Raw genomic sequence first — 72089 nt, forward strand, 5'->3', positions numbered from 1 at the left:
ATAGTGCCAACAAATAACTTTTGTGATAGCACAATATAATCATATTTACTCCATTTAAATGAGCAGGAAACATATATAATAGACATTTGAAAAGTACCCCATATAAAAAAGTATTAATTGTTAGTTAAGGTTGCATCCAAAACATAATATTAAAAATGCAAGATATATTGCATACTTGGAATCTACATATTTACTGTGGCATTTTCATATATAATATATTAGATTTGAAATTAGGGTTTAAAAGATCTGAATGTTTCAAAAATCATTTTGAATCTGCCTGAAAAAATAAAAATAAAACATTAAAACGGAGTAGCGCTGGGCCTAAAAAAGAAACCCAGGCGTGGAGTTATATCCTACACCCATAAAAAATCCGATAGAAAAAGGGAGGCGGTGGGGAATCGAACCCAGGTTGCCTGGCTAGGCAGCAGTGCTACAACAAGTGGGACAACTATGTAGCTGTGAATTATTCATGGATCGCTTTCTTTTAAACAATGCAAACTGCCGACGTGAAAAACTGAAACGTTTTCTTCACTTACGGGTGGCATGGTGGGTAATTTATAGCAAATTTCGGGGTGTTTTTTTACGGACGACCAGAAACCCAATTTGCTTTATTATATTTATTATATATATATATATATATATATTAGGTAGAGATTTATCGGCATTAACTGTTTTTCATTCCTTTGCACTTGTTTGTTCATTTTCTTTTTTTTCTTTTATTCTTTAGTTTTCTTCCTTTCTTTTTTGGTTTTTATTGGGTTTTTTCTTTTAATTTTTTTTAACACAGTACAGACGCAAGCGCTCATACATACGCGCATACACTCATCCCTATGAATGCATACACGTATACCCTATTCCTATAAGCACCTTCGAGAAACTGAGCCAACATATCAATTTTAGATTTACGAAGTAACCATAGGCGCCCTCTCACAGAAAATGCATCGCCGAAAATCCTAAAAAGAATCCAATAATAATGCGAGTACCAAGATTTGAACCTTGGTCGGCTGGGATACCACCGTCCCTCTAGCCAGCCAACCACAGGTAGGTTCACATTTTTTTTCTTTTTAATTGCTTCTTTTTGTTTTCATTCCACATTTCTCGTATATGTCAAGAGCATTTTTTAATACATGTTTAATATTTTCTGAATACAGGATCAACATTGTTCTATTCATATTTAAAAAAATTAAGTATAAGATTAACAGTTTTTCAATACAGTTCAAAAAAATATACACATTTTAACATTTTTAAATGCTTGATCAATATAAATTAAATACAAGATTAACATTTTTAAATACTTTTTCAAGATTTTTTGTACACACATTTACATTTTTCAAATGCTTGATTAACAGTTTTTCAAATGCAAGATGGTTTTTTAATACCTGGTGAAAAAAGCTTCTATACAAATTTAACACTTTTCAAATGCTTGATTAAAAAATTCAAATACAAGATTAACATTTTTTAATACATGATTAATATTATTTCTATACAAATTTTTAAATTTTTAACATTTTTCAAATGCATGATTAAAAAAAGTCAAATGCAAGATGAACATTTTTTGAGTACATGGTCAAAAACAAACTCTATACGCATTTTACATTTTTTTTAAATGCTTGATTAACATTTTCCAAATACTTGTTTAACATTTTTTCCAGATGCTTGACTAGCATTTTGTACATGATCAAATTTTTTCATACACATTTTTATTTTTTGTATACATGAGAAACATTTTCTGTATATACATATAACTTTTTTCAAATACTTGGTTAACAAAAAAATTTAAATGTAAAGCAACGGATGAAAACAAAAAAAACATGAAAAAAAACGAGGATGTGGCCTCCCATGAACTGGGCTGGGCTATCTGGCGCTGGCCTTGACATGAGGGTTCCGTACATTTCGCTATAAGTAATACATAGGGGTGCCCTCCTAATTGACGATGAGCAAATCCTATACGGCGCCCGTTCGTTCACTGTATACAAACGGGCGCACACCTCCACGCCGATAATGGGCCAGCCTATATTCCCTCCCATTTCCGTCTTAAACGATAGCCAACTTGACCAATCACACCGATATGATTATCAAGAACATTTCTATTCCTTTGTTATTCTTTCTTTTTCTTTTTTCCTTTCCTTTTTCTTTTTCTCCTATTCTTTTTCTTTTTTCTAATTCGACAAAAAAAGTTCATCAAATTTCATGAAAGTGTTTTCAAATTCGGTGAACTTTTTTCAAAATCGATGAACTTTTCTCAAAATCGATACAAATTGGACTTTTTACATATTGTGTATAGAAAACCTATTCTTCAGATTTATTGCACAAAACACCATCTATTGGTGTAACCTATTGTGTCTAGTTCCAAGTCCTTGTTTGACTATATTGACATAATTCCCAATGAGTTTACCCCGCTTGTAAATGCACACATGGCAAAAGGAAGATCTCATCAACCAATCGATAAAAACTACCGATAATCATAGTTTGAGTTGCTCATTATAATTTTATGTTTAAATCCTAACATTTAAAAAAATTCGAAAAACATGTTGGGCGCTGAGTTGTCAGATTGTCCACCATGTGTTCCAAAGCGTCGGTGAACCGTGAATATGGTGGGCACCAGTTGGACATGCTTAGAGTGCAATTTTGCAGAAGAGTCCATGGAAGACGATGGTGGTGTTGTGGATTGTGCTTCTGGAAAGAAGTCAGCCATGCCATTTGTACCGGCTTGTATTTTGGAATGCTAATTCAATGAAGTATACATCACCAATACAATGAGCAGGTGAGCACAAGCATGACAATGGATTTTCCGAGTGCACACTACGTTGAAAAGTTAACATGATCATTTCATTTTGTTTACCATGGAACTGCAATTTAGAACTAGATCCAAATTACAAACATCTTTCGTATTACCCTATCTCTTTAACTATATAAGATGTATTTTAAGTATTGATTCCAACTTTTTAGTCCTCGACTCATTGCCAAAAACAGTGTCTAATTTTTCAAAAAATGTTAATAATTGCAAAGCCAGAACTGTATGATTTCCCCAATGCACGCATATTTATATTGAATGTTTTGAGATGTAATGGATATATTATTGAATTAGTATTTGGTCAAAACTGAAACCTTGGCTTATTTAAACATATTTTACATTCAAAAAATGTGCTTTAGGAAGTAGGTGTGTGGCCTACCCTTCAATTACACAATTGGATGCCAATTCTCTAAAATAGCGACGAAGAAAATCACTCACTGACGGATGAGACATACATGTACGTCCTACAAAGTGTTGGTTGAAGTAGTCATACAGGACTTATAAGCACACAGGTCCTCTTTACATAACACGTACAATTAAAAAGTACAACTATTCTTACATTGGAACTAATTATTAAAACAACAGCCGAAAGAGGGTTCCATCTATAGAAACTAGATGATTCCCCGCACGTTGTTGCGGGGATATTTTGCAACATATTTTCAATGTGATTCATTGTATGAAACATAAAATTTGAAGTAATAATATTAAAAACTGAAACTAAAATACATATAATTTATTATGTTTGGTTACTATATAGTTGTATAATATGTTTATTAAATATATATAGTATAATAGAATGAAAATTCCCATATATCTTTGCATGTTGAGATGGGTAAAAAAAAAATCATGCATGTCATGATAAAGTGGCATACTTGCATGTTGGGAGACATATAGTACTGAGGGTAGTGGCGGAGCTTGAGCTAAGATCATGGAGGGGCCATTGGTTGGAGGGGCAAACTCAATCAGTATGGGCTAAGTTTTACAGGATAAATTTGTCTAATACAAATATTTATACACATGGTTTTCAATGAGCTGGGGGGGGCACCACCCAGGTTGGCCCCCATGAAGCTCCGCCACTGAATGAGGGTGGATTTAGGGGGTGTTTGTTTCCAGGGACTTTTTGGTGTAGGGACTAGAAAAAGTCTCTCTTAGAGACTTTTTAACCAAACAGGAAGGACTACTAGGGACTAAAAGTTGCTTTTTGGGACTAAATGAAGAAGACTTTTAAGGAGAGTCTTTTTTGAGACTTTTTTGGACTTTTCCAACAATGCCCCTCCCTGCACCCATTGCCCCTCCGCCCATGGTGCTGTTTGGTTGTTATTTTTCTGTATACTAGGGGTAACATGATCTTTTACATGTCATTTAATAACCTCTAGAGAGGGACTAGGGACTTTTTAGTCCCTGAAAACAAACAGTGATGGTCTTTTTAGGGACTAGGGACTTTTTAGTTGGGGCTAAAAAAAAGCCTAGGACTTATGAACCAAATAGGGCCTTATTCTCATGCTTGCATCTTGGGAGACATATATTCAAAACTGTTATGGGGTGGAGCGGGGGCATTGCCCCCCCCCCCCCACGCACTTGTCCACGGTGTATTTATTCAATGGTTATAGTGATGAAATTAGTTACCTTACCCTATAATACCTCCTTCGCTAGTGCGTCCATAATTATAGGGTCTGCTCTGGTTCCGTTGCGTCGCGGACGTTCACGTGTGTGCAGATCCCAACGGACCATTCTACTACGGTGGCCTCTACCATTGATTGAATCTTTGAATTTTTTTTGTTGATAGCTTACCAAACCCCTGTCGTTACAAACGAATGGAGGAAGCCCTTTGCCGTACTACTCTACAAATAAGGCCTTGGAATTTCTCACCTTTTGAATCCTACGGTACGTGCACATAGTTTTAGTTTTTTAGTTAAAAATATGTTTAAACTGAAATCGTTCTTGTCCGGTTTGTATGGAATCCGTTATGTTTATATGAAATCTGCCTTGTTTGTACAAATTTCATCCGATTTATTAAAAAATATTTTGAAATGTATGCGGCTACGGTTAAATGACGTCTTCTCACATTCATGTCTGTCCACAGACGGATGCGGAAGGATTTTTGTAGGTTGCCGTTGGAGATGTCCTTCCCGCGCCCCGTTCCTTCAATTCTAAGCTAGCAGTAGACGGCGATTAATTAACCCGAAGATTTAACACACATGTGTGTTTTTTGGTAGTGTAACATATACTACTAGTATTTAAAAAAAAACATATACTACTAGTACGTTCAGTGTCACACCAGAAAAGTCTTAGTCCTCACTCCTCAGTCAAAGGGACCCTTGCGATCACTGCTCGATCGGCCGACCTAGACGACTTGTCGTCAATACGTGGTGCCCGGCCCGCCCGATAAGGTGACCTCCTGGTCGCCTATGCGTGGCGTAGTTGCGTTTCCACTTGACACACGGCACACGCACGCGTGTGACTATCAGGGTTAATTAGGCTAAACAAATGTGGTTAGGTTAACCTTCGTATCTCCGGTCAACATCTGCCAGATTAACCCATGCCGTGATTTGATTTAACTTGGGGACCAAGCAGGGTCAAGCATGCATGCAGCTTCCAATGGCTAGCGCTAGACAAGTAGCCAGGCGTAGCTAGGGCAGTTAAGTCCAACTCAGATGGTGACTCGACTTCGGGTGGACGTGCTGCTGGTGCCGGATGAATTTTTTCACCCGAGACGTGCACAAGTAACACAAGTACACAGGCTGCATATGATCCGCCGACACGTACGTCTCATGCTGCAGGTGGGACGACCTGCGGGACTCTTGTTTACGTTAAGTGGGAAGCCCGCTTTGTCCCACATAATTATGTTGTCCCATGGTAAAATTCTCACAACAGTCAGTACCGGATCTAGTACTAGGTACTCTACTAATCATCGACGCTACTATAGATATTGTTTTCTCAAGTTCTAGTAACCACGCAATCATCAGACAAATCCTTAGTATCGCTACTACAACACTGAAAAATCAGATTTTGACCTTGTTCTCTCGCCTCATCATGATTCAGTAGTCAGTACCCATCGATCAGGGCAGGGCCGGGCCTGGGCCAGGGCAGCAGGGGCGACGGCCCGGGGCCCAGCCAAACTAGGGGCCCCGACACCAGCACATATAAAAGGATACAGCCATATAACATAGGCCCAATATTGATGCGAAACAAAAAGGCCGACGAGGCCCGTATATGATATGTCTAGGGGAAGCCCAAAAGCCTAATACGCAGCTCACATGATTGCGCAGCGCCGGATCCTAAAAAAAGACTTGATTGCGCGGCGCCGTGGCGGTTTGCTTGATCGGCTCTTCAATTTCTTCGATCCAATCTAGCGACCTACTATATACGTACGCATGTGTGATCAAAACCGCAAGGCCCCAGGTGATTACTTTGTCTTTGCTTTTGCTGGAGAATGGAGCAGATCAGCACCGAGTTACTCCATCGCACTGGCTGCCGGCTTCTAGCACAGTAGGGCAAGGAACGGCAGACCAACTGAGGTATTTTTAGTGTGAATTATTTTAGTCCGCAAACTCAAACTAGAGTATTTTTTATTCCTGTAAAAACAACATTTGTTGGCCTTTATATATATAGCTGGAGATTGTTGCTGCTAATTTAATCCAGTCTCCAGCAACGCCCTCGATCCTTTTTTTGGCAAACATGTTGCCTGAAATATACTTGTCTAGCTGTGAGAAGAAACACAGTAAAGAAGCAGATAAATTAACTATCATTAATCTTGACACTATCATTGATGATTTTTGAATAAAAAAATGCACGGAGTCACTGGGCCCATTTATTGAGTTCGCCCTAGGGCCTCCGAAACTTCAGGGCCGGCCCAGGATCAGGGCGGCGGGTAGCAATCCGAGGGAGGCTGCAGCGCCGACGAAGCTCACCTCCATCGGAGCAGGGGGGGCATGCCGTGGCCGAGCGGGAGTACGCATGGAGGTGTAGATGCGGAGCTAGTGGTGCCGCCGGCGAAGCTCTGCTTCATCGGCGCAGGGCCAAGTCGCAGCGGAGCGGGAGGACGCATGGAGGCGTGAGTGGAGCTAGCGATGGCTACGGCGATACTCTCCTTCATCAGCATGGCGGGCAGGTCGCAGCGGAGGAGGAGCACGCGTGGTGCCGGAGCAAGCGGCGGCGCTCCGGCTGCTGCTCCCCTCGCTTTTTTTTTGGGAGGCAAACTGCTCCCCTCGCTTTTTTTTTGGGGAGGCAAACTGCTCCCCTCGCCTAATCCCCAGCGCCTCGCGTGTGGAGGACGTGGGCACAAGTGGGTTTCGTGGGATAGCCCACAAATCCCACGTAACTTTGACACAGTCCCGCGGGTGTCCACGTACGCAAATTAGTGGGCTTGGGATGTGGGCGCCGTGGGCAGCCCGCGTCCACTTGCAGCCTGACGTACGTCCAGCTATATATCCTCCCATGAGAATAGAATTTCGCGAGCTCTTCCTCTTGGAATGAAATTCGAGTCCGATCGAGTGACCGCGTGCGTGCGTGTAATTCGATGGCTTAGGATGCAAGTGGCCCTGGCCATACATGGCATGGGTGACGCATGGCCGCTTTGCGGCAACGAACGCGTGTGCGTGCGGGGATTTTGATTTTTGTTTGGTTGTGTTTGCGTTTTACCGCCGGATGCGCGTGGGGAAAAAGAAATCACTATCCTTCTCCAGCCAACGATCCCACTGAGTGAGTGATCCCTAAGACCAATGATGTCAAACAAATTCAAAAATTTATACCCATTTGCCTGCTGAATGTTAGTTTTAAGATCATTACTAAAGTGCTGATGAATAGATTAGCTAAGTGTGTTTCTTCTGTGATTTTCAGAACCCAAACTGCATTTATTAAGGGCAGGCATATCATGGAAGGGATTGTCATACTGCATGAAGCTCTGAATGCTTTTCATAAAAATAAAGAAGATGCTTTGATCTTCAAAGTAGATTTTAAGAAAGCATATGACAAAATTAAATGGCCCTTTGTGATTCAAATGCTAAATTTAAAAGGCTTCCCAGATAAATGGTGTGATTGGGTGATGGAGACTAGGGGGGGGGGGGGCATGTAGGAGTTAGAGTAAATGATGAAATTGGTCCATATTTTAAAACTTTCAAAGGTTTGAGACAAGGTGATGCTATGTCACCACTGCTTTTTGACCTGGCAGCTGATGCTTTAGCCATTCTAATGAATAATGCTCTTGAACATGACATAGTCAAGGGTGTACTAAATAAAGGAAACAACAAAGGAATAAATATGTTGCAATATGCTGATGATACCATCTTCCTGATCAAGGATGATGTAGAAAGTGTTAGAAACCTCAAATTCATATTGGGGGCATTTGAGCAAATGTCAAGACTTAAAATAAATTTTCATAAAAGTGAATTGATGCTATTTGGAAAAGCTAGAGAAAAACAATTGCTATATCAGGAAATCTTGACATGTAAGATGGGAGAGTTACCTATCAGGTATTTGGGGATGCCTGTGTCAGATACCAGAATTAGAAACATACACTAGAACTGTGTGACCAATAAAATTAAAAAAAGATGTAGTTGTTGGCAAGGGAAGCTGTTGGGGCCTATAGCTGGTAGAATTACTCTGGTACAAGCTTGCCTGACCAATATACCACTGTTTATGATGTCCTTTTATGCTGTCCCCAAAGGGATTATTAAGAAAGCAGACTTCTTCAGGGCCAGATTGGTATGGCAAGAAGAGTAAAACATCAAAAAATATCATCTAGTTAGATGGGAGGAATGTTGTTTACCCAAAGATGTGGGGGGGGGGGGCCTGGGGATTCTTAATATGGAAGTGATGAATATTGCACTTCTAGCTAAATGGTTTTGGAAAATGGAGACAGAAGAGGGTCTTTCGCAAGATATCCTGGGGGGAAAAGTATAAGAAAGGTGAATGCTTAGCTTTAGTAGACAAGAAACCTGGAGATTCTCAATTCTGGACTAGTCTTTTGAAAATTAAAGAGATTTTTTATATGTTTGTCAAGAAAAAACTGGGAGATGGGAAAAATACTAGGTTTTGGGAAGATACATGGGTAGATGGTAAACCTTTGAAGGAAGCCTACCCTAGAATATATGATATTTGCTTTGACCACAATATAACTGTGGATGAGGCCATTCAAAAAGGGTGGCAAGGTTTCAAATTTAGAAGAACATTACATGGGGAAACCCTTGATCTATGGAATAGTCTGGAAAGTAGATGTGAAGAAATTACTCTGCAAGGGGGGAAAGACAAAATTATCTGGACTCTCACTGCAGATCATAAGTTTTCTGTAGGATCTTTATATAGGAAAATTATTACCCTTGGTATGAAATTCCCACAAAAATACTTATGGAAGACTAAGGTGCCTGCAAAAATTAAAGTTTTTTGTGGCTTATTAACAAGAAGAGCATCCTGACCAGAGATGTTTTACTAAAAAAGGATGGAAAGGAGGGAAGGGATGTGTGTTTTGTGGGAAGGATGAATCAGTTGATCATCTTTTGCTTACTTGTTCTGCAGCATCTTTGTTATGGAATCTGGTAGGTGTGTGTGTGGACTGAAAACCACTCCACTGAATGTCAAAGACTGTTTTGGGGAGTGGCTGGGCAAATTTAACAAGGATGATAAGAAAATAGTGATGGTTGGGATTTCTGCTTTATTCTGGGCTATTTGGAAAAGTAGAAACGCTATCATATTTAAAAACAAAAGGATAAATGATCCTTTTTACATAATCAAACTAATGAGCCGATGGTTGATTGACTGGTCCATCTTGCAGATAAAGGAGCCACCAAGAAAAATGCTGGAGCTGGGGGCAAGAGTGCTAGAACGGGCAGCAAGTGAGGTGGACACAGCCACGCAAGGATGGAGGATCAACGTTGCGAGGCTAAAATGAAGACTTCCTGCTATGGTGGCCTTTGTTTTGCTGCTGTTTTTAGTAGTTTTTCTTTTTTCAGCCTTTTGTTCCCGCTTTGTTAGAACTTTGCTATGTTATGTCCCAGTCTGTTGGGCTATGGAGTCTGTTGGCATGTGTTGGCCTTGTGTTGTGTTGCTTGGGGATCGCTAGGTATTGCTTAGTCTGAACTGTCTCTTACTCTGGTTTGGTTTTCAGTAATGAAAATCGGAAGGGGCAAGCCCTTCTTTGATAAAAAAAACTGAGTGAGTGAAGTCGACAGTGGCCGCGGTAGATTTCCCACTTCACTTTGTTCAGCTTAGCTCGTTGTCTGACACCGCATATGCATCGTTTTATTACTGTGCCAAACTATATAGCTTAAATATATGGCCAGGCGCTCGCTCATGTGCCCCCAGCAAGCAGTGCATTCACCAAATGACATCTCCAAACTTTCCATGCTCTGGCTCTGCCTCTCTGTCTCAGCGAGTTCACACCATCCCTACACTTGCGCGCGCTGACCAGTAGTACCGGCTAGCAAAGCAAACATAGTACTCCCTCCGTCCCAAAATTTTTATCTTAAATTTGTCTAAATACGGATGTATCAAGTCATGTTTTAGTATTAGATACATCCGTATCTAGACTAATATAAGACAAGAATTTTGGGACGAAGGGAGTACTAGAGTGCAGCTCGGTCTTTTCTTTCTAATTCTTCCTTTTCTTTCTTTTCTTAAGACAATCTTTTTTTTTGAGAATCTCACAAAGCTTTATTACTGAATCAGAATGTTCATAGGTACAAAAAGAAGATCGCCGGGTTGGCCTAGCTAGGTGTGTCGGCCAAACCCTAAAGATAAAGCATGCTTTGCGAGATTATAGGCCTCCGTGTTGGAGGTCCTATACTCATGATTAAACGAACATGAAATAAAGGTAGTTGCTCTAGCCCTGATCTCTTGGACAATGGATCCAAAGTTTGTTGAGCTTCCTTGCATGATTGCATCTACCACCACCTTACAATCCGAGGCCACCAGTATTTGGTTGATGTAGAGATCTTCTGAAAGTGCTAGTGCCTCCCACACATCTAGTGCTTCTAGCACCTGGGGGTTGCGGAGTCCCCTAAAAACGAGGGCCGAAGCACCCATGAACAAACCCCTCTCATCCCTGCAAACCACACCAACTGCGCCAAACATGCCCGAGCGTGACACGGCAGCGTCCACATTGAGCTTGTAGTGATCTATGGGTGGCGGAATCCACCTACGTGGTCGTGGTACTGCCATCCCCTATGCGTTCTCCTTCTTCTTCAAGAACTCTATGTCTGACAAGTAAGCTTTGATGAAGTTGTCAGTGGCAAACGGAGTTTGGTCGATCTCTTCATGTATAGCTTTCCGCCGTGCACTCCAGATAGCCCACAAAGTAATGATCATCAAATTAAATTGCTCCGGTGGAAGAGACTCATTCATAGCAAAGAGCCATAACCTTGCGTCAGGCTCCGATGTTGCCAGCATGTGCTCGACTAGCTCGGGCTCTGAAAGTGCCCACACGCACCTAGACACATTACAATCCAGCAAGGAATGTCGCCAGCTGTCCTGCCCTCCACAAAGTGAGCAAGCACTCGTAGTGGCCATGTGACGATGGCTTAGGACATCTCCCGTGGGGAGCGAGTGTTGCGCCAATCGCCAAGTGAAAAACGCAGCTTCGGTGGCACTGACATCTTCCATAGCGAGTTCCATCCCCTCATCTCATGCTCAGAGTTGGAAGGATCCTCCCTTTCCTCCAGCCATGCCTCGCGCCCAATCTTGATTTTGACAATCATCTTATAAGCTCACCGTACAGAGAAGTGTCCCCTTGGATCATCATTCCATGCCTAAAAATCTTCCACATGCCGCGTACAAAGCGGGATTTGCAAGATAGCCTCCGCGTCAATAGGTATGAAAACCTGTCTGAGCAGGTCCTCTCGCCACTCAGCTCTAGTATGGTCGATCAGCTCTAAAACCAGTTGCGGTGGATCAGCAACTAAAGAGGCAACCGGCTTCATCATTCCGCTCCGTGGGATCCAACTGTGTTGCCATATGTTCGTGGTCGTTCCATCCCCAATTCGCCGAATCGCTCCTTGGGTGATAATATCTCTCCCATCAAGGATAGATCGCCACACCTGAGAAGGATGTGGGCCTAGTTGAGCTTCTAGAAGTGAGCATTGTGGGAAATATGATGCTTTAAGAATTTGTGCACTAAGAGAGGAGGGATCATTCATTAATCTCCAAACTTGCCGAGACAAAAGTGCCGAGTTGAAGATCTCTATATCCCGAAAACCAAGTCCTCCCAAACTTTTCGTTCGGGTCATCAAATCCCAAGCTACCCAACATGGTTTTCTCTTGCCTCTCTTGCTCCCCCACCAAAACTGACGAATGAGTGACGTAATACTTTCACAAAGGCCTCGAGGTAATCTGAAACATGACATCGAAAAAACTGGTAAAGCTTGAGCCACAGATTTTATTAGAACCTCCTTTCCTGCCACTGATAAAAGTTTCTCCATCCATCCTTTATCCTTTCCCAAACTCTGTCTCGTAAATATTTGAAGGTGCCATTTTTGGACTGTCCTACATCGGTCGGCAGACCCAAGTACTTTTCACTCACAGATTCATTCTGCACATTGAGTATATTCTTTATCTCCACTCTAAGGGTCTCCGGGCATCCCTTACTGAAGAAGATGGACGATTTGTCATAGTTTACCCTTTGGCCTGAAGCCAAGCAATATGCATCAAGTAGGTTTGAAACCTCATTTGCCCCTTGGACACTAGACTTGAAAAGCAGCAGGCTGTCATCTGCAAACAAAAGGTGGTTCACTGCCGGAGCTGTGGGTGCCACCTTTATGCCACCGAGCACTAATGACTGAGAACTGTGTTTTAAAAGGCACGAAAGGCCCTCCGCTGCAATCAAGAATAAGTAAGGGGAAATAGGATCTCCCTGCCTGATACCGCTGGAAGGCGAGAAGCTCTCCAATCTTTCTCCATTAAACAAGACCGAGAACGAAACAGAAGTGATCATGCTCATAACTGTATGGATCCAATCTGGTGCAAAGCCAAGCTTAACCATAATTGCCTTTAGATAAGGCCACTCTAGTCTGTCATATGCCTTCATCATATCAAGCTTGAGTGCACAAAAGCTGTTTGTCTTGGATCTGTTTCTTTTCATGAAGTGCAAACATTCATACACACATATGATTTTATCCGTGATTAACCTCCCGGGGACAAAGGTTGATTGCTCCTTCGAGATAATATCTGGCAATATCAGCTTTAATCTATTCGCTACCACTTTAGAAGCAATTTTATAAATCACATTGCAAAGGTTGATAGGCCTAAACTGGGTAAGAAGAATGGGGTTTTGTACCTTAGGTATCAACACGAGTACTGTATCATTAATACTTGCAGCAGTCTCCTCTCCACGGACAATCCAAAGCACCACATTAGTTATTTCATCCCCACAAATGTCCCAGTGGCGCTGATAGAAGTGTGCAGGGAAACCATCTGGGCCTGGTGCCTTCGTTGGAAACATCTGAAACAGGTCCTGCTTCACCTCCTCATTTGTGTAAGGGGCGCAAAGAGAAGCATTCATCTCTGGTGTTACTTTCTGAGGAACATGCCGTAACACGTCATCTACCCCCTGCACACCTTCCGTCGTGTACAAAGTTTTATAGAAATCTGTCACGAGTTGTTTCATCTCAGCCTTGCCGTCTACACGTATACCCAGCGCATTATATAGAGCTTGGATCATGTTCTTCCTTCTCTGCATATTTGCTCTCATGTGAAAAAAATTTGTGTTGCGATCACCCGCAGCCAGCTACTGTATACGAGATCTTTGTCTCCACATAATCTCCTCCCTATACGAGATCATCCGCATATTTGTGCATTACTCTGATTAGCAACTCCCTCATGTTCATCTGGACGTAACACTTCGTTAAAATCCCCCATAAACAGCCAAGGGAGGTTGCTGAAAGTCGCCAACCCCTTTAGAAGATCCCATGTTTGGTGTCTAAGTTGTGTCTGGGCCTCGCCATACACGCATGTCAACCTCCATGGGTCTTTCCCATCCTCTACAACCTTTGCATCAATATGATAAATAGAATCACCCAAGATCTCAATATTTATTGTATTATTCCAAAAAATTCCTATTCCTCCACTTCTACCTTGGCTATCTATCGCATAGGCATTGTCATAGCCCAAAGTATTAGCTAAAGCTTCTACACGTGCACCTTTTAATTGTGTTTCAACAATACACAGCATGGTAGGGGTAAATTTCTTCGCAAAGTCGCGAAGCTCACGAACTGTCGCGGCTTTACCCGCACCGCGACAGTTCCAACAGAATGAACTCATTGTGCCCGGTGGCACTCCTCGAAGGAGCCCGCCGATCCTACATCTTGGTCCTTGCCTTGTTCCACTCCATCTGTCACCATACTCGGTGTCCCTGCATCAGACAACTCCTTAAACAGGGCTCCTTTATTACCAACATCTTTCTTCGGCCGTTTCACCTCTTTCCTTGGAGAAACATATACAGGCGGCATCGGGGGAACCCCGACAGGCTTTCTAGAAATTACAAGAGCTATAGTGCTCACTGGAGCCACAGCCCCATCTCTCCCATCGCTCGGCCGAGCGCTACAGCGCTCGGTGCCTCGATCATCACATGGGGCTCGCTTGGCCCTGATGCATCTGTGGTCATTGCAGTGTCTGCCCTTTCATCCTGCCGCCCAGCCTCACTGCGGGGTTCATTATGATAAGCATTGAAGCGCCAGCTTTGATTGGGGTTATATTGCTCTCGCCCCCTACCTCTTCCTCCTGCATTCCTTGGGCCGCCTCGACCCCTCTGATTACCAAAACCACCTCTACCCGGTTGCCTGAAGCGAGTATTGTCAGCCAGAACAAAGTCACCCCACTCAAACTTAGTCTCATCATGAACACCATCGCCACACTCCTCTTGCCAATGCCCGCATTCACCACAGTTAAAGCAAAACACTGGTAATTTCTCATACTTTACTTGGTATCTAACTTGTTCATCCCCCTTCTTTCCAGTGACAAACCTCTTAATTTTTGCATTGATATCGATCTTCACCCTCACCCGGACAAATTCACCAAAAAAACCTGCCGGTAGCTTGAGCTGAACTTCCTCCACCTCGCCAATACGTGATGCCATCCCCCTGACTGCAAGCTCGATTAAAAAGTTGTCAGGTAACCGATGGATTTGTGCCCAAACAGCCAGCTTATCCAACTTGATGCTATCTGGGTTTTTGAACCCATCATACTCCACCATGATCACTGCCTGGTCTCTGAATAGCCACGGCCCCTCTAGCATGGCCTTATTCCAATCCCCTAGACAACCAAACTGAGCTGTAAACAAGTTGTCCTTAATCTTCCTCCAGACTACCGTCTTCGCCGGGTTCCATGCAGCACGCATATCCCCATACAGAGCATTAGGGCTGAAAGTCCTTGTGGTGTGCACCCTGGCTATGGCTAGCCACTTTGCCGGCGCCCCCAGATCCGGCGGCTCCTCTTCCCACACAAACTCATCATCTTCCTCCTCTTGCAGATTCAACCTGGCAAGCAATTCCTCCGTCGTCTCCTTGCCCTGCCGCCCCTGCGAGCTTGATCCCGCCGCCATGAATAGACCGATCTAGCCGTCACCAACGAAAACCCTAGGTCGATCTGCCGGAGAAAACCACAAGAACCAAGGCCGGGTAAGGTCACGAGGGGCCTCCCTTGATCAGCCCGAGTCCAGGGGATCACCAGCAAAAGATCTACCGGGGAAAAGTAGGTAAAAACCGGCTGCGGCGCCGGAGTACGTCGAAACCCTAGGCTGTCGCCGTCGGGGAAAGAAAACCCTGCAGTCGGGGAACACTCTTTTTCTTGAGTAACTAGATGGACAAATGGAACTCCTTTTTTCTTTCTGATTCTGATGGTGAAGCGCAACGTACATCACGGTGGTCGCCTAGCCGGCCATAAAAGATACATAGAAGGCACCACTGTACGCACGTAAATGTATGTACCCCTGCCGTGCGCGTGGAGTCAATCGGTCGACGCAATACAACATTTGACACTGTGCTGGCCTGCTGGGTGTTGCGCAAAGTCAAATGTGGGAGAGGTCATCACCACTGTTGCGTTCTGTCTTGCTAAGAACCCGCAATTTTTCTCCCGTATCCGTTCGTAGACAGGGGTTCAGCCCGTGGACACGGATGCGGAAGGACGCCATCCAATCGTAGCCGCATATATCTGGCCTTTCATTTTTTTCCTAGTCCACACGATAAGGCAGCCGGATCTCATTGTATTGCAGGTCCATGAACAACTGCAAAATGGGCCTGAAGAACTCCAAATGACCTCTCGACATTCTTTCTAACTGCTTCTTGTCTTTGGTCAAAGTGAGCCTTTTCTAGCCAACTGGGTTTGAGATGGTGCTGACAAAGGTAGCCCATGGAGGATAGATACCGTCAACCAGATAGTAGCCCAGGTTGTACTCATGTCCATTGATGGTATAGTGGCAAGGAGGAGCTTTTCCTTCAGTCAGCCTTGCAAACAACGACAATCGTTGCAGCACATAGATGTCATTGAGACCCGGGCAATGCCAAAGAAAGCGTACCAAATCCAAAGGTCCTGTGATGCAACTGCTCCAAAAATGATGATGGGCTTCTTAACATGACCCCGATATTGCCGCTATAAAGCCTTCGGACAATTCTTTCATTTCCAGTGCATGCAGTCAAGAGATCCAATGAAACCTAGCCACCCTCTTGGTTCTGAGATTGCTAGGAGCCTCTCTGTATCTGCCACAGTTGGTTCTCTCAGGTACTGAGGTCTGAACACCTCGACCACGACAGTTGCAAACCTGACCATGGCATCTCCACATGTGCTCTTGGACATCCATAGGTACTCGTCCCGCGAATCAGCTGCCATGCCATATGCAAGCATCTGGATTGCGGTCGTTGACTTCTGGTAACCAGAGAAACCATCGTTCCCACGACGTCCTTCTTCAGGATGAAGTAGTCATCGTAGAACCAGACGCCATGGTACAAACGATCGAAGACAGTCTTGCGCATCCGAAAATGTCGGCGAAAATGGTATGCGAATAGTGCATCGGGGGCAAAGTAGTCTGCCATCAGTGTCAAATGCCCGCGCGCCTTGTTACGGTTGAGCACTCGATGACCGTTGATCGAGCCCTTGAAATTGAGTACATGCTCCTCCGCACACTCCGCATCTTCAAGGACTGCCTGCATCATCATCGTCTCATCGAAGTACTCCTCCTCGTTCGACGAGTCGAACGACTCAACATATTGCTCGTATATGTACTCCAAATCGGAATCCATTGCTACAAAGAAGAAGGGACAACTATTTTCAGCTCCGGTGATTCATCGAATAGTTGTCGGGCACGATAGAGGATGGTACCTGGTGGGGTGGTTGGAGGACAAGGGGTTGAACGGAGATGGATGAGAAGCCGCGGGGAGCCGGGAAAGTATCTGGTGCACCGGTGCTTATGGTGCTACCGGTGCACCAGACATCGTAGTGCGTTCAAAAATGTTTTAAAAAATAAAAAAAATGTAGCACATTGGCACAACGTCGGTCTATGTTGTCGCAAAAATTCAAATCAAAATTCAAAACATTGCACGAGATATAAAAATAACAAATTTGGCATCAATGTGTTAATGGGCCAAATCTAAAGCCCAACTTATGTTGTGTACTATTCAATGCCAATTTTTTGATTTTTGTATCTCGAGCAATGTTTCAAATTTTGAGTTGAAATTTTACGACAACATGAACCAACGTTGTGCCAATGTTCTAATTTTTTCAGATTTTTTTGAACATTTTTTAATGCGCTATGGGCGTACGGTGCACCGGTAGCACCACAAGCACCGGTGCACCAAAAACTTTCCCGCGGGGAGCCCTGCCGGATCACCGGAGGTGACAGATACATAGACTTCCGGCAGGGGTGTGGCGTGGTGGCCGGGGTGGTGGAGCGACAGCGATGGCAAGAGAAAGAAGGAAGGAGAGAAAATGGGGAGGATGGAGTCGCGGGGTCTGAGAAAGGTTTTGGGTGGGCCCGGGGTGTCGGATTCGTAAATTTCGCGTGTCCGGACTCTCACAAACCTCCCCCTCTTTTTTCTCCGTTTTGTGGGGGAAATCGCGTTCGTACCGACCCACGGACCGACATAGGACCGCGTTGGTTGGATTCGGCGGTCCGGACAGCGAGGTCCAGACGGTCGCGGGAGGTTTACAGGTCCGCCTTGGAGATGCCCTACAGTCAGTCTGTCGTACAGTGCACACGTAGTGCGTTAAGGCGCGAATATGGGGATCAACTAGTAGTTGAGCAGAACACTAGATGGGCTTATGCATTCTCAATGCATGTGTGAAGATGACCAGGTGGGCTTGGCAAATAGCCTAGAACTACATGGTACAAGAAATCTTATAATTTGGGATGGGGGGCACTGGATCCTCCCTCCCTCAACCTACATATAGCTCCTCCTTCGGAGCATCGAGCAGACGCGGTAGGACTACTACTTCCTGGGGAGCTACGAGTACGCCACCAAAAAATGCGCCTTAGACATGGTGCTCGCAAATGACAATGATGGTCCAAGATATTCCTCGGCTCGACGAACCAGCGACAGATCAACATTACTGAAAGGATCATCAATGGACAAAGGACAACTACACAACTATGTGGAGGTTATGAGGAGGCATTGCCCCCCCCCCCCCCCGCACTCACTTCTACTTTCACATATAAGCAACAACATTACAAGTTTACGACCACCCTGATGGGTCAGAGGTTCACACTTCACAAGCGTCACCAACAGTCTTCTTTGACCCCTGACGAAAACAACAAAATGAGACAATAGGCATAGCAGTCTTGGCCTTCTACAGAGAAAACTGGTCCTCTCTCCGTGCCAGAACCACCCATGCTACCACTAGTAACGTTGCCCATGATAGCACTAGTTAGAAAGAGCAGGAAAAAAAGATAAAGGAGAAAACTTTGCTAAGGATTGAATCGTGATCAAGAACTACGAATAGAAAAATCCAGTTGTAATTTTAAAAAATGACACCACTCTACAAATTCTTGTACTCAATCTACACAAGTATTTAAATTATTGTTTAACCTCCCCATTTTTACTCATTCTAGATTGAGAAAACATGAGCACTTCAGTTCTAATAAACCTAGAAGAACCCTTACACATTAGTTTACTTTTTTCCTAATCATAGTTATTTCGGATCTAGAGAAAACTTACTCAGATGTGCCTCCACGCGCCTTGGTCATTGTCGTCGTCGTGCACGTGGTCACCGGCATCGGCGTCCCCTCCTTCCTCATTCACGTCGGGAATGTGTTGCAAGGTGATTGTGTGTGTATTATCTAGGAACCATGACCCATATATAGACACCCTCCAACATACGAAATGTGTAATTTGATTGCTGCAAGTTCGCAAGTTTTTTGTCTCTTAGGAAGAAAGCTTGTCACTTACAATTGCATTTTGACTTCTACTTCAAAAAAAATTAGACAAATGATATGATGCAACATATTCATATGCACTTGGTACTCAGAAAAAACACAAAATTGTTTTGTTTTTCTAAAATAAAATTACATTAATGTATTTTATATTTAATATGTATGTTATAAGGGTGCTAATAATGTTAAGAGAGGTTGGGGTAGACCGAACCTGACATGGGAGGAATCCGTAAAGAGAGATCTGAAGGACTGGAGTATCACCAGAGAACTAGCCAAAGATAGGGGTGCGTGGAAGCTTGCTATCCAGGTGCCCGAACCATGAGTTGGTCGCAAGATCTTATGGGTTTCACCTGTAGCCTACCCAACTTGTTTGGGACTAAAGGCTTTGTTGTTGTTGTTGTTGTTGTTGTTGTTGTTGTTGTTGTTGTTGTTGCTAGAAATAAAGAAGCATGACATAGATGTGATTGCAAGCTTACAACTATACAATGTCAATCTATATGTTAGTTTGATTGAGCTAGAAAGAGTCATATATGTTCTTCTAGGTTTTATGTGTGATTTTTAGGTGTCAACATGTGGTCGGTGTTGAACCTCCAACTAGCTGCTACTCTTGTTAATACAACTAAGATGGCTATTTGTTGGTTCATAACCAGTGACTATTGTTGCATGGCAATCATTTGGTATTTGTTTCAAGAGGTCTCTCTTTTGTGTGATGCTACAACAAATGAACCTCTTCTCCTGTACTCCCTCCATTCCCTTATACAAAACCACAAACTCAAATTACAGGTAACAATATAAAATTTAATGACTGTTTTGCAAGATAATTTTTTTTCGTTAATCGGGATCATTAATACGCCACATGCATGCAAGGAAGGAATAGTAAGGAAGTAGCTGAGTGTCATTATGATTGCATTCATGCAAGTATTAAACAAGTTGCTAGTATAAGAAAACATCATTAATATTTGCCTTGATTACTGTTGGTGGCCTTGTATAGATGCAAAATATATTTTGGATAGTGGCCTTATATAAGGGAATGGAGGGAGTATCCCATATGTGCAATTTAAGTAAAGTTGTATCAAGGCTGATGCTACATCACAAGCAAAGTAAATTAAGTCAACTAGTGATGGTACTAGAATGAGCACACTATCTAGTTGGTTATTTGGCCATGTGGATATATGCAAAGTTGTTGCCCACACAGTAACCAATGTGAGATACATTTCATAATCATAGAGGGTGAATATTTCAAACATTACATGGCCACTGCTGCACCTACAAAGAGTCGGCCAACCCGATGGCGCTTTGCTACAATATGTTTTTGAGAAATAAAAGCCAACAGTTGAGTTGGGGGATGGGGATGAAGTTCCTCCCTCATCTGGAGCAGAGCTAATTGATATCCCCTAATCAAGTGTGAATTTAAATATTACTTTAGACGCTTTCTATGATACCGTTGGATTCATGTGTTCCCTATGAATGGCAACCTGTCCACCACGTTTCCAAAGCGTCGGTGAAACATGAATATGGTGGGCACGGAGTTGGATATGCCTAGAGTGCAGTTTTGCAGAAGATTTCATGGAAGACGATGGCGATGTTGGCACTTGTGATTCGGGAAAGAAGCCAGCCATGCCACTTGTACCGGCTAGTATTCTGCAATGCCATTTCAATAAAGTATAACTGACTAATACCACGAGTAAGCAAGCACAAGCACGGCAAGGAGTTTTCTGAGTGTACAATACATAGAAAATGTAACATGATCATTTCTCTTTGTTCACCATGGAACTGCAATTTAGAACTAGATCCAAATCACAAGCATCTTTCGTAACCCTGTCTGTTTAACATTACAAGATGTATATGACTATCGAGCCCAGCTTTTTAGTCCTTGGCTCATTGCCTAAAAAAAGGAGAAAAATCACTTTGGCTCATAGGTGTATATGCACCTATTGTCTAAATACACATTTTATAAAGTTAAAATTTTTGAGAAAAAATCCCGCGTGTAAATCCAGACATTGTATGTGTGTGCACCAAGTTTCAATAAAAAAGGACATTTTTGTAGTTTGTGTAAAAACGACAATTTTCGATACTTGGTTACAGCTATTCACGAGGCATTTTTTATTTTTTATACATGCCACAAAAAAAAGTCCTTTTCACCAAAATTTTATGTGCGAACATAGGATGTCCAGATGTACACGCGGGATTGTTTCTTGAATTTTTTTAACATTTTGAAATGTGTTTTTTATATATAGTTCATAATAGGTGTATCTACACCTAGGAGCCAAAATGCCACTCTCCTAAAAAAGTGTCTATTTTTTCTAGAAAGAATATACTTTTCCCCTGATGCGCCCATATTTATATTGAATATTTTAAGATGTAATGGATGTTTTGTTGAATTAATATTTGATCAAACCTGGAACCTTGGCTTGTCAAAATATATTTTATATTAAAAAATATGCTTTAAATAGTGAATGTGGCCTACCCTTCAGTGATACAACATGATGGATGCCAATACTCTAAAATAGTGGCGCAGGAAATCACACACTGACGGATGGGGCATACATTTAAGTCCGAGTGTTGCTAAACGTACGATGAAATTCACCTGAAGTTGTGTATGATAAGAGTGTTCTGGGCTTGTGGGCCACATCAGATTGAATCAAGCCTCTCTCTTGTCATACAGAATCGGATGAAAAAAATCATAAGTAAGGAGAATGGTGTTTTGGCTCTTAGGTGTATATACACCTATTATGAAATATGTTTAAAAAATTGAAAAAAAAATTCCACGTGTATATCCGGATATCCTATGTTCGCACACAAAAATCTGGTGAAAATGGCTTTTGTTTTGTGGCATGTATAAAAAAGACTAAAAAAATGCCTCGTGAATAGTTGGAATCAAGCATCAAAAAATGTCTTTTTTACATAAGCCACAAAAAATGCCCTTTTTCATCGAAACTTGGTGCACGCACATATAATGTCCGGATTTACAATTGGGATTTTTTCTCGAATTTTTTAATTTTTTTAAAATGTCTATTTAGACAATGGGTGCATATACACCTATGAGCCAAAGTGAATTTTAAGGCAATTCCGTTCCTCTTTACATAGCATGTACAATCAGATCTATGCCGTATGCTTATTTATTTCTAAGTCCATTGGCTTTAAATGCGATACGTAAGCGTTGGTAGTATAGCACTACTCCATACGACGACGACGACCACCACGACGACAACAACAGGCTTGAGTAGTAAAAAGAAACTGGTACTGTTCCTACAGCTTATCTAGATGGGCATGGATCGTATACACAAGATACACGCGCACGCAAAGAGAGAAACCCTACCAATCGATCCAGAAAACAACCCTGGCTTCTTGTTTGGAGCGTACATAGCTAGGTACCGCGCCCAGCTCCTTCAATTCTAAGCTAGCAATCGAAGGCGATTAAGTAGCCCGAAAATCTAACACGCATGTGCCTTATGCTAGTAACATATACGTAGTCTACGTCAGTGTCACACCAAAAAAGTCTTAGTCCTCAGTCAAAGGGACCCTTGCGTTCACCGGTCTTAGCTGAGGTGGAAACAAATGGATCTGCCGACCTAGGCGACTTGTCGTCAATGCGTGGCGTGGCGCTCAGCCCTATCGGCACATTCGGCAGCCGCTCGCGTGTGTGAGTGTCATGCTCGTGCTAAACTAATGGGGTTAGGTTAACCTTCGTATCTCCGGTCAACATCGCGGCAGATTAACCCAGGCCGTGATCTGATTTAACTTGGGGGCCAAGCACACTCAGAGTGAAGCATGCATGCAGCTTCCAATCGCTTGCGCTGGCCAAATAGCTAGCCAGTTCAGTCCAACTCAGATGGTGACTCGACTCTTGATGGACGACGACCTCCTGGCTGCCTACGTACTGCCAGCTGAAATTTCTTCACCAGGGACGTGCACACGTAACACAAGCTGCGAATGATCCGGCGACACGCACATATATCACGATCCACTCGGAACAGATCAGCGCGCGCCCGGAGAGCAGAATTTCGCGAGCTCCTTCCTCTTAGGCCAACTCTAAAGCACAACCCCGAATAACCCGGCCGCGTTAGTTTGGGGATAAACTGGCAGAAATGACCGCCCAACACGCGGTAGTAAACCAATCATTGTCCGTTTTCGGCCCGCTTTCGATCCATTCCAAGCCCAACTTTAGGCGGCGTTTACAGCCGAACGGACACCCGCGAACGGCGTGTGGCGCGTGCCCATGTTCTCCGCTCGCCCGTCCGTCGTGGACATATGCGGCTCTTTTTCTATTTCATCCTCCCACTAGCCGCACCCCCCCCCCCCCCACACACACACACCACCCCTCTCCCCTCTCGTCCCTAGCCGCCGTCATCATTTTTCTCGGTCGTGCGCTGTACAGCACGGCCGTGAGCCTGCCCCTCCCCTTGTCACAGCCCCTTTCCTCGACGCCACGAGTTGTCCAACCCCGGCCGTCAGATTTCAGCGCATTCGATGACCGGATTTGAGCTCACCCCGGCAGCCGGAGGCCGCGCCATGCGACTGGCCGGAGGCCGCGCCATGCGACTGGCCGGGTACCGGTCCATACAGCCCCGGCAACACCCCCAGGTCGCATGCAAGTATTGACTTCGCCTCTGGCCGCTCGAATCTACCCCGTCGCCGGTTTGCCGGCAAATACACCAACGGCCGTCGCCCGGGCTCGGTGCTGACCCAAAGGCTCGTTGGCGCACCGATGCCGCTCACAAAGTGCGACGACTGTCCGCAGAAGGTCTTGCACTGCGTGTCTACAACGCCGGAACATCTAGGATAGGTGTTCGTCAAGTGCAAAAATGATGGGGTATGTGCTAGTTTTAGCTTCGGTTGTGCTCCCAGATTTGGCTCGCTTTACTTACACTCAAATATTTATTGTGTAGGATGGATGCAACTTTTGGTACTGGGACGAAGAATACATCGATCTATTGATAGAGCGCAATTTAGTAGATGTTCGTGCACTTGCTGCTAGAGTAGAGACTAGAGATGACACTAGATACGAAGAAGCAACGTCTACTTCATTAGACTTGAAGAAAAAAGAAACATGCAAGATCAAGACTCCGCAGATCAAAAACAAATGCATCGAGAAGGCACAAATCCAACTTATCGGAGCAGTTATGGAAGTTGGATATCTTCTAAAATGTCTTGTTGTGGTTCATATTTTCTCCGGTCTTACTATTCTAGTCAAAATTTGATGATATTCTCCAATGCATAAAAAAATCGATGATGAAAATAATAAAAAATGTGTTGTAAAAATTATATGCGGACAAGATGTGACCAAAATGTGATCGCGCGTTGGGCACACGACTCACACATCCGTAAATTCAAGGAGATGCGATCTCATTGCCATTCTAAACAAACGAAAAAAGTATGAAACGGACGTTTGTTTGGGATCATGCGCTGGGTTGGCCGTACAATGAAATTTCGGTCGAGTGGGTGATGGCGCCGCCGACGTGTAATGCGGTAGCTAGGACGCAGTGCAAGTGGCCATATGTGGGTGCGCTAACGCATGACGCATGGCCGCTTTGCCGCAACGAACGCGTGTGCGCGTGGGGATTTTTTGGTTTTTGTTTGGTTGTGTTTGCGTTTTACCGCAGCGTGTGCGTGGGGAAATTAAATCACTGACATTGTCCAGCCAACGATCCCACCGAATGAAGGCGACAGCGGCCGCAGTTGATTTCCCACTTCCCTTTGTTCAACTTAATTGTCTGACACTGCATATGCGTCGTTATTACTGTGCCTGGCTGTAGCTTACATATATGGTGTTATTCCCTTCGTCTTTGAAAGAGTGTACTTCCAATTTTACTGGAGGGTCAAACTATCTTAAAGTTTGACTAAGTTTGTATAAAAATATATCAATGTTTATGAAACCAAATAGATATATGGTGAAAATGTATTTTATCATGAATCTAAATGCTACTAATTTGACGGCATAAATATTGGTCTATTATTGTATAAATATAGTCAAACATAAAAAAATTGACTTTTCAATAAAGTTGAAAGTACACTTTTTTAAGGACGGAGGGAGTATGCACGAACTAGGATCTGTCTTCCTCAGAGAGGATTTGAGTTCAGAGAGAAGGGGAAAGGGGAGGAGAGTTACAGGTAACATGGGAATGTTTCTTTCTTCAGTCAATCGACAACCGCTTCCTCCCTGTCTCCTCCATATATATAGCTGGCCTTTTTTTTAGGAAATATAGCTTTTTTTAGGGGAAAAAACAAGCTTTATTCATCAAAAACCACAGAGTGTGGGATACATCTTTGGTTGTGGGATTGGACAAACCAAACGTGGCGCCCCGGACCAAGAGTAAGCGAATGCCTGGCTAAACTATGAGCTTCTAAATTTACTCTACGACTTTCAAATTTAAAAATGCAATTAAAAGTTGCTGCCTGCAGTTTGATCTCCTTAATGATGGCACCATATCTTCCGTCTGAGCCCTTCTGAATGTCTCTTATAACTTGCTTGCAATCAGAAGAAATAACCATATTGGATATATGAAGATCTTCCCCAAGTGCAAGTGCTTCCCTGACTGCCATTGCCTCCAAAGTGGCCGGGTCCTGTATCCCCGCGACCACGATGAACTGCCAATGAAGTTTCCGTTGCCATCCCTGCACACTGCAGAAACCGAGCCGCCCCTTCCCTGACGAACTGCTGCATCCACATGTACTTTATGGTACCCTGTCGGTGGTGCACTAGGGCGCTGGCCATGGCCCTGAATATTAGGCGCAGCGCTTCCAGAAGTAGGTTTATCCGAGATGATTGATAGCTCTTCTATGAACCGGGTGATAAACGAATAAGTTGCATGGGGACTTTGAAATATACCTTCATGGATAGCCTTCCTGCGAGCATACCATATCGCCCACAACGTAACAGAAAGCTTGACAAACAAGTCATGGGATAATAGATCCATCAGAGTGAAGACCATTGCTTAGCATTGATCTCTGTTGTCTCTGCTAACTTTTGTGCCAACTCTTCATCAACGAGTGCCCAAATACAACGTGACATGGTGCAGTTGACAAGAGAATGCTTCCATGAATCCGGTGCTCCACAAATGCCACAAGCCGCTGAGTCTGTCATATGTCTATGGGCCCTAACATCATTCGTTGGGATTGAATGTTTAGAGAGACGCCATAAGAACATCCTAACCTTCCCCGGAACCTTAGTATTCCAGAGGGTTTTCCATGATTTTTCCTCCAAGTTCACTCGGGATGAACCAGCGGTGCCCTCGAGCCACGCCTCCCTCCTTTTCCTGGTTGAAACAAGCATTCTATAGGCTGACTTCACTGTGAAATTGCCATTCTTTTCAAAGTTCCAACTCCAAAAATCTGGGATATTTCTTGTACATAGGGGGATTCCAAGAATGACCGAAACATCCATTGGCATAAAGACCTCCTCAACTCGTTGTCTGATCCACGTTGCCGACGTTGGATCAATCAGCTCGGACACTAAAGAGGGCCGGTTCTGAGATATACATCCATACGGGCGTAGCATCTCATCCCGTGGTAGCCAATTATCGTTCCATATATCCGTTGTATTTCCATTGCCAATACGCCTGATTAAACCCAGCTTCAGAGTGTCCCTTCCTTCTATAATGGCCCTCCAAATTTGGCTCGGATGATTTCCCAAAACAGCTTCCAGAATTGTGGTGTTCGGAAAGTACACAGCTTTCAAAATTCGACCACTTAGTGATCCTGGATTCTGCAATAGACGCCATGCCTGGCGAGCTAGCATCGCTAGATTAAAGAGCTCAAAGTCTTTAAACCCCAAATCTCCCAAACCTTTTGGTTGTGACATTGTTTTCCATGATACCCAATGAGGTTTTCGTTTGCCATCTTTCGCCCCCCACCAGAACTTTCTGATCAGCATGTTCAAGTGCTCGCATAAACCTCTAGGTAGTTTGAAACAAGACATGGAGAAGACCGGCACTGCCTGGGCAACAGATTTGAGAAGGACTTCTTTTCCAGCAGATGACAGGGCCTGTGCAATCCATCCCTGAATCTTACTCCATAGTCGATCTTTTAGGTATTTAAAAGCACCATTCTTGCTACCTCCAATGTCTGATGGCATCCCAAAGTACTTTCGTTCAAAGTTTCGTTCTGGACATTAAGTCCAGTTTTACTTCCTGTCTTGTACTTTCTGGCACCCCCTTGCTAAAGAAAATAGAAAATTTAGCATGATTGATTCTCTGGCCTGATGCCTGACAGTATTGATCCAAAACCAGGTTCACCTCGCTAGCTCCCTCACCGTTTGCCTTGAAAAACAGCAGGCTGTCATCAGCGAATAGCAAATGGTTGATCGGTGGCGCCGACGGTGCCACCTGTATACCTTGCAAGTTGGATGACTCTCTTCTAGATTTGAGTAGGCACGACAGGTCCTCTGCTGCTAACAAGAACAAGTAGGGAGATATTGGGTCCCCTTGTCTTAGTCCTCTTGATGGTATAAATTCTTCCAATCTCTTACCATTAAACATGACCGAGAATTTTACCGTGGTTACCAGGCTCATTACGATGTCCACCCATCTGTTGGTGAAGCCAAGTTTGAGCATGATTGCTCGTAGGTAAGACCACTCCAGTCTATCATATGCCTTCATCATATCAAGCTTCAACGCACATGACTGATGCTTTTTCGCTTTGTTCCGCTTCATAAAGTGTAGACACTCATATGCAGTTATGATGTTATCAGTGATTAACCTCCCAGGAACAAAGGCTGATTGCTCCTCTGATATTATATCAGGCAAAACTAACTTTAGCCGGTTAGAAATCACCTTGGATGCTATCTTGTAAAGGACGTTGCATAAACTTATAGGGCGGAACTGAGTAAGGAGCGTGGGGTTTTTTACCTTCGGAATCAAAACAAGCACCGTCTCATTTATACTTTCGGCTGACTCCTGACCTTCAACAATTTTTATAACCACTTTTGTAACCTCTTCTTTGCAGATATCCCAGTGGTTTTTGAAAAAGTGGGCTGGAAACCCATCCGGCCCCGGCGCTTTTGTTGGGAACATCTGGAACAAAGCGGTTTTCACTTCCTCATGATTATATGGCGCATTCAAGACCTGATTCATCTCCGAAGTTACCTTTCTTGGTACTGTATCTAAGACCTGGTCCATGTTATGGGTCCCCTCCGAGGTATACAGTTCCTTGTAAAAAGCCGTGGTCATAGCCTCCATCTCACTGTTAATCTCAGTCATCTGCTCATCTGGACGTTGGAGTGCTTTGATTTGGTTTTTCCTTCGGCGTCTGCTTGCTCTGAGGTGGAAAAAATAAGTGTTTTGGTCTCCATGAGCCAGCCACTCTAGCCTTGCTCTTTGGCGCCATAAAATCTCCTCTCGATGGTATAGTTCAACCAGCCTATCCGTCGCTTTCAATTTTGCATGGCATGGTCCTGTACGCCCTGGGATCTGCGCAGAATCTGCACTTGTCGTTTAAGCTGGTCGATTTCTCGTCTCACACTGCCAAAGTGGGTACGCTCCCAGTGGGTCAAATCAGCCGACAGTCCCTGCAGCTTTCCATGCAAGGATTCCACCGAATCACCTGCCACTCTCGCCCATCCGGTCTCCACAACCCCAGGCAGCGCCTCGTCCCGCTCCCAACACAACTCATATTTAAAGGGACGGGGGCCCCTGCTGCATGCATGCACGTCGCGCAAACGGAGCAAAATAGGGATATGATCAGACGACGCTGCGCTTTTATGCTCAATGTTTGCATTAGGGAAAGCTGATACAAATGCTGCATTACCAACTCCTCTATCCAGCCGAACCCTAGTGTAGGTCCCTCCTGAAACCTTTTTCTCAAACGTCCAATTTGTCCCTGTATAGCCGATGTTTGTTAACCCACATGTATCTAGAGCATCCCGAAACAAGTCCATCTGTGCCTGACTTCGGTTTGCTACTCCATCATGTTCATGGGCATGAATTACCTCATTGAAATCACCCATGGCTATCCATGGTAATGTACTTATGCCTGTGATTCCTCGTAGCATATCCCACGTTTTATATCTTTGGTTGACTTGCGCCTCCCCATAGACAAAGGTCACTCGAATTTGTTCATCAACAATATCATCCACAGCAACATCAATGTGATACTCAGAATAACCAAGAACTTCAACTTTTATTGAATCCTTCCAAAAAATTCCAAGACCCCCACTTCTACCAGAACTACTAACTGCATAACTTTTATCAAAACCAAGAGTACCAACTAAATTCTCAACACGAGTTCCCTCTATTTGAGTTTCTAAGATACAAAGTATAGAGGGGGCATGCTGCTTCGCTAGGTCGCGAAGCTCTCGAACTGTCGCGGGTTTGCCAGCCCCGCGACAATTCCAACATAGTATACTCATTGCGCGGGGCGCGACCCCACTAGGGGGCCCGCCAAGCGCGCATCAGTTGGTTTGTTTGTTGTTGCATTCTTGTCCTTCCCCTTCTCAACGATCTGTGGAGTTTGTTTGTTCCTTTTTGGTTCTTGTTTTGAAGAGGGACTCGCTGGTACAGGTGGAGGCGGCAGGGCAAGCAGAGTGTTGCCCACTTGGTTTTGAATAGTAGCTGGTACCATCACGGTTGTGTCTTGCGTTGCTCCCCTCTTCCTGTTTGCTTCCGCGTCCTCCATATCATAATCTCCATGCCTGCCCATCGAGAGGTCAACCTCATAATCCTGCTGTCCTTGGGTATTCCCTCTTCCTCTTCCTCTTCCAGTGCTTGATCGGCCCCTTCCCACGGCCACCTCCCGAGCCCCTTCCTTCTCCTGGGCCGCGCCCTGGACCTCTGAACCAGGAAGCCTGAAGATCCTTGAACACCAGTTTTTCAGGAGGGTGGATGTCATTGCCACACTCCTTATACTTGTGAACCAGATGACCACATACAGCGCACCAATCCGGGAGTCTTTCATATTTGACCCTAAAAATCTCTCTGACTACCTCTTTCCGCCTCTTGATGACGAGAGACACCGCGTTCTTGAGCGTCTTGTTTACATCTATCCTTATACGGACTCTGCAGAAGTTTCCTTCGAAATCTTGAGATTTTGGCTCGGCATAAATAAACTCTCCCACTGTCGAGGACAGCGATTTAATCTTGCAGAAGTAACCTTCCGGCAGATCGTGGATTTGGATCCATATTTCCACCTTGTTCAGATCAATCAAGGACGGTTTTGTGAATCCATCATATGGTGCTAACACCACCGATTTCCCCTTGAAAGACCATGGTCCCTCCTCCATCACACGTTCCCAGTCACCAAGGCATGAAAACCGAAGGGTGTAAAGGTTATTTTCAAGGGGGCGAAAATTCACCTCTTGCGCTAGATCCCATGCCACACGCATGTTGCGGAAAATCCAGTACTGGTTGTAGGGTTTGTCCGTATGGACACGGGCTAGAGCCATCCATCTTGTAGCCTCCTCATGGAGTTCATCTTCTTCAATCACCACATCTTCCAGTTCATCTTCCTTCAACCCTAATTCCTTCATCATCGCCTCCATGTCGCTGGCGTTTCTGCTTCTTCTCCTTCACTTGGGCCTCGAACTCTCGTGCCAGCCTTCTTCTGTTGCGCCTCGTGGCTTTGGGCCGTCGACCCGGGCCGGACTATGCCATGACATATGGCCAGGTAAAAAAATGTGCGTGCCCGCCCCAGCAAGCAGTCCGGCTCCAGCACCATTGTTGCACCAAAGCTTTTTTCGCTCTGATTCAGCGAGTTCACACCTCTGCACGCTGACCAGCAGTACCGGCTACTGCTAGCAAAGCAAACGTGGTACAGCTGGGTCTTTTCTTTCTCTCATGATGACGGTGAAGCGCACCGTACATCACGTTGGTCGCCTGGCCGGCCCATAAAAGATGGTGCACCCCTCACGTACGAACGTACGTACCCCTGCGCTGCGCGTGGAGTCAATCGGTCGACGCAATGCACATTTGACTCGACTGCGCGGCACGCCACCATGGACAAGCACTGGTCACGATTCACGAACCAGCAAACAAACATCGCTGGAAAGAGCTAGCAGCAGCAGCAGCTACGTACGTACGTACCCACTGCCTCTGCGTCCGTCTCTCACTTGTAGGATATATAGGGGAAAAGAAAAGGAAAAAGTAGAAAGGAAGTTGCATGCCGAGTCCAGAATCAGAGGCAGGCCACAACCACAGGCCTCCTTTTGCTTTTGCTTGCCCCCCTTGAGACAGCAACCAAGTCAAAGCGACCTTGCTTTGCATTGCATTGCATGGACCTCAGCAGCAGCAGCTCACGGTATCAGATGAACACGCGCATTCAAAGACAGTACTCCCTCGGGTTGTTTTTACTCCGCATATAAGATTTACCTTATGTCAAACTTCATCGACTTTGACCAACCTTATATGACAAAATAACAACATCTATAATATTAAAGTTATAGAATATAAAAACTAAATTCATCTTGATTTTGTATTCTGAATGTTGTTATTATTTTCTATAAAATTGGTCAAACTTTACGAAGTTTGACTTCAGACAAATCTTAAAGCATCTACAACTGGGCACCCTAAACCCTCAAAAACGCCCGGGCGACCTGCCCGGTCACGAATTTCGACCCAGATGAACGCCTCAAACACCAAGGGTAACCGGCACCCCTCATATTCAATCCAAATATGGGGCGGATATGGGGCGCCCAGGCACGTCCGCCACATCGGACCCGGCTTACGATGGCCCACCCGACCCAACATATATTCGTCCTCATCCGATCACCGGACCAAACCATAGCCACTTCACTCTCCGCTCCCCTCCACTCCCTCCACCACCCGAGCTCACCTCCGCGATTTCCGGCCGTCTCCGGCATGGCGGGCAGCAGATCAGACTCCGACCACGCCGGACCCATCGATTGGGGTGTCATCTCGTGCGGGTTGGAGGAGGCAATGGCAGTCCGCATTGCACTCCGCCGCTCTCGGGAGGATCGCGCCCTGCCGACGGACGGATCTGTCCGGCGCGACTCTATAGTGTGGGCTCAACGGGCGCTCGGGTCCTCTAGGGTTGGATCACCGCAGTCCCGGCAGCTGAAAAATCTCTTCTTCCCCATCATCGGTCGGGCAGACTATGAGTCCCACCGGGAACGAGCAGCCTGCCGTGGGAAGGAGACGATAAGGGCCGCCGAGGCCCGTATCGCGGTGGAAATGGCGGCAGCGGAGGCGGCTGATGCGGGGTGCAGGCGGCCGCAGAGGAGGAAGCCATCCGGACCCGCATTGTGAAGAAACGGCAACGGAGGATCACACGCGCCCTTGCCCGAGAGCAGAAGGCGCCCTTGCCCGAGAGTAGAGTCGGGCGGTCCGTGACATGGCCGGACTGCCACAGAAGGAGGACAGCTCCGGCGACGAGTAGATCCGGCTCGACCCCTACTGTGTCTTCGCCCAGTACTTCCGCGAGAAGGATGGCAAGGGTGCCGGGAAGAGCAAGGGCAGCTGCGGATGATCTTCACCATAGACAAAGATACCAATTTTTGGTAGTCCGATGGCATGTTAGTAGTGATGGAGTAGTGTGTAATGCATCGACATGGTTGTATGATTTATGTAGATTGCATTATTTGAGATGTGACATGTCAGTGTCCGCGGATGCGCGAGAAGCGTCCGCGGGTGTTTGATGTGCCGGATTTGCCCACCGTAACTGCAGATGCTCTTATATGCAAAGTAAAAGGACCGGGGAGTACTACTCCTAAGGCAAAGGCGAGAAGACCAATGCAGTGTTCTGGCTAAAAAATGCACCAAGCCTCCAGTGCAAGCAAATCGCTGCTGTACATACTGCATGAGGATGGTATGGTATGGATGAGGTGCTGAGGAGGAGGAAGAAGAAAGACAAGGCAGGCAGACAGGTCAAGTCAGTGCAGGGTTACAGTCAAAGCAAAGTTTCTCCAGTCCAGAGCTACCCACCACTCACTTTATGCATGCAGATATGATATGATCACTGGAACACTGGTTCAACAAAAATGATCACTTTGAACTAACAGTAGATAATAATATATCCATGCTAGCTACTAGCAGATGATAGCAGGAGATGATTACTTGTCCAAATGGGACAGCCAAGTCCTTTTTCCATCCGAGTAGAGCCGAGTTCTTGATCTCACGCTCATGATCATGCTCATGCTGCATGGCATGGACCAGGAATCTGCACCCATATCCCAACAACAACCCCCCTCCATGTGCACTCTCTACGCTTACACACAACAAATGCTTTCTTTGCCTGCCCTGCCTCAAAGCATACCGCTGTCCCCTACTAGTTTCCTGTACCACGCTACGATGCACAGAGTCTCGCACTGTGGCACACATGAGACAGAGAGCAAAATCACTCTCTCTTCACCACTGCACTGAACCGGCCTTGCAATCCACAGTGACCAATGGAATGAAAATTACAAACTGTCCAGTATAGGAGTACAACTCAAATCAAAATGCAGTACGTACTAGAGTAGGAGTAGTACACTAGCTGAAAGCTTGGGAAGACGTGGTATTTTCGTTTCGTTTCAAGGAAGGAAGCGGAGGGGAGGTTCGCCTCAAAGTCCCCGAGCGAACGAATTCCTCAGCCTTCCCGCCGACATTCTCCAAGTCGGAGCCAGTTTTGTAATCCGTACGGCACCCAAAAGAAACCAAGAGAGAGAAGGTCGCGGATGCCCAAAAGCAGAGGCGAGCAGAGAGAGCGGCAGCGGCATCAGAATCCATCCGGTTTAGGGGCAGTTTGGAGATTACACTGCATGCGCGTCGCCGGCCGGCTCGCTGGGGCTGCGGCGCCGGAGGCCGGAGCTTGTCCCGCCGTTGGAACGCGCTGTTTACTAGGTAACTAGTATGCTCCCGTCAGCCACCGCACGAACCCGTAGAACGCGCTGCCGTCCTCGGACTCGGCCCGCCGCGACGCTGGCGCCACCCCGCCGTCCATGTCCCACCACCACTCGGCCGTGGCGGCGGCCGTCACGCTCCCGGCGTCGTACCGGCTGCTCCACCGCCCGCTGCTCCACCGGCTGCTCCACCGGTTGCTCCACCTGCTGCTGGAACGCCCCACCGACCTGAACGACGCTGTCGGCGTCACGGACGACGACAGCGCGCGCTCCGCCGCGGCTGCCAGCTGCTGGCTCGGCTCGCCGGTAATTCGAGCCGTGGGTGGCGGCGGTGGCGCCGGGTTGGCGGCGCTGGGTGGCTTGAGGACCACCTGGAGGTCCTCCTCCACGAGGTACTCTGTGTTGGTGTTGGAGTTGGGGAGCGGGTACGCGCGGACTCCCTCTGGCGGCGCTGCGGCGACGGCCGCGGAGGAGGACGAGGAAGTGGAGCGGCGGCTGCTGACGCTACCGAGCTCGACGCGGAGGAGCTCGGGGAGCGGCGGGTACGGGAGCGCGATGGAGGCGCGGCAGAGAGGGCAGGACGGGTTGGCGCGGAGCCACGGGTCGACGCAGCCGGAGTGGAACGCGTGGCGGCACGCCGGCAGGAGGCGGAGCTCGTCGTCGGCGCAGAACACGCACTGGCACACGGCGCAGTCCCTGGACGACCTGGGCAGCGCGGCGAGGGACGACGCCAGCGTGAAGAGCGGCAGCCGCCCGATGAGCCGCTCCCTCTCCGCGGCCGCCTCCTTCCCCTGGTCGGCCACGGGCGCCGCCGCCGCCGGGGCCACCGCGGAGCTGCGGACCGCCACGAGCGGGAGCGGCGGCGCGGAGGACCCCGAGGCGGAGGAGGAGGAGCGGCGGCAGAGACTGCGGATGAAGTAGTGGATGGAGATGGACGCCAGAAGCATCACCACCACGATTACGGCGATGATAAGGATGCTCGGCGATATCCCCGCCATGCCCCCGCTCCCGCGCGCATCGTCCCCGCTCCCACCTCCTCCTCCCTCAGCCAAGTGGGGCACCACCGGCACCACCACGGGCACCCTCCGCTCCGGCGCCAGCGGCACCGGCGGCGGCGGAACTGATGTGGAAGACATCGATCAATCTCTCTCTATCTCCTTCTCTGCTCTGCTCTCGGGTTGGGCTGCGTCTGCGTGGGTGCCTCGGTTGTGGCGCGGCTGCTGAGGAGGCGGCGTGTTGTCCGTGGCTTATAAGTGTGGCTTTGTCAGCACGCGAGGCCCATGGCGTCCATGGCTGCTTCTCATTTATACCTGTGCCGGGAGATTGTGCAAGGCTACAATCATAATGTGGCCAATTGGTGTTGGATTCTTCCCCCATTCTAATTAATCTTTTTTTTTCTTTTCTGGAACACTGAAGCATCATACACTACTCTACTGCTGCGGTCCTGCCTCGTAGGAGTATTATACTTTTCTACGATTTGGATTAGTGGGCCTTCGATAGTTTGTTTTCCCTCCGCTCATCATCATTCTTCCGTCTGCTTAAGAAAAGTTGGAGTCGTTTGTACGGAACGAATGGTGGTTATGTGTTTGCACATTGCATTAGGAAAATCTTGGCAAATGTTCTTACACAAAGCGAACGGTAATGCTATTCACCGAACGTTCCAATGAAGGCTGGCATTTGCGACTGTTTTTTCATGTCATTTTATGTTGCAGGAACATGCCAATTTCTTCAAGCAAACACGGCAAGTTACACAGCAAAATCCCTTCTTTGCAGAATTTGCCATGTATTCCTGAAGAAATTAGCATGTGAGTTTGAAGAGCTTGCCATAAAAAACGTTCGTAAATGCCATCCTCCCCAGGAAATGTTCACCGGCTATTGCGGTTCCAAACGAATCATACTTATGGGAGTTAATTACATATTGGTCAGCTAAAAACATTTTGAGATTGACTGGTTGAGTAAGTTGCACCAAAACACACTTGCACACCCACTTGCACAAATCGTATCAAGTGCAGGGCCTCTAAAAGATGGGGCCACATTGCTCGAGATTGTTTCTCGGCTGGGCCTGGTAACTCCAGCGCCACTGCTCGGCCCGCGGCTGTTCTGGCCGCTAATTTGACCAACAACAGGTAAGTGTCCGCTGTAGCTGCGATTGAGACTAATCAGCCGGTCATCTCGACTGCCACTCATAGAAATGGAGGAGACGCCTCGATTTCACCCCCTGTAGTTGGTATCCGGCATATATGGAAATTCTATTGGAAAAATTCCATCGATTATATTTGGGGTTTTGAATTTCCTCTTTCTACTGTCAAGAAGAAATATGATATTCTTATTATTGGGGATGTGCATATCCCCGTTGAGGTGACATAGTGTTATTCGAAATTTCTCCGGTTCCATGTTAGTCGGAATGAGTTTGTTAACAAGACTTGATCAACCTTGTTAGTGGATTCCTTTTGATGAGCATGAGATGGATGAAACTAGAAGGCACAACCTTCTGTACCCTCCTTCTACTTTCAGTTATTTAGTTGAAATAAAGTAAAAATAGTATTTTTCTGTCTGTTTTCTGATTTATCTGTGTAATATAAAAATACCCCGAAAATAAAAGTTCTCCAAATGCCCTAAAAATGGAATATGATTTTTTCTGGAATATTTGAGAATATCTGGCACTGAGAACACAGCAGGAGGGGCAAGCACCTAGCCACGAGGGTGGAGGGCGTGCCCTACCCCCCAGGGCGCGCCCCCTGCCTCGTGGGCCCACGGTGGCCCTCCTCCACTTATTCCTACACCCATACACTCCTTCTTCCTCCCAAAAACACCAATATCCAGCTCAAGCACGAGTTCTAGCTCACTTTGCTGTGATTTTCGATCTCCTTTCTCAAAGCACCTCTCACAAAACTGCTTGGGGAGATTGTTCCTTGGTATGTGACTCCTCCATTGGTCCAATTAGTTTTTGTTCTAGTGCTTTATTCATTGCAAATTTGTGCTGCCTAGGTGACCATGTTCTTGAGCTTGCATGTCAAATTTATGTGGTTCCAAGTAGTTCTAATGCACGATATAGTCTCTAGGAACTTGTAGGAGCAGTTGCTATCAATTTTATTAAGGTTAGTTCACTTTTGTTTGAAGTTACTAAAAATTTCAGAAATTTTTCAGAGGAAGCAATATGCTTAGGAAAATGTTCCAAGGTGGTTCTTCAAGGAAGCAAGGACCCAGGCTTGCAATGCGTGATGCTGGCGAGGAGCCACCAAGGGACGCTCCAGTGCGGCCCTGTGAATGGCCTTCAGAAAATTTTATGGATCGAGCGGGAATCAAGGAAGAATTTAACGCATATTTGCGTAACGCTGATCTTGTGAGCTTTGAGGCAGACAAATGCCGCCAATACCACTATCTCAGTAGTACATTTGTGAGGAGGTTTGAATTTTCATCTTCATGTAATTCTCCAACTGTCCTGTTTGATCTTTATGAAAAATCTTATACCATGGACTTAGAGGATTTTACTTCTGCCTGCAAACTTCCACAATGGGGTAGTGTTAGTGAACCCCGTAAATCTGAATTTAGAAACTTTCTTGCTGGTATAACCGTGGGGGAATCTAGAGATATAGCACAAGCTACCATAGGGAGCATCCATTTTCCTGCTATACATTATTTTGCTCTCTTCATAGGTAGATGGATAAATGGTAAAGATGAAGCATGTCACATGTGTGTCCCTGATCTCAGTATTCTTAGGAGTGCTGTTTTAGGAGACCAAACTTATAACTTGGGAGCTATTGTTGCACGTAGGTTGCATAATAATAGATTTAATGGAGATTTCTTTGGAGGAATTTATGCAACCCGCTTAGCTGATTTTCTTGGTGTGGACGTTCGTGAGGATGATATTGAGTTGCCTCCTACTTATTTAGACTATAATTCTATGGTCTACCACCAGTTTGTCGAGAGGAATGAATCACCTCTCCGATATCGCTTAATCTTTGACAGATGTCATGCTGTCCGTATTACTCTTCCTGCTCCTGCCTTCTTTGATTATCAGGCAAAAGGAAGACATTTTATTACCAGAGAGGAGGCATATGAGTACGAGAGGAGGGCGGAGGCAGCTTGCCGCCATGCTGCAGCTCAGGAGGCGATAACCGCTGCGTCTCAGTACGACCCCAGCTACACCTATGGGTATCCGCCAGGCCATCCTTGGCAATGAACCAACTTAGGCCAAAAGCCTAAGCTTGGGGGAGTACGTATTTCCCACCGACATTACATTTATGTTTACACACACTCATTGCTAGATGTCGGTGCTCATACTCTTTCACTGTAATATCCATGCTAGTTTATTTATTTATTTTTATTTTTCCTGCTTTCTTCTTGTGTGTTTGTTAAACTTTAAGAAAAAAACCAAAAAATTAGTGTAGCTTTTAGTTAGTTTACTTTTCTTGCTGTAGTAGTAATAATAAAAAAGAAACCCCAAAAAGATTTCCCGTTCTTCTTTTGCTTGTTGGGAGCTTTCCCGTGTAAATAGTTTTATTTCTTTTCTTTTCTTTGGGGGTCGATAGGAGAAGACCATGATTAAATTGTTGAAGTGGCTCTTATATGCATTATTGTTGATTTAACCAAGAGCCCATATTGCCTTGTCTTCTCCTGTTTATTGAATGCTCGCAGATTCCAGCTTAGTCCAATGCACGTGCACTCTTATTATTATTCACATCGTTCGGTCGTGCAAGTGAAAGGCAATTATGACGATATATGATGGACTAACTGAGATGAGAAAAGCTGGTATGAACTCGACCTCTCTTGTTTTTGTAAGTATGATTAGTTCATCGTTCCTGATTCAGCCTATTATGAATAAACATGTTTGCAATGACAATTAGAGATCATAGTTGGTTATGCCATGCTTGATTAGCTATGAGTTATAATGGTTTATCTTGCGTGCCAACATGCTATTAAAATGGTAGTGATATGGTATAGTGGGGTGGTATCCTCCTTTGAATGATTTAAGTGACTTGACTTGGCACATGTTCACACATGTAGTTGAAACAAATCAACATAGCCTTCACGATATTTCTGTTCATGGTGGATTATATCCTACTCATGCTTGCATCTAATGTTTATTAATTTTAATGCATGTTCATGACTGTTGTCGCTCTCTAGTTGGTCGCTTCCCAGTCTTTTGCTAGCCTTCACTTGTACTAAGCGGGAATACTGCTTGTGCATCCAATCCCTTAAACCCCAAAAGTTATTCCATATGAGTCCACTATACCTTCCTATATGCGGTATTTACCTGCCGTTCCAAGTAAATTTGTATGTGCCAAACTCTAAACCTTCAAATAAACATTCTGTTTTGTATGCTCGAATAGCTTATGTATCAACTAGGGTTGCCCTTATCTTCCATGTTAGGCGGGTTATTCTCAAGAGGAGTGGACTCCGCTCCTCACTCACGAGAAAATGGCTGGTCACCGGGATGCCCAGTCCCATGCTTTATGCAAACTAAATCAAAATAATTGCAAACAAAACTCCCCCTGGGACTGTTGCTAGTTGGAGACACTCGTTGTTTCGAGCAAGTCATGGATTGATGCTTGTTGGTGGAGGGGGAGTATAAACTTTGCCATTATGTTTGGGAACCGCCTATAATGTGTGTAGCATGGAAGATATCGCCATCTCTTGGTTGTTATGTTGACAATGAAAGTATGCCGCTCAAAATATTATTTATCTCTATTTCAAAACCGAGCTTTGGCACCTCTACAAATCCCTGCTTCCCTCTATGAAGGGCCTATCTATTTACTTTTATGTTGAGTCATCACCCTCTTATTAAAAAGCACTAGCTGGAGAGCGCAGCTTTCATTTGCATTCATTACTATTAATTTATATTGGGTATGACTATGACTGGATCTCTTTTACCATGAATTACAATGTCTAGTCAGTCCTTGATCTTTAAGGGTGCTCTGCATTTATGTTTTGCGGTCTCAGAAAGGGCTAGCGAGATACCATACTGTTATATCATATTATGATTGTTTTGAGAAAGTGTTGTCATCCGAGATTTATTGTTATCGCTCGCTAGTTGATTATGCCATTGACATGAGTAAACATGAGACCTGAGAGTTATTGCAAATATGGTTAGTCATAATCTTTGCTGAAAACATGAATGCTGGCTTTACATATTTACAACAACAAGAGCAAACAGAGTTTGTAAAAGTTTTTCTTTATCACTTTCAGTTTATCAACTGAATTGCTTGAGGACAAGCAAAGGTTTAAGCTTGGGGGAGTTGATACGTCTCCGTCGTATCTACTTTTCCAAACACTTTTGCCCTTGTTTTGGACTCTAACTTGCATGATTTGAATGGAACTGACCCGAATTGACGCTGTTTTCAGCAGACTTTCCATGGTGTTATTTATGTGTAGAAACAAAAGTTCTCGGAATGACCTGAAACTCCACGGAACGTCTATTTGGAAATAATAAAAAAATCGTTGCAAAAGATGAAGACCAGGGGGCCCACACCCTGTCCACGAGGGTGGGGGGCGCCCCCCTAGGGCGCGCCCCCTACCTCGTGGGCCCCCTGGAGCCCCTCCGACCTCTCTCCCCCCTTGGCCGCCCCCTAGATGGATCTAGGGCTGGCCGCACCCCTTGGTTGGGAAACCCTAGATGGGGGCACAGCCCCTCCCCCTCCCCTATATATAGTGGGGTTTTGGGGCTGCCAAAGACACGAGACTTCCTCTCTCTTGGCGCAGCCCTACCCCTCTCCCTCCTCCTCTCCCGCGGTGCTTGGCGAAGCCCTGCAGGATTGCCACGCTCCTCCATCACCACCACGCCGTCGTGCTGCTGCTGGACAGAGTCTTCCCCAACCTCTCCCTCTCTCCTTGCTGGATCAAGGCGTGGGAGACGTCACCGGGCTGCACGTGTGTTGAACGCGGAGGCGCCGTGGTTCGACGCTTAGATCGGAATCAACCGCGATTTGAATCGCTACGAGTACGACTCCTTCATCCGCGTTCTTGCAACGCTTCCGCATCGCGATCTACAATGGTATGTAGATGCACTCCCCTTCCCCTCGTTGCTAGATTACTCCATAGATTGATCTTGGTGATGCGTAGAAAATTTTGAATTTCTGCTACGTTCCCAACACCCCCCCTAGGGCGCGCCCCCCTACCTCATGGGCCCCCTGGAGCCCCTCCGACCTCAACTCCAACTCTATATATTTCCTTTCGGGGAGAAAAAATAAAAGAGAAAAATTCATCGCGTTTTACGATACGGAGCCGCCGCCAAGCCCTAAAACCTCTCGGGAGGGCTGATCTGGAGTCCGTTCGGGGCTCCGGAGAGGGGGATTCGTCGCCATCGTCTTCATCAACCATCCTCCATCACCAATTTCATGATGCTCACCACCGTGCGTGAGTAATTCCATTGTAGGCTTGCTGGACGGTGATGGGTTGGTTGAGATCTATCATGTAATCGAGTTAGTTTTGTTAGGGTTTGATCCCTAATATCCGCTATGTTCTGAGATTGATGTTGCTATGACTTTGCTATGCTTAATGCTTGTCACTAGGGCCCGAGTGCCATGATTTCAGATCTGAACCTATTATGTTTTCATGAATATATGTGAGTTCTTGATCCTATCTTGCAAGTCTATAGTCACCTACTATGTGTTATGATCCGGCAACCCCGAAGTGACAATAATCGGGACCACTCCCGGTGATGACCATAGTTTGAGGAGTTCATGTATTCACTATGTGCTAATACTTTGTTCCGGTACTCTATTAAAAGGAGGCCTTAATATCCCTTAGTTTCCATTAGGACCCCGCTGCCACGGGAGGGTAGGACAAAAGATGTCATGCAAGTTCTTTTCCATAAGCACGTATGACTATATTCGGAATACATGCCTACATTACATTGATGAATTGGAGCTAGTTCTATGTCACCCTATGTTATGACTGTTACATGATGAACCGCATCCGGCATAATTCTCCATCACCGATCCAATGCCTATGAGCTTTTCACATATTGGTCTTCGCTTATTTACTTTTCCGTTGCTATTGTTACAATCACTATAAAACACCAAAAATATTACTTTTGCTCCTGTTACTTTTGTTACCGTTACCACTACTATCATATTACTTTGCTACTAAATACTTTGCTGCAGATACTAAGTTATCCAGGTGTGGTTGAATTGACAACTCAACTGCTAATACTTGAGAATATTCTTTGGCTCCCCTTGTGTCGAATCAATAAATTTGGGTTGAATACTCTACCCTCAAAAACTGTTGCGATCCCCTATACTTGTGGGTTATCAATGCACTAGAGCAATAAATGCATAAGAGCTCAACAAAAGAAACTAAGTGGGTGTGCATCCAACTTGCTTGCTCACGAAGACCTAGGGCATTTGAGGAAGCCCATTGTTGGAATATACAAGCCAAGTTCTATAACGAAAAATTCCCACTAGTATATGAAAGTGACAAAACAAAAGTCTCTCTATCATGAAAATCATGGTGCTACTTTGAAGCACAAGTGTGGAAAAAAGGATAGTAGCATTGTCCCTTTTTTTGGGCCTCCCTTTTTTTATTTGGCCTTTCTCTTTTTTTTATTGGGACAATGCTCTATGAATGATGATCATCACACTTCTATTTATTTACAACTCAATGATTACAACTTGATACTAGAACAAGGTATGACTCTATATGAATGCCTCCGGCGGTATACCGGGATAGGCAATGAATCAAGAGTGACATGTATGAAAAATTATGAATGGTGGCTTTGCCACAAATACGATGTCAACTACATGATCATGCAAAGCAATATGATAATGATGAACGTGTCATGATAAACGGAACGGTGGAAAGTTGCATGGCAATATATCTCGGAATGGCTATGGAAATGCCATAATAGGTAGGTATGGTGGCTGTTTTGAGGAAGATATAAGGATGTTTATGTGTGACAGAGCGTATCATATCACGGGGTTTGGATGCACCGGCGAAGTTTGCACCAACTCTCAATGTGAGAAAGGGCAATGCACGGTACCGAAGAGGCTAGCAATGATGGAAGGGTAAGAGTGCGTATAATCCATGGACTCAACATTAGTCATAAAGAACTCACATACTTATTGCAAAAATCTACAAGTCATCAAAAACCAAGTGATACGTCTCCGTCGTATCTATAATTTTTGATTGTTCCATGTCAATATTATTCCACTTTCATATACTTTTGGCAACTTTTTATACTATTTTTCGGACTAACATATTGATCCAGTGCCCAGTGCCAGTCCCTGTTTGTTGCATGCTTTATGTTTCGCAGAAACCCCATATCAAACGGAATCCAAACGGGATAAAAAGGGACGGAGAATATTTTTGGAAAATTTGGAGAATTCCGGAAGAAGAATCAACGCGAGACAGTACCCGAGGGGGGCACGGGGCAGGGGGCGCGCCCCACCCCCTCGTGGGCCACCCATAAGGCGGTTGCTGCTCTTCTTCGGCCGCAAGAAAGATAATTTTCGGAGAAAAATCTCGGCGAAGGTTTCAATCCAATCGGAGTTACGGATCCCCCCTCCGGCAGGGTGCCGGAACAGGGTCCCTTATTGGTTTTTTGTGGCTACAGAGGCTTGCGGCGGCGGAACTCCCGATCTATTATATTTCTCGATGGTTTTAGGGTATATGGAGATATATAGGCGAAAGAAGTCGGTAAGGGGAACCACGAGGGTGGAGGGCGCGCCCCTGCCTCGTGCCTTCCTCGTTGATCCCCTGACGTGCACTCCAAGTCTCCTGGATTGCTTTCTTTCCAAAAATAACTTCTCCCGAAGGTCTCATTCCGTTTGGACTCCGTTTGATATTCCTTTTCTTCGAAACACTGAAACAAGGGAAAAACAGGAACTGGCACTAGGCTCTGGGTTAATAGGTTAGTCCCAAAAATAATATAAAAGTGTTTAATAAAGCCCATAAACATCCAAAACAGATAATATAATAGCATGAATACTTCATAAATTATAGATACGTTGGAGACGTATCAGCATCCCCAAGTTTAATTCCTGCTCGTCCTCGAGTAGGTAAATGATAAAGAAATAATTTATGAAGTGTGAATGCTAGCAGGTGCACAAGTTTGATCAATGATAATTTCAATCACCTTTTCTAGCATCATTATATATCATAACAGTATCTCATCTCATAAAGCTTCTCATGATCAAGTAACAAGCTATTCACATTTTAAAGTATAGATCATAAACTTTCTTGAAAACAAACCGTGTTATTAGTCATCAAACAATTACAATTCATCTTATTTTCAGGAAGAGTCTATGTCAGAGCTTTGATTTAGCAAACTCCACATACTCAACTATCATTTAGTCTTTCACAATTGCTAACACTCACGCGATATTTATGGGTTCAAAGTTTTAATCAGACACATAGAAAGATAGGGGCTTATAGATTCGCCTCCCAACCTTTTACCTCAAGGGTAATGTCAACAATAATAGTTCATGATGCCTTACATCCAATTGGATATATATATATATATATATATATATATATATATATATATATATATATATATATATATATATATATATATCAGAAACTTTCCAACACGAGGTGCTTGCCAAAGGATAAAATGAAAAAAGGAAAGGTGAAGATCACCATGACTCTTGCATAAAAGTAAAAGATAGGCCCTTCGCAGAGGGAAGCAGAGGTTGCCATGCGCTTTTATAGTTGGATGCACAAAATCTTAATGCGAGCGAACGTCACTTTATATTGCCACTTGTGATAGGGACCTTTATTATGCAGTCTGTTGCTTTTATTTCTTCCATATCATAAGATCGTATAAAGCTTATTTTCTCCACACTAAAAGATCATACATATTTAGAGAGCAATTTTTATTGCATGCACCGATGACAACTTACTTGAAGGATCTTACTCAATCCATAGGTAGGTATGGTGGACTCTCATGGCAATACTGGTTTAAGGGATGTTTGGAAGCACAAGTAGTATCTCTACTTGGTGCAAAGAATTTGGCTAGCATGAGGAGGAAAGGCAAGCTCAACGTGTTGGGCGATCCATGACAATATACTTTTTTCAGATATAAGAAAACATAACCCATTACGTTGTCTTCCTTGTCCAACATCAACCTTTTAGCATGTCATATTTTAATGAGTGCTCACAATTACAAAAGATGTCCAAGATAGTATATTTATATGTGAAACCTCTCTTCCTTCAATATTCTTTCATGAATTGTTCAAGTGACCAATACAATGTTTGCTAACCTTCAATAAATTTACCACCTCTACTTCTTATATGTAAAGTCGTTACTCCCATGGGATAAGCATATGAAACATATATAATTTCAGATTTATGATATTCAATTCATTCAACCATTTACTCATAGGATATAAGTGAAGCACACGAACAAATGACAAACTACTCCAAAAAGATATAAGTGAAGATCAATGAGTAGTTGAAAAATTATGTAGCTATGTGAAGACTCTCTCTCTCATTTAAGAATTTCAGATCTTGGTATTTTATTAAAACAGCAATCAAGGCTAAAGAAAATAAAATGACGCTCCAAGCAAAACACATATCATGTGGTGAATAAAAATATAGCTCCAAGTAAAGTTACCGATGAACGAAGACGAAAGAGGGGATGCCATCCGGGGCATCCCCAAGCTTAGGCTCTTGGTTATCCTTGAATATTACCTTGGGGTGCCTTGGTCATCCCCAAGCTTAGGCTCTCGCCACTCCTTATTCCATAGTCCATCGAATCTTCACCCAAAACTTGAAAACTTCACAACACAAAACTCAACAGAAAACTCGTAAGCTCTGTTAGCGAAAGAAAACAAAACACCACTTCAAAGTACTGTATTGAACTCATTCTTTATTTATATTGGTGTTAAACCTACTGTATTCCAACTTTTCTATGGTTTATAAACTATTTTACTAGCCATAGATTCATCAAAATAAGCAAACAACACACGAAAAACAGAATCTGTCAAAAACAGAACAGTCTGTAGTAATCTGCATCAAACGCGAACTTCTGGAACTCAGAAAAATCTGCCAAAATAGGAAGACCTAGATAATTTGATTATTGATCTACTGCAATTAGAATAAGTATTTTATCACTTTCTGGTGATTTTTAACAATTGTTTTCGTGAGCAGAAAATTTCTGTCTTTTTCAGCAAGATCAAATAATTATCATCCAAGAAGATCCTATAGGTCTTACTTGGCACAAACACTAATTAAAACATAAAACCACATCTAACCAGAGGCTAGATGATTTATTTATTACTAAATAGGAACAAAAGCAAGGAACAAAAATAAAATTGGATTGCATCCCAACATGCAGTAACGTTTAACGCCCCTAGCTAGGCATGATGATTTCAATGATGCTCACATAAAAGATAAGAATTGAAACACAAAGAGAGCATCATGAAGAATATGACTAGCACATTTAAGTCTAACCCACTTCCTATGCATAGGGATTTTGTGAGCAAACAACTTATGGGAACAATAATCAACTAGCATAGGAAGGCAAAACAAGCATAACTTTAAAACTTTAAGCACATAGAGAGGAAACTTGTTATTATTGCAATTACTACAAGCATATATTCCTCCCTCATAATGATTTTCAGTAGCATCATGAATGAATTCAACCATATAACCAGCACATAAAGCATTCTTTTCATGATCTACTTGCATAGAAATTTTACTACTCTCCACATAAGCAAATTTATTCTCATCAATAGTAGTGGGAGCAAACTCAACAAAATAAGTATCATGTGAAGCATAATCCAATTGAAAAATAAAATCATGATGACAATTTTCATGGTTATCTTTATTCTTTAGAGCATACATGTCATCACAATAATCATCATAAATACGAGGCATGCCTTCATCATAATAAATTTGCTCATCAAAACTTGGGGGACTAAACATATCATCTTCATCAAACATAGCATCCCCAAGCTTGTGACTTTGCATATAATTAGCATCATGGGTATTCAAAGAATTCATACTAACAACATTGCAATCATGCTCATCATTCACATATTTTATGCCAAGCATTCTATGTAATTCTTCTTCTAGTACTTGAGCACAATTTTCCTTCCCATCATTTTCACGAAAGACATTAAAAAGATGAAGCATATGAGGCACCCTTAATTCCATTTTTTGGTAGTTTTCTTTTATAGACTAAACTAGTGATAAAACAAGAAACTAAAAGATTCAATTGCAAGATGTAAAGATATACCTTCAAGCACTCACCTCCCCGGCAACGGCGCCAGAAAAGAGCTTGATGTCTACTACGCAACCTTCTTCTTGTAGACGTTGTTGGGCCTCCAAGTGCAGAGGTTTGTAGGACAGTAGCAAATTTCCCTCAAGTGGATGACCTAAAGTTTATCAATCCGTGGGAGGCGTAGGATGAAGATGGTCTCTCTCAAACAACCCTGCAACCAAAAAGCAAAGAGTCTCTTGTGTCCCCAACACACCCAATACAATGGTAAATTGTATAGGTGCACTAGTTCGGCGAAGAGATGGTGATACAAGTGCAATATGGATGGTAGATATAGGTTTTTGTAATCTGAAAATATAAAAACAACAAGGTAACAAGTGGTAAAAGTGAGCACAAACGGTATTGCAATGCATTGAAACAAGGCCTAGGGTTCATACTTTCACTAGTGCAAGTTCTCTCAACAATAATAACATAACTGGATCATATAACTATCCCTCAACATGCAACAAATGGTCACTCCAAAGTCACTAATAGCGGAGAACAAACGAAGAGACTATTTTACGGTACGAAACCACCTCAAAGTTATCCTTTCTGATCGATCTATTCAAGAGTCCGTAGTAAAATAACACGAAGCTATTCTTTCCGTTCAATCTACCATAGAGTTCGTACTAGAATAAGACCTTAAGACACTTATCAACCAAAACCCTAATGTCACCTAGATACTCCAATGTCACCTCAAGTATCCGTGGGTATGATTGTACGATATGCATCACACAATCTCAGATTCATCTATTCAACCAACACAAAGAACTTCAAAGAGTGCCCCAAAGTTTCTACCGGAAAGTCAAGACGAAAACGTGTGCCAACCCCTATGCATAGGTTCATGGGCGGAACCCGCAAGTTGATCACCAAAACATACATCAAGTGAATCAATAGAATACCCCATTGTCACCACGGGTATCCCACGCAAGACATACATCAAGTGTTCTCAAATCCTTAAAGACTCAATCCGATAAGATAACTTCAAAGGGAAAACTCAATCCATTACAAGAGAGTAGAGGGGGAGAAACATCATAAGATCCAACTATAATAGCATAGCTCGCGATACATCAAGATCGTATCACCTCAAGAACACGAGAGAGAGAGAGATCAAACACATAGCTACTTGTACATACCCTCAGCCCCGAGGGTGAACTACTCCCTCCTCGTCATGGAGAGCATCGGGATGATGAAGATGGCCACCGGAGAGGGATCCCCCCCTCCGACAGGGTGCCGGAACAGGGTCCCGATTGGTTTTTGGTGGCTACAGAGGCTTGCGGCGGCGGAACTCCCGATCTATTATATTTCCCGATGGTTTTAGGGTATATGGAGATATATATGCGAAAGAAGTCGGTAAGGGGAGCCACGAGGGTGGAGGGCGCGCCCCCTGCCTCGTGCCTTCCTCGTTCATCCCCTGAAGTGCACCCCAAGTCTCCTGGATTGCTTTCTTTCCAAAAATAACTTCTCCTGAAGGTTTCATTCCGTTTGGGCTCCGTTTGATATTCCTTTTCTTTGAAACACTAAAACAAGGGAAAAAATAGGAACTGGCACTAGGCTCTGGGTTAATAGGTTAGTCCCAAAAATAATATAAAAGTGTTTAATAAAGCCCATAAACATCCAAAACAGATAATATAATAGCATGAATACTTCATAAATTATAGATACGTTGGAGACGTATCACTTACCCGCTGTAATCTCTACTTAAACATGGTGCTCAACGCTATATATTATTTCCCAATGATGTATGGCTATCCTATGATGTTTGAGTAGATCCGTTTTGTCCTATGGGCTATTTGATGATCAAGATTGGTTTGAGTTGCATGTTTTATTATTGGTGCTGTCCTATGGTGCTCTCCGTGTCGCGCAAGCGTGAGGGATCCCTCCTGTAGGGTGTTGCAATACGTTCATGATTCGCTTATAGTGGGTTGCGTGAGTGACTGAAACACAAACCCGAGTAAGGGGGTTGTTGCGTATGGGATAAAGAGGACTTGATGCTTTAATGCTATGGTTGGGTTTTACCTTAATGATCTTTAGTAGTTGCGGATGCTTGCTAGAGTTCCAATCATAAGTGCATATGATCCAAGTAGAGAAAATATGTTATCTTATGCCTCTCCCTCAAATAAAATTGCAATAATGATGTAACACCCCGCATGTAACTTGCCATATTTGTAACTCCGACTCTTGCCATTTCCGGCTATGTGATATGTTTTTCCCTCCGTTGTCGGGTTTTGTCTTTCGTTTTGTATTTTGTCATGTCATGCAGTTTCTTATCATGTCATCATGTGCATTGCATTCGCATACGTGTTCGTCTCATGCATCCGAGCATTTTCCCCGTTGTCCGTTTTCCAATCCGGCGCTCCTATCTCCTCCGGTGCACCCCTCTAGTTTTCTTTCGTGTGCGTGTGTCAAACTTTCTCGGAATGGACCGAGGCTTGTCAAGTGGTCTTAATATACCACCCGGAGACTACCGGTCAAGTTTCGTTCCATTCGGAGGTCGTTTGGTACTCCAACGGTTAACCGGGCATCCGCAAAGTCCATTTGAGTGCCCAGCAAACCCCCCCCTCCAAAACCAGCCCAAAACCCACCAAACTCTCTTCCATGCTCTAGGTCGTTCGATCACGATCGTGTGGGCGAAAACCGCACCTCATTTGGAGCCTCCTAGCTCCCTCTACCTATTTATATGTGGGCATCCCGAAAAACGAAATCACAAACGAACCCTAGAGTTTTTCCCACCGCGCCGCCGGACGCGTCCGTCCGCGCCGGACGACGTCCAACCGCCCCGCCGCCGGCCCGCGAAGCCCGCAGCGGGCCCGCCCGAGCCCGCCGCCGCCTCCTCCGCGCCCGTGCGCGCCCGCCTCCGCGCCTGCCCCGCCTCCGGCCCCGCCGCCGCTGCCTCCGGCCCCGCCGCCGCCGCCCGCCGCCGGCCGACTCCACCGCCGCCGCCGCGCCTTGCGCCTCCGGCCGCCGCCCGCAGGCCCGCCGGCGCCGCCCCGCCGGCGACCGCCGCCCCCGGGTCCCCTCCTCCTCCGGCGTCGGCCGCCACCGCCGGCTCCTTCTCTCCCGCCGGCGACGAGCTCCTGGAGCTCGGGCTCGATCCAGATCTGTGAGCCCCGTTGATTTTCTCGCGACCTCTAATTTTTCTAAGTCCTGGAAATTCTCAGCAAGTGCTCCTGTTCCCGATACTATAACTCTGTGCATATAGCTCCGATTCGCGCGTGTAATATATCAAATTGTTCATATCGTGATTCTCTTCATTTTGTTCAATTGCACCATGTTCATTACAGGTCATCTTGATGCCCAAATCTCCGTTGGAAGAGGGCTAGTTGCTGTTAATCTCTGGTTCTTATCAGAACTTGGAGATTTGTCATTTTTGTATCATTTAATCTGTGCATTTTTTGAGGATGAGCTCTACATGTGTTTGGAAGTATGCCATGCCATCTTTCCAGTGGTATAGTCCCTGTATTTTTGTGATCTCTGTGGTGACTAGCACAAGCATGCAAACTAGGCCCCATAATAATTCTGATTTCAGGGACTTGGTGATTTCTCTGTCCTCGTCTGCTGTAACTTTGTTGCCATGTAAACTTGATGCTGCGGAGAGATCCATGCATATTTTGGAGATGTTCAATAAGGATGTTTTGTAGCTATAGTTGTAATTGACCCATTCCTGCAATTGTTTGCAATTTTAGAGTACCATAGCATGACACAATCTTGCTCTACTTTTGCTATAAAATATTTCTGGCAGATTCTTAACATGATATGCATTTTTGCCAAGCTTATTGTAGTTGATCCATACATGCTATGCAATTGTTCTTGCCATGGATAGCTTCATAAACATGCCATCTTGCTGTAGGTATGCTTGGGTTGTCATGCATTGCTCTGTAGTGAGTGCATCAAGCTCACAAAGAGGCCTACATATTAATATTTCTGCCATGCTCTGTTTTCTGCCAAGTCTGAAACCTGATAACGAAATTTGCTATGTTTACATGCTTGCCATCATATCTTCTGTTCCTTTTTGGCTTATGGTCAGTAAGGGACTTTTTTCATGTGCATTTAGTAGAACACTACCATGCCATGCTTTACTATGTTAAGTTCCTGTAGCATGTTGATTTCGTGCTCTGAACATTGCTACCTGATAATGATTTCTGCCATGTCCAGTTTTTCACTAAGTCTGTGAACCTGTAATCTTTTGCTCTTTTGCCATGATTGTTTGAGCTTGATATGTTGTGAACTAGCCGTAGCTCAGTGTTCATGTTTTGTCAAGCATCTCCTGTAGATTACTACCATGTGCTTTGTTGCTATGTTGGGGTGATGTAGCATTGTTACTTATTGCATTTTAAGTGCTATCTTGCTGTTTATCGCAGATTAGTGTCATTCTTATTTTGCTTGCCATTTGCAAACCGTGCATCCGATTCCGGTGATCTTTATATCGATTTCGACCGAAATCATCTCATCTTTCCAGTGGCATGCTTGGTTTGTCAATTTACTGCCATGTTCATCATTTTCTTTCCGGAGCACGCATACGCATCGCATATCATATCTTGCATATCATATATGTTTTGCATCATGTTGCTTGTGCATTTCTCGTTGTTGATTGTGGTTCCGTTTGTTTGTGTTCTTGTCTTGGGTAGAGCCGGAAGATGAGTTCGTGAACGAGGAACCTGTCGAGTACGCTTACGAGGATCAAGCTTTCGACAACTCTGAGAATCTTGCAGGCAAGATGACCACCCCTCGAAATCACTTCTATCTTTGCTATGCTAGTTGTTCGCTCTATTGCCATGCTCGCTACCTATCACTTGCTATATCATGACTCCTATTTTAGCCTTGTCATCCCAACCATCCTTTCCTAGCAAACCGTTGTTTGGCTATGTTACCGCTTTTGCTCCGCCCCTCTTATAGTGTTGCTAGTTGCAGGTGAAGTCGAAGTTTGTTCCATGTCGGAACATTGATATGTTGGGATATCACAATATCTCTTATTTAATTAATGCATCTATATATTTTGGTAAAGGGTGGAAGGCTCGGCCTTATGCCTGGTGTTTTGTTCCACTCTTGCCGCCCTAGTTACTGTTATACCGGGATTATGTTCCTTGAGTTTGCGTTCCTTACGCGGTCGGGTGATTTATGGGACCCCCTTGACAGTTCGCCTTGAATAAAACTCCTCCAGCAAGGCCCAACCTTGGTTTTACCATTTGCGACCTATACCTTTTTCCCCCGGGTTTTCTAGAGCCCGAGGGCCATCTTTATTTTAAACCCCCGGGCCAGTGTTTCTCTGAGTGCTGGTCCAAACTAGAGCCACTTGCAGCGCCACCTTGGGGAAACTCGAGGATTGGTTTTAGCTGTACGTAGTGTTCATTCGGTGTGCCCTGAGAACGAGATATGTGCAGCTCCTATCAGGATTTGTCGGCACATTCGGGCGGCTTTGCTGGTCTTGTTTTACCATTGTCGAGATGTCTTGTAAACCGGGATTCCGAGACTGATCGGGTCTTTCCGGGAGAAGGTTTATCCTTCGTTGACCGTGAGAGCTTATGATGGGCTAAGTTGGGACACCCCTGCAGGGTATTATCTTTCGAAAGCCGTGCCCGCGGTTATGAGGCAGATGAGAATTTGTTAATGTCCGGTTGTAGATAACTTTTCACTTGACCCAATTAAAACTCATCAACTGCGTGTGTAGCCGTGATGGTCTCTTCTCGGCGGAGTCCGGGAAGTGAACACGGTCTGTGTTATGAATGACGTAAGTAGGTGTTCAGGACCTCTTCTTGGTCATTGCTAGATGACGTCCGCTCCTTTGCTTCTCTTCTCGCTCTCATTTGCGCAAGTTAGCCACCATATATGCTTTTGCCGCTGCAGCTCCACCTCTTTGCACCTCCTTGTCCTATAAGCATAAATAGTCTTGATCTCGCGGGTGTGAGATTGTTGAGTCCCCGTGACTCACAGATACTTCCAAAAACAGTTGCAGGTGCCGACGATGCCAGTGCAGACGATGGCGTCGATCTCAAGTGGGAGTTCGACGAGGAACGTGGTCGTTACTATGTGTCTTTTCCTGATGATCAGTAGTGGAGCCCAGTTGGGACGATCGGGGATCTAGCATTTGGGGTTGTCTTATTTTCATCTGGATTTTGACCGTAGTCGGTCTATATGATTGTATTTTGGATGATGTATGATGATATTTATGTATTGTGTGAAGTGGCGATTGTAAGCCAACTCTTTATCCCATTCTTGTTCATTACATGGGATTGTGTGAAGATGACCCTTCTTGCGACAAAACCACTATGCGGTTATGCCTCTAAGTCGTGCCTCGACACGTGGGAGATATAGCCGCATCGTGGGCGTTACAAATGATTACCGGTCTAGTTATCGATTGCCTAGGGACAAATAACTTTCTCGTGACAAAAAGCTCTTTACTAAAACTAATATTAGTTGTGTCTTCATCTAAACAGCCCCTAGTTTTTATTTACGCGCTCTTTATATTCTTGCAAACCTATCCAAAAACACCTACAAAGTACTTCTAGTTTTATACTTGTTCTAGGTAAAGCGAACGCTAAGCGTGCGTAGAGTTGTATCGGTGGTCGATAGAACTTGAGGGAATATTTGTTCTATCTTTAGCTCCTCGTTGGGTTCGACACTCTTACTTCGAAAGAGGCTACAATTGACCCCCTATACATGTGGGTTATCACCAAGCACTACGCGCATGCTCCTAGGGGGATAGATTGGTAGGAAAAGACCATCGCTCGTCCCCGACCGCCACTCATAAGGAAGACAATCAAAGAACACCTCATGTTTCAAACTTGTTACATAACGTTTACCATACGTGCATGCTACGGGACTTGGAAACTTCAACACAAGTATTTCTCAGTTCCACAACTACTCAACTAGCACAACTTTAATATCAGTACCTCCATATCTCAAAACAATCATCAATCATCAAACTTCTCTTAGTATTCAGCACACTCATAAGAAAGTTTTTACAAGTATTGAATACTTAGCATATTAGGATTGATTTTCCTATTTAAGCAAATTACCATGCTGTTTAAGACTCTCAAAATAATATAAGTGAAGCATGAGAGAATATTAGTTTCTATAAAACGAAACCACCGCCGTGCTCTAAAAGATATAAGTGAAGCACTAGAGCAAAAACTATGTAGCTCAAAAGATATAAGCGAAGCGCATAGAGTATTCTAATAAATTCCGAATCATGTGTGTCTCTCTCAAACGGTGTGTACAGCAAAGATGATTGTGGTAAACAAAAAGCAAAGACCCAAATCATACAAGACGCTCCAAGCAAAACACATATCATGTGGTGAATAAAAATATAGCTCCAAGTAAAGTTACCGATGGAAGTAGACGAAAGAGGGGATGCCTTCCGGGGCATCCCCAAGCTTTGGCTTTTTGGTGTCCTTAGATTATTTTGGGGTGCCATGGGCATCCCCCCCAAGCTTAGGCTCTTGCCACTCCTTGTTCCATAATCCATCAAATCTTTTACCCAAAACTTGAAAACTTCACAACACAAAACTTAACAGAAAATCTCGTGAGCTCCGTTAGCGAAAGAAAACAAAACACCACTTCAAGGTACTGTAATGAACTCATTCTTTATTTATATTGGTGTTAAACATACTGTATTCCAACTTCTCTATGGTTTATAAACTATTTTACTAGCCATAGATTCATCAAAATAAGCAAACAACACACGAAAAACAGAATCTGTCAAAAACAGAACAGTCTGTAGTAATCTGTAACTAACGCAAACTTCTGGAAATCAAAAAATTTAGCCAAAATAGGAAGACCTAGACAATTTGTTTATTGATCTGCTGCAACTAGAATCAATATTTTATCACGTTCTGGTGATTTTTAACAATTGTTTTCGTGAACAGAAAGTTTCTGGAATTTTCAGCAAGATCGAATAACTATCATCCAAGAAGATCCTATAGGTTCAACTTGGGACAAACACTAATTAAAACATAAAAAAAATCTAAACAGAGGCTAGATCAAATATTTATTCCTAAAAAGAAGGAAAAAGCAAAAAAAACTAAAAATAAAATTGGGTTGCCTCCCAACAAGCGCTATCGTTTAACGCCCCTAGCTAGGCATAAAAGCAAGGATAGATCTAGGTATTGCCATCTTTGGTAGGCAATCCATAAGTGGCTCTCATAATAGATTCATATGGTAGTTTAATTTTCTTTCTAGGGAAGTGTTCCATGCCTTTCTTTAACGGAAATTGGAATCTAATATTTCCTTCCTTCATATCAATAATTGCACCAATCGTTCTAAGGAAAGGTCTACCAAGAATAATAGGACATGAAGGATTGCAATCTATGTCAAGAACAATAAAATCTACGGGCACATAGTTCCTATTTGCAACAATAAGAACATCATTAATTCTTCCCATAAGTTTCTTAATGGTGGAACCCGCAAGGTGCAAGTTCAAAGAACAATCATCAAATTCACAGAAACCTAGCAAATCACACAAAGTTTTTGGAATCGTGGAAACACTAGAACCCAAATCACACAAAGCATAGCATTCATGATCTTTAATTTTAATTTTAATATTAGGTTCCCACTCATCATAAAGTTTTCTAGGGATAGAAACTTCCAACTCAAGTTTTTCTTCATAAGATTGCATCAAAGCATCAACGATATGTTTAGTAAAAGCTTTATTTTGACTATAAGCATGCGGAGAATTTAGCACGGATTGCAACAAGGAAATACAATCTATCAAAGAGCAATTATCATAATTAAATTCCTTGAAATCCAAGATAGTGGGTTCATTAATATCTAGAGTTTTGATCTCTTCAATCCCACTTTTACCAATTTTTGCATCAAGATCTAAAAACTCCGAATTTTTGGAACGCCTTCTAGGTAAAGGTGGCTCATATTCAGTCCCATCATTATAAAGATTCATATTGGAAAACAGAGATTTAATAGGGGACACATCAATAACTTTTAGATCTTCATCTTTAGTCTCATAAAAACTAGAAGAACACGCTTTTACAAAGCAATGTCTCTTAGCACGCATCCTAGCGGTTCTTTCTTTGCACTCATCAATGGAAATTCTCATGGCCTTGAGAGACTCATTGATATCATGCTTAGGTGGGATAGATCTAAACTCCTAGAAGATTTCTCTAAAAGATTATGCTTTGAGAGACTCATTGATATCATCCTAGCGGTTCTTTTATGCCGGCCGAATCTAAAAGATTTCTAGAAGCAAAATTCAATCCGACATAATTTTTTTGTATAATCATCCACAAATTCAAACTATGTGTAGGGCAATTACGTATCATTAATTTCATCCTCTCCCAAGTTTGTGCAACATGTTCATGATCAAGTTGCTTAAAATTCATAATATCGTTTCTAAGAGAGATGATCTAAGCGAGAGGAAAATACTTAGAGATAAAAGCATCTTTGCACGTATTCCAAGAATCAATTCTATTTTTAGGCAAAGACGAAAACCAAGCTTTAGCACGATCTCTAAGCGAAAAAGGAAATAGCTTCAATTTAACAACATCATTATCCACATCTTTCTTCTTTTGCATATTACATAAATCAACGAAGCTATTTAGATGGGTAGCGGCATCTTCACTAGGAAGGCCGGCGAATTGATCTTTCATGACAAGATTCAAGAAAGCGGCATTAATTTCACAAGATTCAATATCGGTAAGGGGAGCAATCGGAGTGCTAAGAAAATCATTGTTGTTGGTATTGGTAAAGTCACACAATTTAGTATTATCTTGAGCCATCGCGACAAGCAAGCAATCCAACACACGAGCAAACAAGAAGCAAGCAAAAAAGAGGCGAACGGAAAGGCGAGAGGGTGAATAAAACGGCAAGGGTTAAGTGGGGGAGAGGAAAACGAGAGGCAAATGGCAAATAATGTAATGCGGGAGATAAGAGTTTGTGATGGGTACTTGGTATGTTGACTTTTGCGACTCCCCGGCAATGGCGCCAGAAATCCTTCTTGCTACCTCTTGAGCACTGCATTGGTTTTCCCTTGAAGAGGAAAGGGTGATGCAGTAAAGTAGCGTAAGTATTTCCCTCAGTTTTTGAGAACCAAGGTATCAATCCAGTAGGAGGCCACGCTCAAGTCCCTCGCACCTACACAAACAAATAAAAACCTCGCAACCAACGCAATAAAGGGGTTGTCAATCCCTTCACGGTCACTTACGAAAGTGAGATCTGATAGATATGATAAGTAATATTTTTGGTATTTTTATAATAAAGATGCAAAGTAAAATAAAAGGCAATAAAAATAGCTAAATGTTGGAAGATTAATATGATGGAAAATAGACCCGGGGGCCATAGGTTTCACTAGTGGCTTCTCTCAAGAGCATAAGTATTACGGTGGGTGAACAAATTACTGTTGAGCAATTGATAGAATTGAGCATAGTTATGAGAATATCTAGGTATGATCATGTATATAGGCATCACGTCCGTGACAAGTAGACCGACTCCTGCCTGCATCTACTACTATTACTCGACACATCGACCGCTATCCAGCATGCATCTAGAGTATTAAGTTCAAAAGAACAGAGTAATGCTTTAAGTAAGATGACATGATGTAGAGGGATAAACTCATGCAATATGATATAAACCCCATCTTGTTATCCTCGATGGCAACAATACAATACGTGCCTTGCTGCCCCTGCTGTCACTGGGAAAGGACACCACAAGATTGAACCCAAAGCTAAGCACTTCTCCCATTGCAAGAAAGATCAATCTAGTAGGCCAAACCAAACTGATAATTCGAAGAGACTTGCAAAGATAACCAATCATACATAAAAGAATTCTCGTGGAGAACTTTGTATTGAGATCCAAAGAGAGAGAAGAAGCCATCTAGCTAATAACTATGGAGCCGAAGGTCTGAGGTAAACTACTCACACATCATCGGAGAGGCTATGGTGTTGATGTAGAAGCCCTCTGTGATCAATGCCCCCTCCGGCAGGACGCCGGAAAAGGCCCCAAGATGGGATCTCACGGGTACAGAAGGTTGCGGCGGTGGAATTAGGTTTTCGTGGATGCTTCTGTTGGTTTGGGGGTACGTAGGTACATATAGGAGGAAGAAGTACGTCGGTGGAGCAACGTGGGCCCCACGAGGGTGGAGGGCGCGCCTAGGGGGTAGGCGCGCCCCCTGCCTCGTGCTCTCCTGGTTGCTTTCTTGGCGTAGGGTCCAAGTCCTCTGGATCACGTTCGTTTCGAAAATCACGTTCCCGAAGGTTTCATTCCGTTTGGACTCCGTTTGATATTCTTTTTCTGCGAAACTCTGAAATAGGCAAAAAAAACAGCAATTTGGGTTGGGCTTCCAGTTAATAGGTTAGTCCCAAAAATAATATAAAAGTGTATAACAAAGCCCATTAATCATCCAAAACAGAATATAATATAGCATGAAGCAATCAAAAATTATAGATACGTTGGAGACGTATCAAGGTACTATCTGACTTTCTCACGGGAGTTAAGCATCTGGGATTTTCTAAGATCTCTTTGTGTCCATTTGGCCAAGCTTATGTCAAGCTTAACATCATTTTTGACACACATGAGCTAGTCAAAAATAGCCCTCATCAGTTTATAGATGTGCATGTGATTTTTGAGAAACATAATCAGGGCTATTTCTTACTACTTTAATGCGGTTTCTGAGGATCCACCTAACAACAATGCACCGCATAAAAATAGCCATCATCAGTTTCTGAGAAACCACCCAACAACAGTGCAGAGACAGCAACTTCAGCTAATGGGCCTTTGGCGCCAAACCTACCAGCTCTGCCAGATTTGAATGCTGCTATTGGACCACTAGACCACCAGGTGCATATTGATCCCATTTTGGCCCAGCTACCTCCTACTATGGACTTCTAAGTTGCTACAGGAAGTGCTGAGCCACCATTAGAGGACTTCAACCTTGTAGCTATACTGAGACAACCATCCACTAATCATATTTTCTACACTGAAGATCCTATGCAGCAGGAGGTGATTCTTCTGTAAAATTTCAGAATATCCTCTCTGATAAGCATGTTGTTACACCAGTTGAGGCTGCTGCAATCAACAAAGACAATGCTCTCTTGGGTTTGGGCAGTGAGATTGCTCAAAACACTACAAACATTGTAGAGCATACCATGAATGCAGTCACCAAGGATTCTACAACAATTGTTGAGAGAGAAGATCCTCTGGTCCTCATTGGGCAAGATAAAATTCAGAACTCTGAAGCACTAGTTCCTATGTTTGTTAACCCACTGGCTAATGCAGAAGGTGATTCTCTCTGAGATGCCTCAGCTCCACCTGGATTTCTTGACCCAGTTTATGTAAAGAACAGTAACCACAATCTATCTGCAGAGATAGGTGTTGTTGCTTAGTCTATTAAAAGTAATGTCAATCAAGATGCACCCGTGGAGGAGCTGTTGGGTAAATAAGGTGTTTTTATTTGGAACAAGAACTTTGCTCCAAATAAAGACAACAAATAAATTATTCAGTTGCCTATGGATTGGAACAATTTTCTCTCTGTCACCCTGTTATCCACTGATAAATTTGGTTGGGGTAAGAAATTCATCAACTCTAAAGTTTGGAGATTACTACATAGAATAATGAAAATGATAATTTCATGCCATTTGCCATTCCAGAGTTATCCCCTGTCAACCAGAGCTTATCTTGCCCTTTGGATGTATTACAGGGTCAGGAAAACACACCTACCTCCAAAGAGGCTTCACAGGATGCTTCTGCTTCATCCACCTCAGCTCTCCATCAGAATAGAAAGAGAAAGGAAAAAGGGCCACTGGTGGAAACAGAGGTAGAAGGAGTTGTAGACTCCAACAAATCAATAAAGGATTTTAAAAAGAAGTTTGCATGGATAAAGGATGCTTAACTCGTCATACTTTTCCTCCACCCCTACCTGCAAGAGTTGTTAGAAATCTTAACACTTCTTTCTGCAAGGTGAATACTCAAGACACTACTAAGGAAAAGCTCATCACCAAAAGCAAGATGACGAGGACCAGCAGCATAGCAAAGGAGGGAAACAAAGTGGTCAAGGGACTTAATAAGAGCCAGAACTAGTTGTTTTACTTGTAATGATGCATGATCAGTACAAGATGTGGTTGTGGAGTTGGGTAACTGTATGTCACCTTCTTCTTTTGGGATCAAAATCTATGATGCCAGTATGTGGTATAAGTTAAGATATCAGTTCTAGTTATTCTATCATTGTACCTTCCAGATCCATTTGATATTTGATCATGGCTAGGAATTGGAATATGTTAAACTGGAATATCGGGGGCATCAATGACCCCAAGAAATGGGATGCTATCTCCAATAAAACTGAAGAATCTGTCGGTTCTATCTTATACTTGCAAGAAACTAAAAGAGAGTCATTTGGTCCTCCTACATAAGAAAGTTCTGTCCTAAGAGCATTGCGAAATTTGAGTTTCCGCCATCTATTGGTGCATCTGGGGGGCTCCTTATAGAATGGAATGAAAATCTTTTCTATGGGCAAGTCTTCCACCACAATGACTTCTCTTTCTCCATCAAATTCACCTGCACTCTTTCAGGAACTACATGGATACTCAATAATGTTTAAGGTCCTTGTCAACATGAGACTAGGCTTGAATTCCTTAATTGGTTTCAAAATTTCCAAATTCATGATGATGTAAATTGGATTATACTAGGAGATTTTAACTATGTCAGCTATCCTCACAATAGAAACAAAGAAGGTGGCAATATTAATGACAGGATTTTGTTTAATGAAGCAATCAACAAACAAGCCTTGGTTGAGATCCCACTTAAATGCAGAAGCTACACCTGGAGCAACATGCAAGAAGCTCCACTTCTTGAGAAATTGGAGTGGTGCTTCACCACTGAAGCATGGACCCTTTCATTTCCTTCCACCATGGCCATACCTCTTGCTAAAACCACATATGATCATATTCCAGTCCTTATTAAAATTTGTACCACCATACCTAAAGCACAACTGTTCGATTTGAGAATTTATGGTTGCAGCATAGTCAATTCATAGATGTGGTTAAGCAAATTTGGGAACACGAAGTTCAGGAGGCAGACAGTGCTAAAAACATACTCCCTCTGTAAACTAATATAAGAGCGTTTAGATCACTCAAGTAGTGACCTAAACGCTCTTATATTAGTTTACAAAGGGAGTAGCAACTAAATTTAAAAGACTCGGAAAGGGCCTCAAAATTTGGCTAGAACTATCTCCAATCTGAAGGAAACCATCGGAGACACAAACTTCATGATTCTTTGTTATGACATTATGGAGGAATATAGAGATTTAACAATTCAAAAGTTCAATGGAGAAATATTCTCATTGAGCACCTAAGTAATATCAATGAACAACAAAGGATATATTGGAAATAAAGAGCCATTATCAGGTGGATTAAGATGGATGAAGCCAATACTAAATACTTTCAGGCAAGAGCTACTATCAAGCACAAAAACAATCATATTGCAATACCGAAAGATGAAGGAGATCAAGAGCACCATGATCATCAAGCTAAGGTTGCTATTATGTTCAAAGCTGTCCATTACTTCTGCATAAACTACTACATCAGTAGGCAGGTCTGTCTGAATTAGAAATACATTTCTCTAAGGAGGAAATTGATCATATGGTTAAAAAGATGCCAGCAGATAAATCACTAGGACGCGATGGTTTTAATGCAACATTTCTTAAAGCTTGTTGGGATATTGTGGCTCCAGATTTTTACAGGCTTATTGATGATTTTCACAAGGGGACAGTCAATATCCAAAGTATCAACTACTCATTCATTGCACTCATCCCAAAAAAGAATCTGCAGCATACCCCAATGGCTTCAGGTCCATTTCACTCATCAATTGCACCCTAAAAATCATTACCAAGCTGATTCCCAATAGGTCACAGAATGTTATTCCCTCTTTGGTGCATCAAAATAAGTATGGTTTTCTATCTAACGGATGCATCCAGGGCTGCTTGGCATGGTCTTATGAATGTATTCATCAATGTTACCAATCAAATAAAGAATTTGTGCTTTTAAAGCTGGACTTTGAAAAGGCATTTGATATGTTAAATCATGACACCATCATTGAGATCTCGCAAGCTAAAGGATTGGCGATAAAGTGGATTAATTGGATCAGGATGATCTATAGCACTTGTTATTCATCTGTTCTACTTAATGGGGTTCTTGGGAAGCAGTTTCTCTACAAAAGCGGGGTGTACTAACATCATGTTTGCAGGAAGTGGATTGAGGGGCTAGGTACAAGTAGCCAAGTAATTTCAGGTGGCATACTAGCATGAGAAAAGCAGTTGGAGCCAGCCCATAATGAAGAGTGGCATGTCCGTATGCAAAATACTACTTCCTCTGTTTATTTTTATACGACCTTGAAGAAATTTCAAACAATGTGCAAAACAGTCTATTTTGAATTGTCTTACAAAAGTGAACCGAGGGAGTACTAGTTGTTTTGTCATATTTGTGCAGTTAAGATGAATCAATCACCTAGAGCATGCACACATGATCACCCAAGTGATTAATCGGGTCGCTCAGCAGCCATTTGTAGGAAAGAAAGCAAAGAGAGATTGATTCATTTCACTGAAGACGCGTCGCTCTCTAGCTCTCAAAGAGGGAGGCGTGACATGGAGCGTGTGTGGCAGCGGTAGTTGAGTGGGTTGATGATGAGCACGCGTCGGACATGAGGATCGAGTTGCAGGGCATCATGCATGCATGCATGGATGCACTTGCACTAGCTAGCAATTCCTTCCTCCCATAGCAACGGCAGCGGCATGGAGTAGCACTAGCAGCAGTAGCAGCAGCAGGCAGACACTCCGAGTGCTCCCTCCATCCGTCTCGGCCGGGCTTCCTGACTTACCGCATCTCTAATGATGCAGGGAGCCCTCACGTGCGTGTCTCCTGCCACCAGCCTGCTCCTCCGCTCCCTCTGCTGATAATAATGAAGGCATCGGCCCTGAAACAGAACAGTTCTCCTGCTGTATTTTATTTATAGAAAAAAAAATAAGCCAGGTCGATCGATCCTCTAAATAGTGGTACACTTTAATTAGCCATCGACCTGATCCTGGCTCAGCAAGCATCTCCGACGATGTAGTACGTTTCTCCGCTGATGAATCATGCGGGTGGAACATAGAACCGGATTCGGAAGAGAGAGCAAACACTTGGATAAAGGCAGGCAGAGCCCGATAGTAGTCAGCAGCGTTGCAGTTGGAGCAACGCACGCACGCACGCATGAGCATGGCTTGAGCGTGCGTAACTGTTCTGACGGCGATCGCGAGTTAGTTACATATACTTTCGTTTATAGAAGAAGAGATTCTTCCGGCCACTGGTTTAACCACTTGATTCATCCCTTAACACTTGTCCTAAAGATGAAGAGGTTGAGAACAATCTGCAATCATGAAAAAGGAGGTGACTAAGTAACCGGCGGCGATTGGGTTCGATTTCATTCCCTGTTCTGCTTTGCGCGTGATGATGAAGAGCATAAACACAATTAACCCTTTCCCTTTGACTTGATTTGCTTCTACTCTGGTTCATCCGCGATTCCGATGCTGATTGATTAAGCAGCTAGACTGAACAGCACTGCAGCCAAATATACTTCTATGTGATCATTTCTACTCCTAGTTTTCTACCATGAGCTGCCCAGCACGGCAGCACCAGATCCCTGTAGAATAGTCAACACCACTCGACACCCCCGTGCTTGCAGCCTGCCGCGTGCGCCCCGATCCTCCTACCAGCGGTGCAGCGCAGCGCAAATGCACAACAGTTGGATTATTGTCACGGCACACTACTGGTTCAGAAAAGAGTTAAGCAGCAGCGAGACAGATGTCGGCCGTAGCAAATGAAATGAAATCCCCACCATATATACCCATGCAAGGTGAATGAACGATCGAAGGCCTGGTAATTTCACCATGCTCTGCACGCTTGGACGGACGGACGGACAGGGCGGAGCACGCATCTCGAGGCGGACACGTAACTAGATAAGCACTCTGATTCTCTGAAGGAGCAGAGCAGGCGTTTGCTCGAAAGAAAATCAATCTGGGGTGGAGAATAATTTTAAGGCGAAAGGCAATCCTCTCATAATCACTGGCTTTAAGAAAGCGAAAGGAGAAAGCACATGGGGGGAGGAAATTAGGCCGCGATCAGGGCCTACGGATTACGGAGCATCCGCGCGGCGAAAACGACAGTAACTCAGCCTGGTTTCGAGCACATGGTGGAACCGGTAGGGAGGAAAGCCTCGGAATCGAATACGAACCTCACGTCAAACTCTCGGGCGTTTCATTGCGCTAGCTGCACTGAGTAGTGTCACAAGCCAGCGCTCGCTGGGCAGGCAGACAGAAAGAAAAGAAAAGGAAAAGCCCAACCCCCTTTCCTCTTCGTGGTCTCTCCCTCTCCTGCGTGTATATTAGGACGAAACACCTCTCACTGTCTCACCTGTCTTTTTCTCTTAGCTTCTCCATCACACAGCCATACAAATGAGAAAATGCGTGCTGTGGAGGCGGAGATGAAAGTTGAGACGTGTCCTCGGTCTCTGTTCCGGGTTAAGGAAGACGGAGAGATGAGAAAGAATCGATTCTGTTGTCTCTTTCTTTCTTTCTTTCTTTCTTTACCGTCGGAAAGTACGACTCCGGCCCTCTGTGCATCCCGTCCACCTGATCATCAGGTTCATTTGCTTAGCGTGGATTTTGTGTCTAAACAACAAATCAGTACGAGTGTGGAGTTTTGGCTACCGGGCTCCAGGGAGTCAGGGACCATCGTTTTTTAAGAGATCGAAAATCCTATTTGCAAGTTTTTGTTTAAAAAATTGTATAGTGCGGATCTCCACAAAATTGTTAAATAATATGATGACGTGTCGCCTGCACAGTAATGCACAATTCTGGCCCACAAACAAATGATTTCGCTCCAAATCAAACGTAAGATGTTTTGGCTTGGAAAATCACACTCTTTTTATGGCAAATTGTGTTGCGTGAGGATGGCACCATGCTCAGTTTTCTGCCAGGATCTGTCGTGCTTGCTAAAAGAAATTGTCATCCTCGCTACAACATAAATTACCACAAAAAAACATTTGGTTTGCTATGCTTAAAAATCCGACGTCAGATTTTTAACATTCATGCAAACAAGAAACATAATTCAAGTATATCATTATTTGTCTGAAAGATGTTAATATAGAGACACAATTTTTGCGTGTAAGGGGCATCTTCATATATATCGGATGATGTCCACCCAACTCTTGAAATGAAAATGTTCCGTATGAAAAAAAAAAATATCTGCCAAACGATGAGGATGGGCTGGAGCAGACGGTAAACATGTGTTTTTATTGTGAGGGATTGCATGGCACGCGAACAACATAGCCAAGTGGAGCAGATATTGCAAAACATGTTTACTATTTTTTTTTTGTGTTTCCGTTGATTCGCTATTCCCTTGAAAGAGTAAAAAAATGTCATTCTGGTTTTGAGATACAACAAGATGGTTGAAAACTCATATTTTCGATACAAAAGTGATAGAAATATTTTTATTAAAATTTATACAGTGTGATATAAAAAAGTTCAAATATATTATAAGGAAATTTAACATATAAATTTTTCGCAACTCGTGAAATCAACAAGTGACGGCCTCTCTGCACGCGAGGGCTTCAAGTGACGGTGGATCAACAAGTCCGTGAATAACAAGGATCGACGAACGACGAACACAGTAAGGTACCATCCCGATCCCGACAGATTGCAGCAGCAGAGCCGAGGTTGTGACCGACCGAGACACCGGCATCCACGTTTATTTTGACGAAGCTTTCAGGTGGTGGAATCCACCGAGGCCGCGCTCCTGTACTAGTCGCCACTGATGGTCTTGCTTGCATTTGCTGTGGTATTTGTTTCAACTCCGAAATAAAACGCGTGACAAATGGATGAGTAGATAGCAGATGAATGAGGTGGTGTTTGGTTCTCTAGTCCTAGGACTTTTTCTAGTCCCAACTAAAAAGTCCCTAATCCCTAAAAAATTCCTTCCTGTTTGTTTTCAGAGACTAAAAAGTCCCTAGTCCCTTCCTAGATGTTATTAAATGACCATGTTGCCCCTAGTATATAGAAAAATAACAATCAAACAATACCATGTGGTGGCGGGCCAATGGGTGCATGGAGGGGCATTATTGGAAAAGTCCCAAAAAGTCCCAAAAAGACTCTTCTTGAGAGTCTTCTTTATTTAGTCCCAAATGCTTAGTTTAGTCCTTAAAAAGTCCCTCTCGTTTGGTAAAAAAGTCTTTAAGAGGGATTTTTTCTAGTCCCTACATAAAAAAGTCACTGAAAACAAACACCCCCTCAGGGTAACCATAATGACTCTTACCACATGGTGACCTGGAAGGCGACATTAATGGGAGAGTGGACGAGAAAACCTGCCAGAAAAAAACAGTTTTCGGCCATGCCATCTGTCGGACTGGTTTGTCTTTCCAGCCCTGAGATTCCCCACTGCCCCGCTTGTACTGTAGTCTTACTTCCTGGGCTAAAACTTGGATTCCCATCGTGGGTCCATTAGTGCGCTAAGAGTATTTGCTCCTAAAAACTTTACGGCGACCCTATATCTCGCCTTCAGCGAGTCCAGCCTCCGACTCACTGAAGGGACGAGCGAGATGGACCGGCCCACGCACAGCCTCTTTTTCGTTCTTTTTTTTTATGTTTTACGCTTCCTTTTTTCTTTATTTTTTTAGCTTTGTTTATATTTTCAAATATTCTAAATAAATACATTCAAAAACTCTCTAAAAAAATTGAGAACTATTGAAGAAGTATTTGAAAAATGTTGAACAAGTATTTTAAAAATAATAATCAAGCATTATTTTTTTAAAGGTACAGAAAAATTATTTTTCATATATTTAAAAAATGATGAACATTTTTTGTCATGTATATAAAAAGGTTAATCAAACATGTGAAAAAAATGTTGAACAAGTATTAAAAAAATGTAAATGAAGCATTTGTGAAATATTAGATGTGTATAAAAATGTTGGCCATGTATTAAAAAAATGATGAATTTTTATATCATGTATATAAAAATGACAATCAAGCATTAAAAAACAATTGAACAATTGTTTGAATAATCTTAATCAAGCGTTTCGGAAATGTAAATGTGTATAGAAAAAAATGTTGACCACGTATTAAAAAAAGTAATCTTTTCATTTGAAAACTGTCAATCGAGCATTTTAAAAAATGTATAGAAAAAATGTTGACAAAGTATTCATAAAATGTAATCAATCATTTTAAAATGTTAAAAATGTGGATAGAAAATATGTTAAACGTGTATTACAAAATTTTGTTGACATATACAAAAAATTTGGAATGAAAATCAAAAGAAACAAAGAAACGAAAAAGAAACAAAATAAACCGAAGAAAAATAAAATCAGAGTAACAAATGCAAAAAAGAACCAAAGAAGAACAAAGAAACCGGAGAAAAAAAGAAATAGAAAAAAATAAGGAAAAAAACCTGAGAAAACCGGCTCAAATTGCCTCAAGAAAGACGCCCGAACTTGATGCGCGCAGAGTGGCTAGCAGCACCGGATTTCTCCCTGGGGGTACTGGGATCGATACCCGCGCATTCTCCTTTCTCTCCTCCTTTTGTTTTAAATAAAAAGCGCACTGATGGGCCGGCCGAGTTTCTTGCACGAGGAGCGATTCCCCTTCGGCGAGAGCAGCTTCCGTCTCGCTCAATGCGAGACATAGCTTTCGCGTAATTTTTAAGAGTGAAAGTATATTTTGGAAGAACAGGAGAAAATATTTCAGAGTGTAGGTTCCATCCATGGTTATGCAGAATTTACAGAGTGTGGCTATCAGCTACTTACTACCAGACCTCACTAGCACCTGCACTAGGTGTCTGTGGGCCTTATCGCGTGCTTTCTGGCCATATCTTTCTGCACTGTCTGTCAATCCACATCATGAGACTCTCAGATAATTGAATTTTGCACCTACTCCGCCGGGCAGCCTGCTGTTCTCAATACAAATAATGAGTTGTATCATTCTGTAGTGGAGTTGCCATGATGCCCCTTGTGTCGTTCTGCTCTGATATATCTTTACATATTTCCACATCCACTGAAATTGCCATGGGAATCAGAATATTTCAGGCATCGATAGCCTGGATCATCAGCAAAGTAATGGTGATCAGTGCCAACTTCTAGTGCCACCGAAAGAGATTTTCTATCTGCATCCGATATCTTTTCATTTCTTGAGGCCCTTCCACTTTCATGAAGAGGAATACGACAGTGGTAGCTGCCTATTAGCCCCAAAGAGGCGCAAAGCCTTTGTTGATTTCGGCGATTGAGCTCCCCACTTTTATTCGCCACGACGATCAATGACTCTGGAATGCTGCTAGTGCGTGGTAGCTAGCATACTCCAAGAGAGAGTAGATGGAATTGCTCTCAGGGGAAGGAAGAATCCTAGGTTGAGCTAAGCCCTACTTTGCTGAGCACTGACGGCCGGTGGCTAGCTTTATATCAGCAGCATGTGTGTGTCAACTGTCAAGGCTCACTTTGATTCTCCATCCAACAACCATGTCACCATGCTTTGTCAACCCTCACTCGATCTTTTCCCTCTGTTAATCATCATAATGTTCAAGGCCAAGCATCTACCCAAGAGTACTCCTCAGGAAAACAACAAGAGAAAATCAGTAAAGGCGAACGAATAGACCGGCAATTCCTAGTTGTTGATGCCGCCAGTATGCATGCATGCCTGGATCTGACTGTAGCTGGCCGGACCAGTTGTTGCCATCCCTGCAGTTGGGAGGTCTGGAGCAATCTTTCACTGAAATCTTTCATGCTTATGGAATACAGTACTCTTATTAGCAAGCCATTCCCATACTTTAAAGCCAAGCCAGATCTGCTTCATACTCCTGCACCAGATACTACTTCTACGTAATAATTAAAAGCCTTGTTTGTCGCTCAAGTTCATGGCTGCTTCTGGTTGGTTGGTGACCTCCAAACCATCGCTGATGGATGTACAGGAAGGATACATCATCATGCAGTGCAACAGCCACTAGCTGGCCGTGCAGTTGGATCGGCCGCTATGATCGATCGCTAGTGCTAGATGTAGTAAAGCTAATCAACTACTTCCTAGTATCAGTATTGTTACATGCTTATGGAGTACTAATTGCTGTACCAGTATTGTTTAGTCAGGTCCACACTCATTTTCATGCAAATTAACCTACCTAGTAGCTAGCACCACTGCACCAGAATCGCCGCCCTGGGTGCGTGCTTGATGGTGCAGGTGCACTAAACACGCCGGGCTTTTTTTCCTTCCGTGGAACCGTAGGATGACTAACATCAAATTGTTATCATTATGCGTCGGTATATGCACATCCCAGTGACAATATCAGTAGGAATGTAGCACTCGTACTGAGTAGTCTTGTTTTACAAAACGGAAAACTGGAAATAGCTGATATTACCCGTGGGGTGGAATTGTATCCGATTTGAGTGCGTTGATACGTGAAACAACGTTTCTTTTCTGGATCTCATCTGAGACAGTATGTTCTTTTGAGGAGAACTATCGGCCGAGACGCACTGCTTTCATTACGATTAGCAGGAAAACACAAGAGCTACAGGGTGTTGCAGTCAAGCAGAGAAAAGCAAAACAAACGAAGAACCAAAAGCAAAACAACGAGCACTCGCTTTCCAACTGCGTTGCCGCAGGAGCCGAAGCGGCCGGCGGCTGGAGCTTGTCGATGACGAGCGGCCAAAGTTCAGTCGGCAATGGGACATCGGTCTAGCAGGTGCAGGCAGAGGCAGGTTTCAGCAGAGCATTGGAAGAACGAGCACCGAGGGTCATGGTTCTAGCCGCGCCGACCAAGCTTGTCCGCCGTGAGAAGGCGCCGCTGGACAGCAAGCCATACAAAAAGCTGACGTTTGGGAGCAGCATTAGAGTCCCAGGGACGCCTCCCGTCCGCCTCCCCACCCCTTCCCTTTGCCTCCCCTCCCGCCGCCGCCGGATCCCGGTTAGGCAAAGCCCGTGCGGGGGGATGATGGCGGCGGCGGGGCGTCCCTCCGTCGCGGCTTGGAGGCGTGGCTGTGACGGTGGATCTTGAGCGGGCGCCTCGGGCGGACGTGTGTGTGACCATGCCCCCGGTCACGCAGCGATGTGACCTCCTCTATCTTTGGTTGTCTTTATCTTCTGTCCAAAGGGATCTGGTCGGTGGGTGTTGCCTCGCGGTGGCTTCCCGGTGGCGGATCAACTGGAGGAGGAGATGGTGACCTAGCTGCTGAAGTGGCTGAGGATGCCACAATCGTCGGCGGCGCCCGTGGGTGTCGTTTTTCTCGTTGGAGGCGATGGTGAGGCGTCCCTCGCTCCATTGTTTTCGGGGGAAGCCTCAGATCTGAAGGAGGCTACCATTGACGGCGGCGCCCGCGGGCGTCATAGCCATCGTTGGAGGCGTGGAGGGGCCTCCTAGATAGGATGATGTCGACGTCTTCATCGTCACCCCAAGGGGGCATCATCTTTGGAGACATTCATCGGCTGGACGGACACGTGGACGGCTTGGTGGTTGGGCGTCGGTAGGTGGTGGAGCGGTGCTTCATCCTACACATCGATGGCGGCGGATCTCGGCGGCGTGGCGCAGTGGAGACTCGGCGTCCGATGGGCGGCGATGGACTCGCGCAAAAGGACGACGCTGTCTGACGTCGTGGTGGCGTCGATGGCAGAGAGGCCTGGCAATGTCGATGTGTCAATATCTGATCTGAGGATGGATCGATGGATGAAGGAGGTGACGGTCCTTGCAGTGTGCGCATGTGGTGCCCACTGAAAGAAGGCCGGACTGGTGTGTAACCCAGTCCAAATATTGTGGCTTGGATGGGGCATCCGGTATTACATCTAAGGTGTTGGTGTGATGTCTGTTTGGTATTAGGCTCGGACATTCGGCACCCCTTCATCACGGGGATAAAAGTAGCGACATATGTGAATAATTAATAAAATAGTTGCATGCATCGCTCAGATGTAGTAGCCGGAGGTACATCCTCCTTTTTAAAAGAAAAAGCTAGCTTAGCAAAGGCTAGTGACGCATAGTGTGAAGTTTAGAACCTAAAACCATCTCCGACACATCACATCTCCCTGTCTCTAAAGAAACCGTCGTTTATATGAAGTTGGGGCAGAAAGAACTGTAACAGTTTCCGTAAAGTGAGGTCATAACAGTAGAGGATACCTTAAAATTGGTCATTTCTTCGTGCACGTTCACGGGAAGCCGTAATATTTTGGCGGGTTGGTAACCGCCTAAAACTTCACCGTGCTTCTCGCCAGAACCTCGCTGGAATGTCGCTGCCTCACGCCAGCGACCACAGCACCGCCTCGCGTGGCCGTCTGGCGGGTCTTAAGGCATTATCTATTTTTGTTTAATTAAAAATAAAATAAAAGCTGATTTATGAGAAGAGGTTTACAGGGATAGACAAAAATAGCTCTCGGATAACTTCCCCTTCAATTTCAGTTTTACAGAAAGTTTTTTGAGGAGGCTGTTGGAGTTGCTCTAAGTAGAGCAAAGCATCTCCAATAGATAATGCGAAATAGGGAGCTGCCTAATAAATCGTCTTACATTTGGACCTAAAAATGGTGCTTCAATAGCGAAAGTGCTTTTCTACACCCGTGCTCACGGGATGAACAATAACCTGAAAAACATTTAAATTTTTTTCAATAAAATCTGAATTTTTCCATGACAAATGTTCTAAGAGCTTGCAAAAATTTCATCACGATATCACATTCGATACTCTGAGAATGCTACCTTCGAAAGCATTTTGGAGCACTGATTTTTTTCTTTTTTGCCACGACTTACACAAAGTGATTTCGTGATGAAATATTGCCAACGCTTAGAACATTTGTCAAAGTTTGCTGTTTTTTTTTATTTTACTGTTCACCCGAGCTCAAATGAGCCCGGGTGCAAAAACTTCATGTTCCTTCAATGGGTGACCTATATGTATATTGTGCCCTAAATTAGTTAGGGCAGTAGTATATTTTGACCGCTCAGAGCATCTCTAGCAGATGTGCTATAATCGGTCAAACATCTAAATTTGAAGTATAGATCCT

At 44.0% G+C, this 72089-nt stretch overlaps 3 protein-coding genes across 3 annotated transcripts; all 3 read right to left on the reverse strand.

Moving 5' to 3' along the window:
- Positions 1 to 16390: 16390 nt before the first annotated feature.
- LOC109779964 (uncharacterized) lies at positions 16391 to 17013 on the reverse strand. The gene is made up of 2 exons (XM_020338560.1): positions 16638 to 17013; positions 16391 to 16596 (listed from the first exon to the last, which is right to left on the reverse strand). Exons 1-2 carry the CDS (start codon positions 17011 to 17013, stop codon positions 16391 to 16393), a joined length of 582 nt encoding a protein of 193 aa, XP_020194149.1.
- Positions 17014 to 28509: 11496 nt separating this feature from the next.
- Positions 28510 to 29082, reverse strand: LOC141030419 (uncharacterized). The gene has a single exon (XM_073506163.1). It carries the CDS (start codon positions 29080 to 29082, stop codon positions 28510 to 28512), a length of 573 nt encoding a protein of 190 aa, XP_073362264.1.
- Positions 29083 to 33468: 4386 nt separating this feature from the next.
- Positions 33469 to 35811, reverse strand: LOC109779970 (uncharacterized). Its single transcript, XM_020338566.4, has one exon. The coding sequence runs from the start codon at positions 35040 to 35042 to the stop codon at positions 33912 to 33914; it is 1131 nt and encodes a 376-aa protein (XP_020194155.1). The 5' UTR covers positions 35043 to 35811; the 3' UTR covers positions 33469 to 33911.
- Between the last annotated feature and the right edge of the window lie 36278 nt (positions 35812 to 72089).

Source organism: Aegilops tauschii, chromosome 1 (genome assembly GCF_002575655.3).
Source record: "Aegilops tauschii subsp. strangulata cultivar AL8/78 chromosome 1, Aet v6.0, whole genome shotgun sequence".
NCBI lineage: Eukaryota > Viridiplantae > Streptophyta > Magnoliopsida > Poales > Poaceae > Aegilops > Aegilops tauschii.

Excerpts from the sequence above, each read along its gene's own strand:
- LOC109779964 (XM_020338560.1), bottom strand. The coding sequence starts at position 17,013 with ATGGATTCCGATTTGGAGTACATATACGAGCAATATGTTGAGTCGTTC. Across the intron at positions 16,597-16,637 it reads GGTTTCTCTGGTTACCAGAA|CTGATTCGCGGGACGAGTAC; the intron begins GTCAACGACCGC and ends ATGGCATGGCAG.
- LOC141030419 (XM_073506163.1), bottom strand. The coding sequence starts at position 29,082 with ATGGGTGATTTCAATGAGGTAATTCATGCCCATGAACATGATGGAGTA.
- LOC109779970 (XM_020338566.4), bottom strand. The coding sequence starts at position 35,042 with ATGTCTTCCACATCAGTTCCGCCGCCGCCGGTGCCGCTGGCGCCGGAG.